The sequence below is a fragment of the Macaca fascicularis genome, chromosome 4 (genome assembly GCF_037993035.2).
Source record: "Macaca fascicularis isolate 582-1 chromosome 4, T2T-MFA8v1.1".
NCBI lineage: Eukaryota > Metazoa > Chordata > Mammalia > Primates > Cercopithecidae > Macaca > Macaca fascicularis.
This window is the reverse complement of record NC_088378.1, coordinates 79911435-79983523: the sequence shown is the minus strand read 5'-3', so window position 1 is coordinate 79983523 and position 72089 is coordinate 79911435. Positions and strand designations below refer to the sequence as shown.

At 36.0% G+C, this 72089-nt stretch overlaps 1 long non-coding RNA gene across 1 annotated transcript; it reads right to left on the bottom strand.

Annotated features, from left to right (window-relative positions):
- Positions 1 to 11959: 11959 nt before the first annotated feature.
- On the bottom strand, positions 11960 to 60389 carry LOC135970413 (uncharacterized). Its single transcript, XR_010586088.1, has 2 exons — positions 60327 to 60389; positions 11960 to 13432 (listed from the first exon to the last, which is right to left on the bottom strand). It is a non-coding gene; the product is annotated as an uncharacterized lncRNA (long non-coding RNA).
- Between the last annotated feature and the right edge of the window lie 11700 nt (positions 60390 to 72089).

Below are 72089 nucleotides of genomic sequence, written 5' to 3'. Positions count from 1 at the left end.
TTGGGTCAGTTGGTCTGGAGGGGAAACTACCATATGGAAAGGTGATCAGTACCACACTCTTAACTTCCCAGCTCCTAGCTTGCAGAGACTATGGAATGAATCCGTGTATCCATCATGCCTGTAAAGAGGATAGAAGAAATGAAGTCCCAAGACTAGACTGCATAGCAAACAAGGAGGCACATGTGTCATAGCAGGTGTTGAGATGTCACTACTTGGAGTTCAGTAGAGACAGGCAGCCCATCTCCTTAGGATTCCAGGATCTCCATGGAGGCAAGCCACTCATCAGCAGAGCACTTGGGTGCTCCATTTTATTCATGTCCAAATAAAATGAACTACAGCAGCAGTTAAAATCAAATAAAAAGTGATGTTAGCAATTTTCTCTCTCTAGCTTCCAAGACAAAACACCAGAGAAGCTAGTCCCAAGGAGACAATACAATCTGGGAAAGTGAGAGGAGGAGAGTGAAGGAAGTTTGCAGAAAGCTCTGTTCTAACAGTAGAATTAAAGTTTTTAAAGGGTATAAATAATGACGGAACATGTAAAAAGCTGGCATTGTTGAAGTTTTCTGTCTACAAAATAATAATAATACTAATAAGACTTTTTTTTTTAAGCAGTATTAGGTTCACAGTAAAATTAAGAGGAAGGTACAGAGGTACAGAGTTCCCGTATGCTCTCTGCCCTCCCACACTATCAACATCCTGCACCAAGTGGTAGATTTGTAACAATTGATGAACCCATATTGATACATTATTACCCAAAGTCTATGGTTTACATTAAAATTCACTCTTGTGCAAAGTGGGTTTGGACAAATGTATACTAATGATATGCATTATAGTATTACACAGAGTATTTTCACTGCCCTTAAAAATTCTCTGTCGTTTGCCCTATTTATCCCTTCCTCTCCAACTCTTGGCAATCACTGCTGTTTTTACTTTCTCCATAGTTTTGCATTTTCCAGAATGTCATATATTTGGAATCATATAGCATCTAACCTTTTCAGACTGACTTCTTTCACTTAGTAGTATGCATTTAAGTTTTCTCCATGTCTTTTTGTGGCTTCTTTCACTTAGTAATATGCATTGTTAATCATATAGCATGTAGACTTTTCAGATTAACTTCTTTCACTTAGCAATATGCATTTAAGTTTTCTCCATGTCTTTTCGTGGCTTGTTAGCTTATTATTTTTTGCACTGAGTAATATTTCATTGACTGGAGGCAACACTGTTTATTCACCTACTGAAGGACATCTTGATTAGTTCCAAGTTTTTGCAAGCATGAATAAAACTGCTAAAAACATCCATGTGCAGGTTTCTGTATGGATATAAGCTTTCTCCTCCTCTGAGTAAACATTAAGGAGAGGAATTGCAGTGTTGTGTGGGCAACGGTAAGCGTAGTTTTTAAGAAATTGACAAACTGTCTTCCACAGTGGGTGGTACCATTTTGCATTCCCATCAGCAATGAATAGGTGTCGCTCTTGCTTCACATTTTTGCCAGCATTTCTTGTTGACAGTGTTGTGGGTTTTGGCCATTTGATAGGTTTGTAGTGATGTGCCATTGTCATGCCATCTTAATCTTGCCTTTCCCCGATGATGTAGATGTGCAGTATCTTTTCATATGCTTATTTGCCATCTGTGTATCTTCTTTGGTGAGATGTCTATGGAGGTCTTTGGCCCACTTTTTATTGGGCTATTATTTTATTTTTGAGTTTTTATTTTATTATTTTATTTTATTACTTTTATTTTTAAGTGCTCTTTATATATTCTGGATAACAGGCACTTTTTAAAAATCATATATATTTTTCACAACTATCATCTCCCAACTTCTCATTCTCTTGGCAGTATCTTCCACAGAGCAGAAATTTTAAACTTTCTTCATGAACTGTTTTGTGTCATAGACTCCTGTGCAGATATGATAATTGTGTTAGAATGTTTGTTCAGATAAAGACTCCACACACAAGCACACTTGGCAGGGGTAATGGTAGTTCACAGACTTTTTGTAATCTGTTTTATTCAGTTCAAAATGCTATAACAAATTGCCATAGACTGAGTAGCTTAAACAACAAACATTTATTTCTCACAGTTCTGGAGTCTGGGAAGTCCAAGATCAAGGTGCCTAGCAATTTGGTATCTGGCGCGGCTTTTCTTCCTGGTTTGCAAATAATCATCTTTTTCCTGAGTCCTCAGGTAGCAGAAAGCAGAGAAAGCAAACAATCTTTCCCATTTCTTTTTTTTTTTTTTTTTTGAGACGGAGTCTCGCTCTGTCGCCCAGGCTGGAGTGCAGTGGCCGGATCTCAGCTCACTGCAAGCTCCGCCTCCCGGGTTCGGGCCATTCTCCTGTCTCAGCCTCCTGAGTAGCTGGGACTACAGGCGCCCGCCACCTCGCCCAGCTAGTTTTTTGTATTTTTTAGTAGAGACGGGGTTTCACCGTGTTAGCCAGGATGGTCTCGATCTCCTGACCTCGTGATCCGCCCGTCTCGGCCTCCCAAAGTGCTGGGATTACAGGCTTGAGCCACCGCGCCCGGCCCCATTTCTCTTCTTAAAATGGCACTAATCCTATCATAAGGGCTCCAACTGATGACGTAATTACCTCCCAAAGGCCCCGCCTCCTAATACCATCCCATTGGGTGTTAGGTTTTCAACATATGAGTTGCGCAAGGGGGTTATAAATATTCAGTCCATAACAAGGACCTTTATAGACTATTTGGGAGTTCTCAGACCTCAGTTTATGAAGATCGTATCTATTATTCTTCTTGAATAATGTAATTATTTTCTGTCACTGGAGGAGAAAATAGGAAGATGACTGATCTGATTATTATATCAGGATCTGCACAAAAGCAGTTCTTCCGTACAGAATACTTTTCCCAGCTCTACTAATTTATCAGGATTCTGCTCAGAATCCAGACTGTCAGAAGCCCTCCAAGACTTCCATCTGTAGGATGAATGAGCTGCCCTTCTGATTTTCTCTCAGAGTAATCTGGGTAGACATTTTTAGAGTACGTTTTATAATGTAATTGTAAATTCCCTTAACTGTAAGCATTATGATGTCAGAATCCTGTCTGGTCTACATTTGTGCTTTCTGGAGCCAGTATGGGACCTGGCACACAGTAGGTACACAATAAAAACTTATAAAATGGGTGAGTGAAGGGATGAATACATCTGTCATCTGGTATAATTTTACTTACATTCTGAAGTTTGTACCCAATCCTTCCCTCCATTAGCAAATTATAATATTCTGCTTATTAGCAAATGCTTCTGAGACTCTCTTCTCTTTCAAGATTGATTCCTCCATTTTCCTGAGGCCAAGGGAGCTCAATCCCAGTTTGGGGGGTGCTCACATCCTCCCAGCTTTCCTGCTATTGCCATTTTCTGCTTTAGCAGTTCTGTGCCCTTCCTGCCTCGTTTCTAGTGCTCTGTATTCTCACAATTCCCTGCTTGTTTAATTACTACCTGTGTCACCATAAGATTTCCTATATCCTGCACCTTTCTGATTCGGAAGCCCACCCATGGTTTATCTTCTTTCACAAATGGAGGAGATTTCATACCACCTGATCCAAGATCTCTAAAGTGACCTGGCTTCTGTGAAACAATGCAGACATATGGTACTGTCAACATTTACTAATTGCCTTCCCAACATCTTTTTCCTCTTTATATCACTAGGGATGATGGCATGATTATCTTTTGAGAGGTTTTGTCTCCCCTATTAACAGAACTGCATTTTGGTTGAAATTTTCTTTTTCTCTTGACTTTAAGAGTGAAGCCTTACTGTTTTAAATAAATTTTGTATATTTTATTCTTTTAGGCCCAGCTGGTCATCTGACCCAGTAAAGGACAAAGCATAGAAAAAAATTTCATGCCTTTTCCAGGAACTACTGGACAATAGTCTCAATTTTCCTCGGTATGGTATAATGTGTTATAGGAAAGCTAGAATTATTGTAGTCATTTTGCTATCTCATTGAAAGAATCTAGAGTTTTGGGGGGCCACGAGAGATGGGTGCCTAAAAATGTAGCTAGATTTGGTTCCCTCGGAAATAACTCCTATCGTTTTGCCCAGATTTGAAAAGTACTCTTTATTCTTTAATTCAATTTGAGGTTTTCATTCTTTCTGTATTACCTTTGTCTTCTATAATCAAAAGAATCTAAACACAAAGACTTGGATCACACTGAAGATTTTATATCTCACCTAAATAACAGGGCTTTAGAGTTCAGATACTGAAAAAAAAGTTATGCTAAGAAACAAGCAAAGTAATAGGTAATTAGAGGAGGGAAATTAGAAAAATCATGATGACAAAAGTAGGCTTCAATTAATCTGGATTGTTTTTGAATAAGATGCTAAGATCAATTAATCAATTGATAGTTAATAGTTAATCAAGTTGATCCCCAGTATGTAAAGATGAATATATGGGAGATCCAAGAAATAAATCAAGTCTTATAACTTTGTGAAACTGAATGGCTGCCACTTTATCAGTATTGCCTTGTTAACTTGTATATTTGTTAGGATCCCCGCTCAAGTAATGGAAGCTAAGAAGCTTTAACTCAAGAAGGGGATTTACTTAATGGACACTGGAATATCAAGAGAATCCAAGAACAGATAGGCAGCTCAACCTCAGGAACAAATTAGAACCAGGGACCTATTAGGATTCTGCTCTATTATCTTTACATCTCTCTGCATGTCTGCTGCCTTCTCTTTCTCTAAGCAAAATACTGTCCTCTGTCTCTCTCTCCTTTGCTCCTAATTCCAAATCCTTGGGAAGAAGATTGTAATTGACCTAGCTTAGGTCTGGAACCCAATCTGTAATATGTAACTGATGCCATGGAATGGAGTCATAGTATATGAACATATACAGAAAATTCAAGGAGTTGGAATTATGGTACTTCCCTGAAAAGAAGGAGAGTTAAGTCAACCCAATTGGTGCCCACAGTTGTTTAAGGGAACCATACACTATAGCACTACAATGTTATGGGACTCTTTTTCTGTCTCTTTCTATACTATAATATCAGATTATTGGCTTTTACATCCACTGTTACTATGCAGCTTTTCAATCTTGTTGCTCTAGCAAAAGAAATAAGAGATACATTTTGTCTGTGTTTTTGTCTGGTTTAATGCTGGGATGTAAGCTTGGAGTCACCACTCTCTGAGGTGACATGTAAGCCTCTCCAACACAGCAACTGTTTATTGACCACAACCACAAAGGAGCACAAAACTCATCATTCCTAGACTTGTCAGGTATTAACAGACTACATTTTTATATAACTCATTTCCCAAAAGCTTACCATTGTATTTCTCTCCATAGCATTGTCCTATTAAACAAAGATTATTGCATTAAATATGTATTATGTACTGCAACAAAGCTTAAAAAAATGATTTTCTTCATTTTCAATTGGCCTTTCCTCTTAATTTCAAGCTCAACTTCTTGATACATTCTCCCATTTATTTATTCAAAATATTTAGTGCACAATCCACATAAGGTGATTTCTCCCTCCGCTTCTTTTACAAGGTGAAGTTCTAAGTACAACTTCGTTGACTTGATTTTATTCTTCATGCAACTTTGTTATTCATTCCACTGCTCAAAAATGAAAATTATACAATTTGCTGCAAAACTAAATCTTCACAAATTGTTTGTTCAAGCCCCAGCAATTCTTAATGATCAAATCATGAACACCAGGAAATAGGAGTCTAAAATAGAAATGCTGACAAGCACTTAAATATAACACATTGAATGATGCTGCCATAATGCACTATATTAGATGTACTCCTCAGAGCTTATTGCCAGTGGTGAGTCTATAAATTCCTGAATTAAACCTCAACTGCTCACAGCTTATACTTTTAAATTAGATTTCCTACTTTATTCTCTCCTTAGAGAAATCTGAGCTGCAGAAGCAAGTATACATAGGCAAATACAAATAGAATAAACTAAACTACTTATATCAGATCTAAAATGCATTTCTAGCATGTTGCTATTATAGAAAATGGTGTGTTCAGCTCACAACATATGTGTTTAAGCATATCGTATTAAATAGCTGTGGCCATTTCCAATAAATAAAGGAAGAGCAGAGGGAGGACTGACAAATAGCATCCTCTGAAATGAAAACTAGATGATTTAGAAATTTTGGATAGCATTGGTTAGTTTTAAAATATTTTGTTCAGTATTTTTAATAAATTCAGATTTTTCCTACTATTTAAGATGTGAAATAATGACAGCCTTTCTCATTTTGTATTCATATTGGTAGCAAATTTCACCCATAGATATATCGGAATCAATTTGGTTTTAGATATTTTACAGTTTTTTTAAAAATTATTTATTTATTTATTTATTGTATTATACTTTAAATTGTAGGGTACATGTGCACAACGTGCAGGTTTGTTACATATGTATACATGTGCCATGTTGGTGTACTGCACCCATTAACTCATAATTTACATTAGGTATCTCTCCTAATGCTATCCCTCCCCCCACCCCACCCCATGACAGGCCCCGGTGTGTGATGTTCCCCACTCTGTGTCCAAGTGTTCTCATTGTTCAATTTCCACCTATGAGTGAGAACATACCGTGTTTGGTCTTCTGTCCTTGCGATACTTTGCTCAGAATGATGGTTTCCAGCTTCATCCATGTCCCTACAAAGGACATGAACTCATCCTTTTTTATGGCTGCATAGTATTCCATGGTGTATATGTGCCACATTTTCTTAATCCAGTCTATCACTGATGGACATTTGGGTTGGTTCCACGTCTTTGCTATTGTAAATAGTGCTGCAATAAACATACGTGTGCATGTGTCTTTATAGCAGCATGATTTATAATCCTTTGGGTATATACCCAGTAATGGGATGGCTGGGTCAAATGGTATTCCTAGTTCGAGATCCTTAAGGAATCGCCACACTGTCTTCCACAATGGTTGAACTAGTTTACAGTCCCACCAACAGTGTAAAAGTGTTCCTATTTCTCAAGATCCTCTCCAGCACCTGTTGCTTCCTGACTTTTTAATGATCACCATTCTAACTGGTGTGAGATGGTATCTCACTAGGGTTTGATTTGCATTTCGCTGATGGCCAGTGATGACGAGCATTTTTTCATGTGTCTGTTGGCTGCATAAATGTCTTCTTTTGAGAAAGGTCTGTTCATCTACTTTGCCCACTTTTTGATGGGGTTGTTTGATTTTTTTTCCTGTAAATTTGTTTAAGATTTTTGTAGACTCCAGATATTAGCCCTTCGTCAGATGGGTAGATTGTAAAAATTTTCTCCCATTCTGTAGGTTGCCTGTTCAGTCTGACGGTAGTTTCTTTTGCGATGCAGAAGCTCTTTGGTTGCCATTGCTTTTGGTGTTTTAGTCATGAAGTCCTTGCCCATGCCTATGTCCTGAATGGTATTGCCTAGGTTTTCTTCTAGGGTTTTTACAGTTTTAGGTCTAACATTTAAGTTTTTAATCCATCTTGAATTAATTTTTGTATAAGGTGTAAGGAAGGGATTCAGTTTCAGCTTTCTAGATATGGCTAGCCAGTTTTCCCAGCATCATTTATTAACTAGGGAATCGTTTCCCCATTGCTTGTTTTTGTCAGGTTTGTCAAAGACTAGATGGTTGTAGATGTGTGGTATTATTTCTGAGAGCTCTGTTTCTCTTCCATTGGTCTATATCTCTGTTTTGGTACCAGTACCATGCTGTTTTGGTTATTGTAGCCTTGTAGTATAGTTTGAAGTCGGCTGGCATGATGCCTCCATCTTTGTTCTTTTGGCTTATGATTATCGTGGCAATGCAGGCTCTTTTTGGGTTCCATATGAACTTTAAAGTAGTTTTTTCCAATTCTGTGAAGAAAGTCATTGGTAGCTTGATGGGGATGGCATTGAATCTATAAATTACCTTGGGCAGTATGACCATCTTCACGATATTGATTCTTCCTATCCATGAGCATGGAATGTTCTTCCATTTGTTTGTGTCCCCTTTTATTTCATTGAGCAGTGGTTTTTAGTTCTCCTTGAACAGGTCCTTCACATCCCTTGTAAGTTGGATTCCTAGGTATTTTATTCTCTTTGAAGCAATTGTGAATGGGAATTCATTCATGATTTGGCTCTCTGTTTGTCTGTTATTGGTGTATAAGAATGCTTGTGATTTTTGCACATTGATTTTGTATCCTGAGACTTTGCTGAAGTTGCTTATCAACTTAAGGAGATTTTGGGCTGAGACAATGGGGTTTTCTAAATATACAATCATGTCATCTGCAAACAGGGACAATTTGACTTCCTCTTTTCCTAACTGAACTCCCTTTATTTCTTTCTCCTGCCTGATTGCCCTGCCCAGAACTTCCAACACTGTGTTGAATAGGAGTGGTGAGAGAGGGCATCCCTGTCTTGTGCCAGTTTTCAAAGGGAATGCTTCCAGTTTTTGCTCATTCAGTATGATATTGGCTGTGGGTTTGTCATAAATAGCTCTTATTATTTTGAGATATGTTCCATTAATACCTAGTTTATTGAGAGTTTTTAGCATGAAAGGCTGTTGAATTTTGTTGAAGGTCTTTTCTGCATCTATTGAGATAATGATGTGGTTTTTGTCTTTGGTTCTGTTTATATGATGGATTACATTTATTGATTTGCATATGTTGAACCAGCCTTGCATCCCAGGGATAAAGCCCACTTGATGGTAGTGGATATGCTTTTTGATGTGCTGCTGGATTCGGTTTGCCAGTATTTTATTGAGGATTTTTGCATCAATGTTCATCAGGGATATTGGTTTAAAATTCTCTTTTTTGTTGTGTCTTTGCCAGGCTTTGGTATCAGGATGATGCTGGCCTCATAAAATGAGTTAGGGAAGAGTTCCTCTTTTTCTATTGATTGGAATGTTTCAGAAGGAATGGTACCAGCTCCTCCTTGTACCTCTGGTAGAATTCGGCTGTGAATCCGTCTGGTCCTGGACTTTTTTTGGTTGGTAGGTTATTAATTATTGCCTCAATTTCAGAGCCTGTTATTGGTCTATTCAGGGATTCAACTTCTTCCTGATTTAGTCTTGGGAAGGTGTATGTGTCCAGGAATTTGTCCATTTCTTCTAGATTTTCTAATTTATTTGTGTAGAGGTGTTGTTTATAATATTCTCTGATGGTAGTTTGTATTTCTGTGGGATCGGTGGTGACATCCCCTTTATAATTTTTTATTGCCATCTATTTGGTTCTTCTCTCTTTTCTTCTTTATTAGTCTTGCTAGCAGTCTGTCAATTTTGTTGATCGTTTCAAAAAACCAGCTCCTGGATTCATTGATTTTTTGAAGGGTTTTTTGTGTCTCTATCTCCTTCAATTCTGCTCTGGTCTTACTAATTTCTTGCCTTCTGCTAGCTTTTGAATGTGTTTGCTCTTGCTTCTCTAGTTCTTTTAATTGTGATGTTAGGGTGTCAATTTTATATCTTTCCTGCTTTCTCTTATGGGCATTTAGTGCTATAAATTTCCCTCTACACAGTGCTTTAAATGTGTCCCAGAGATTCTGGTATGTCATGTTTTTGTTCTCATTGGTTTCAAAGAACATGTTTATTTCTGCCTTCATTTCGTTATGTACCCAGTAGTCATTCAGGAGCAGGTTGTTCAGTTTCCACGTAGTTGAGCGGTTTTGAGTGAGGTTCTTAATACCGAGTTCTAATTTGATTGCACTGTGGTCTGAGAGACAGTTTGTTATATTACAGATATTTTCTAAGACAGAGTCATTTGGAAAATGTGACTTTCATTTAGTTAGTCTTGACACATGTATAGATAATATTTATTTAGTTAAATGGAGATGATTAGTTCACATTATTTTTCAGGGATTCTGAATGTGAGGATTGGAGTATATGAAGATCATGAAAAATGTTCTTCCTAGAATCTGTATGATTTATTAAGTTTTTGATGTTCAAATATTTTATAAATTCAGCTGGAATTTCATCTTGAAACTCTACTACAAACTTCAGAAGGTCAAGAATGAACTGCATGGAAAACCATCATTACATTATTCCTGTAAGTCTCTCAGAGAAACATACTTTTTTAATCATTTTTATTTGTGATGGTAAGCAAGTTGTCAATAATCAAAACAAACATTCATGTTGAACACATCAAGATGCATACATAAAAGCCAGGCACAGTGGTTTGTGGCTGTAACCCCAGCACTTTGGGAGTCTGAGGCAGCAGGTGGATCACCTGAGGTCAGGAGTTCGAGACCAGCCTCACCAACATGGTGAAACCCCATTTCTACTAAAAATACAAAAAATTAGCTGGGTGTGGTGGCACGTGCCTGCAATCCCAGCTATTCAAGAGCCTGAGCAAGGAGAATCGCTTGAACCCAGGAGGTGGAGGTTGAAGTGAGCCAAGATAACATCATTGCACGCCAGCCTGGGCAACAAGAGCAAAACTCCATTTCAAAAAAAAAAAAAAAAAAAAAACTTGACTATTTAGAGAAAATGATTTATTTTATGGTCTAAATATTTTAGAAAAATACAAACAGAATTTATTTGTTTAAGTCATGTCAGCTTTTTCCATAGTAATAAAATCAAAAATATATTTTAACTTGTTTCATTTGCTTTCAAGTAATAGGCTTTTAAAAGTCTTTTAAATAAAAAGACTTTCAATTAAAAACTCAACATGAAATGAGAATGAACCAAATTGAATAAGAAATCACCAAATCAGATAACAATCTTGTTTCCTTAAATTGACTTTTTTATCAGGCACTTAGATGCTAAAATATAGTTATTAAATATGTTTTGGTATTTTGTTAATTGTAGTAATACTTATGTAGGAGCCAATGCCCAAATAGAAATGTAATCTTCAGAGATAACATTCCCAGTTAGAATGCATCTCTGAGATCTAAAGTTTTTGTGCAAACTTAAAACCTATGCAGCCTTAAATCCAAACCACCATCATCAAGACTGTCCTCTGGAGAACACATCATGGTGTTAAGGAAGGTGCCTCTTTCTTGAATTATTCACTCATTTAATTTAATGGAAAGTTTTCGAGACAGTATTAGATGTGGAGTCATTGAGAACCCACCCATGTGTGGAATAGTTAGTTCAACTGCTGACAGTCTTTCCAAATTTCCTTTTGCAATTTAAGACTTGTCTTCCTTGTTGGAGATAATGTGATTAGGCTAGATCCTTAAATAGAGAGGTAAATTAAAACATTATCACCCAAATTCATCTGTTTGTCATTTCAACTTCTTAATGAAGCTTAAAATATACAGCATAGTGTTAAACTATATCACCTATTCCTTCTTTTGTATATTTTTGTTAGGACGATGGATTAGAATCTATGCTCGTAAGTTTTTGACTAATAGACACTTACTGATTTAACTATAAAACCAGTTGCAGGAAATCTCTGGAATTTTACCTATGTGAAATGCCTCCCATAGCCAGAAATTGCACAGTCTCCTAAAGCTAAATGCTGAAAACCAATGGGGTATCCTGCTCTTACTTTTATTTCCCTCATAGAAAGAAAGAAGGTCTGAACTAAAGGGTGCACTTTCATCTCTACTATCCTTTTAGAAAGCTGCTTTAATGAACCTTTTATCCTTTCTGTGTAAATGTAAAACTGCCAGTAATATCTTCAAAATGAAAGGGAAAAAAGTCCTAGTATACAGACATTCCTTATACGCAGGCTCAGGCCTCTTCAGCTTTCTTTTCATATTTTCTTCCTAATCCAACCCATCTATCCCTCTAATTCAGAAGTTAGCAATTTTTGTGTGTGTGTGTGTGTGTGTAAATGGTCAGGTAACAAACATTATAGGTTTCATGAACCACGTGGTATCTGTTACAACTATGAAATCTACCACTGTAGCATGACAACAACCATGGACAATACTTAAATAAATGAGAGGAGCTATGTTTCCATAGAACATCATTTACAAAAAAATGGACGGCAGGCTGTTACAATTGGCTACAAGGGAACTTAGCTAAATATCACTAACATTAATGTTTGCAAACTTTCTCTTCCTGCTTCCCATTGAGAGACCTCTGGCATCACACAATTTTTGCTTTTTTTGTTTTTAATAAATCTTAAAGTGGTTTCTCAGATTGTTAAAGGTGAGGTGATTTTATAATAAAAAATAAAGAGGATAATATGATGAGAAATACATCTCAAGATCGGAGGATACATTTTTCACAGTTTAGAGGAGTGGAAGCTGATAGAAAGCAGTAATACTATGGTGCAGGTGTGTGACTGCAAAATAGTGAACATGTTACGTAATAGACTTTTAGTACCTACTCAGAGATAAAACAGCCTACACATCACCCTGACCATGTGATATCACTTGCATTAGTATGCTTTCAGGTGTTAAAATTCAAGAAGAAGTTTATGAGAATGTTTTCCTGGCAATGCTTATGCTGTGTGACCTACTCATAGACACATCTTTTTTGGATATGGGACCCTGGTTTTCTTCTTTAATGGCCATTATATCTTCTCTATCAAATCAACCATATTCTGTGAAGATCTTTGGAGTTGTGCTTTTGTCCTGTAACATAAATTATTTTGAAATTACTTTTGTTTGAATGGACAATTTCTATAGACCAACTAAGACACGACTCTAGGTTAAACACAAGGGTATCATGAGCTCTGGACAAAATTGTGAAGTGAAAGGAGTAAATGAAAGGAATTTGAACTTCATTCTGCATATGAGAGGCCATTTAGTGTGGTGATAAAAGCATGTGATTTGGGACTAGATACATCTATGTTCAAATAAATCTCTGCATTTTCTATCTCCAGGATTGGTCAGGCTGCTTAGGGTCTCCGTAAAAGAGAATAATGATAATCATGTCAGTTAGGTCTAAAGAGGTTAGGCAATTTTCATAAAGGAACTAAATGATAGAGATTGGATTTGAACACTGCCACCCACTCCAGGCCACATCCTCATTAAGAAATCCCTGTCTCTTTATATGTAACTCATCATTTCTGTATGTTTATTCCTAAGGAGGGGTCTTCCTCCTCCTATTCCAACATTATTTCATCTTTGGTAAGTTTGTTCATCAGTCAGAATTACTACTTGAAAATGTAAGAAGCCAGACTCTGGTTAACATCATATGAAAAAGAAATTATTGAAAAGATGGCAGTATGTCACAGAATCAATGAGAAGACTAAAGAAACAGACTAGGAAAACTAGCAAGAGTTGAAATAGACTATGGAACAAGAACTGCAGCCAAAACCATTCCAAAGGAATAGTAGGTAGGCTGTATGCTGCCCCTGTTGACACCACCACTGTGACTGGTATGGAACTTGGATGAACCACCATCACAAACGGCACAGCATCAGAGGCTGCCTCCGCTGTTCCTTCCAGAATGAATTACAACATCTTTAGTTTTTTTCTGGCATTACTTACCTCATATCCAAAGCCCTGAACAGGAGTATCCAAGCATTTTAGCTAATGCTCACGCATCCTAGGAGCTGGGAGCATTGGTTGGGGTCGTACTTCTCAGCTGTGCTGGAACTCCTCCATCAGGCAGGGTGTCTAGGCAGTAAACATGATAAACAGCCACTTTAGTGGCATGTTCTCCACTAAAGTGCAGTCTCCCTGACAGTAGGTACCGGAGATATCCTGTGGAGCCCTGATTTTCCTATGACTAACTCAGAAGCACTTCCCTTTCCTATTTACATCTATTTTTTTTCTTCTCCATCTTGGGGTGTCTCTCTCCTCCATAGATTATCTTGGAAGAGCATAGATGTGTCCTTCCCAGTCACCAAATCATTACTAATTCCTTTATTGTTTTAGTATTTCAAGATCTTAAATCTGAAAAAAATTAAAAAATAACAAAATTTTTTTAAAAAGGGATTTTGCAAAGTATCAAGGAGTCTTATAAAGTTCTTTGGGGTACAATTTCTAATCTAAATCCTAATTTTCTTACTAGATTGTATGCAGAAGTCTTTTACATGAGGCAGAAAAGCAATCAGATGAATTGTACTTTAACGCAGAATATATTTACACTTTTACATCTACAATTGCCCTTGTTAGTAGCAATTGACCAATCCTTTTTGAGGTCTTTCTACTATCTCCTGGAGTGCAAGCCCTTCTCCATTTGCTCTTGTTGTTAAAATTTTAGATTGTGGCTGAGAGATCCATATAAATTTTCACCAATAGGAGAGATATGGTAAATTCAGGATAACCCCCCCTCTAGTCTAGCAGTTTCCTGTTCCAAATTATAAGCATTCAGTAAATATTTCATTTGAATTGAAGCAAAATGATCATAATCCCCCTCCCACTGCCATGATGGAACTTCCAGATTATTTACATGTGAGCCTTAGAAAACAGCTTTATTCAGAGTAATGACTGACTCTGGTGAGTGAGAAAAACTTCTCTACTTGTTAGATTTACAGTGGTACCACACATTTTGGTTAGAGAAATGATTACATACATGTCTGCTTTATTTAAATCTAAAATTTAATTAAATAAATATTACTCTCTTTAGTTAAGAATTGTGTTCCATTTGTACAACTTGAATGAATGTCTTAAGAAAATTTTTCTCAGCAGACTGGATTATAATTATATGACAAATAGGAGTTCCCCTCTCTCCCCCAAACTCAAATCACTAGAATAAAACATATTTACAAGTGCTTTTTTTCCTCATAGTTTTCATTGTGTTATTCTTTATCAAACTTTCAGTTTAAGCAGATACAGTGCCATCTGGAAGTTTAAAAAATAAGATAAAGATACATTTAACCGAAATCAATAGAGAAAAAAATGATAGTCACCCATGTTGTTTTATAATTATACTATGGATTTTCCTTCCAATAAATTACTCTAGCAACACATCTAGCAAAAATTTAAATTATCCATGGAGGATTTTACGGATGATCAGCGATGACACTAATATATAGCTTGGCTGAAATGCATTATGCTAAAACAGGAACCCAGTTCTCAAAGGTTAAAAATATAATCAATAACTTGCTGAAAGAAAATGTATTAGAGAGGATCTGCAACAATTTTATGGAGAATAAAAGAGGCAAATATTAAACAAGGCAGATAAAAATAATGTTTGATTTCTGATCTGTGAAAGCATTAAATTGGTATTAGTGAAACTCTATACCATTATCTAAATAGTTGCCTTTGTTTTCCAAATTAAGTCAACCTAGAACACAGTGGTTAAGTAGTAATCTGATATATATCAGTCGCTTATACAATAATTAGGAAAATTCAATTCACAAAGTCAAAATTAGGCAGTTTTGGCTTTTGTCTACTCAAAGCAACCCATTGTGACTCTCTCAAGGGGAAAATTAATCTTACAAATAAATATAACAGAATTCCCATGCTAAATATTCCTTATCTTCTGATTCTCAGGGCACAGTTCTCATTCAGGTTCACATACCTAGAATTTTAAAATGTCAACCTTTGACAGAATGTAAGGCATAAATCCATGTATAGAAAACCAAGCAAATATGATTATTATCTATCTCTCATATATTTGTCAATTAAAGAAGAGCAGACAAACTGGGAGCATTCGTACATATTTTTTTCCCATCCAAATTCATATATTCCGAAAGGTTACAAAGTAACTTCTTCAGGGCACATTTTATTGAAACACACATAATACATATCAAATTTTATTTTTCTAGTACTACATTAATTTAAAATGTTAAAATGTCTATTTAGTAAACCTTTTGAAATTTTTCTTACAATAACTAGTTAATAGTAACACAAAGACCAAAAACATTTTATCAAACAAAGGGAAGTCAAATTATTATTGTTACTCATTTATAGTTGTGTTTTTCATTGCATTCCTATTCTTCAATAATTTATAATTTTATACTGTTATAATATACCTACTCTTTCTCTTGACCAGAATATTGGATTTGTATAAACTTCATTCCCTTAACTTCACAGACAGCAATGTGTTTGCTTTTACAATATTCTGCCTAATATAGCCATGCAAAGTGTTCAATCTCCAGGCTCAGTTTTGTGTCTCACAGGTTTATGCTACACTTGCCTCATTGCTGAGAAAAATAAAACAAATAAAATGCAGGCTAGCAGCTGGAGCTTGGGGTACTCATTTTCAGTTGAGAGCTGATAATTAGGCTGCATCCGTTCAAGCACATAACTAAAGGTAAGATGGTTCTGCTACAGACAAAACTACTCTGAAGGAATTTCATTTCTAATTATGGGTCCTGATAGAATATATTTGTACCTAATCCATAATGGAATGTAACCTCCTGGGAAATAAAGAAACCAAGATATGAAAATCACATTTTAAATTTAGAAGTTAGGGATAACTCCTGTTTGGAAATGTTTTATAAATATGAAAAAGAGTAATTTGTGAAAAGACAAAAGTCTACAAAAGGAAAGAAACATTTTTCACAAGATCCTGGCTGGGATAGTGGGGTTGTTTATACTGATATACCATGTAGCTGTGTATACGGATATAGAGATATATATCAAAGAAAGAGACATGGACAAAGGCAGAAATTGAGGCCAAGATGGAGAAGTTGAAACTTGTATTCAAAGATATCTGAGCACATGCATATGCTCTGTCCTAAATTCTCCTAGTTAGCTTTCAAATGAAGGTAATTACTTTGAAATCATCATTAAATTTGTCAGGTCACCAAAGCAATGAATTTAAATGCCATGAATTGATAAATTCATTGTTTAAAAACTGTTGACGTTATTCCACGGAAAAAAAAAACGTATACACTTAGGTAAAATAGGCTCAGTCTTTTTATTACTGCATCACTTTGTGGTGTAACAAACTCATGCTGACTGAATTTACACATAGTTAATGTTTTGGATGCCGAATAGGACTACCAATGTTCTAGTAACCTAGAAATTTCCCTAGATTCATAAAACATGCCTCTCTTTCCATGTGCATGTAATATAATTCCAAATAAACCAAATAAGTAGAATTACAAATGCATAAAATTGTCTCTAGTCTGAAACACAAAATGGCTACCTTTTAAACCCAGTTACAGAATCAGAGTGGTTGAAATTAGGTTAGGGAGGGTCTGACTACAGGGTCCTCCATTCAGATACTAGATACAATGTTGGTCCTTTTTTTTTTTTTTTTTTTTTTTTTTTTTTTTTTTTGAGGCGGAGTCTCGCTCTGTCACCCAGGCTGGAGTGCAGTGGCCGGATCTCAGCTCACTGCAAGCTCCGCCTCCCGGGTTCACGCCATTCTCCTGCCTCAGCCTCCCGAGTAGCTGGGACTACAGGCGCCCGCCACCTTGCCCGGCTAGTTTTTTTGTATTTTGTAGTAGAGACAGGGTTTCACCGTGTTAGCCAGGATGGTCTCAATCTCCTGACCTCGTGATCCGCCCGTCTCGGCCTCCCAAAGTGCTGGGATTACAGGCTTGAGCCACCGCGCCCGGCCAATTCTATTTCTTAAAAAATGAATTTGCAATTTTGCTTCTTATTCAATGGTCTAATCCATGGGATGCATTCAAAACTTCCTCATATTCCCTTAATTCAGGTTCCTGTGTTCTCTAATGTGGCATGTAATTGTAGTTATTAGAGAAATACCACCATTACAGAATTTGCCCAACTGAAAAGTTTGCACATCAGTACCACTTAAAATTTGAAATATCTACTGAATTCATTTGTCAGGGTTTCTAGACTGTATCAATATGCTTGACTCAAAATGTAATTCAGTGGTGTTCAAACGATTACAAGGGCTGCTTAATGGGGTTGTATCTCTAAAGAAATTTTTTGTTGCCTGATTTGAAAAACTCATTGCATGTGACATTCCCCACCCTGTGTCCAAGTGTTCTCATTGTTCAATTCCCACCTAAGAGTGAGAACATGCGGTGTTTTGGTTTTCTGTCCCTGTGATAGTTTGCGGGGCCTGTCGTGGGGAGGGATAGCATTAGGAGATATACCTAATGTAAATGACAACTTAATGGGTGCAGTACACCAACATGGCACATGTATGCATATGTAACAAACCTGCACGTTGTGCACATGTACCCTAGAACTTAAAGTATAATAATAATAATAAAGAAAAACTCATTGCAATATTTCTCAAATTCTTGAGATTCAAAGAAATACATATTCTTGTGAGAGGCTCAACAACAAAAAAAATTCAATGTGGAAATATATTTTTCAAACCCTCTGAACTTATTTTTCTTCTTAGAGAATCAAAATACACATTTGAGTAATAAAGAGTCTGAGGAATCCTGATCAAAAGAAAGCTATTTATATTTGTTAACTTTTGTTTTTCGCAGCATTTCTTAAAAACATATTTGACTGGAGAGCCAACGCAAGACTTTTAGTATCAAATATTTTCACATGCAACAACCTATTTATCTGAAGAACACTTTGAAAATGCTTGCTTATTGAAACGTACAGTTTTACTGCACACAAGGTAATAACAATTACTTAATTGCAACTCCTTAATGCTTAAATTTAATTTCACATCTTGTAATCTCTGATACAAGTTTGTAACCTGGGTTCATGGGCTGTATGGAGTTAATAAGCTCTTGAAAACTGTATGTAAAAACGTGGGTATATTCATATTTCTCTAGGAGAGACTAAATAACCTTCATCTGATTATAAAAAGTCCATGACTAAAACATTAGGTGTCCTTAATCTGTTAAAGGCTAAACATCTATTTCAAAAGTAAGAATTTTTAAAATGCATTAATAAATATTTTAAGTGCTTATGAGTGGAAACAAAGGTGTATATAGTCAACTCCATCCTGAATAGGTGATATTATGAACAGAAAGTAAGTTTCACATCAATCATACATATGCATTGTGGAAAACAGCAGCAATTGCACCTGCTTCTTAGCTTCTGATATCACCTCAGTTTATGCTTCAGAATAACTCTGACATCTTTACTGAATCACTCTTGTTTTCCTACTGTGACTAATTCTCTTCCACCATGTTACACCGAAAAAATGTATTTTCTATGTTTATCATGGTAGTGTTCAAGGAATTGCCTTTTTCCAGAATTGAGTTGAGGAGGATGACTCTTGCCAGTTTATAAATTAATTGTTCATGAAGAGGTCAATGAAAAAAAGGTAAGTTTTTATTGTGGTTAAAAAAAAAAAAAAAAAAAAAAAAAAAAAACACTGAGTATCTCCAGTGTTTTATTCTCATAAAAATTGATACAAAGTTTAAGTGATGGAAAAGAATAAGATTATAATCTGAAAATGAAAACTAGGATCCCTACAGGGTTCTTCATCTTACATACTTTAAAGAAATCCTATTCAAAGAGCAGACAGAAAGTTTTATAAAATTTCTTGATTTCTTTTTTATAACTTGTTAGAAAGCAGCCAAGTGCCTTTGGGGGTATAATAATTAAGTTGTTCTGATTGGATTGCAACAAACTGCTATTTTTTTGGAAATAAGATGACATTCTTTTAAAATTTAACAGAGATATTGGATGCCTACAGGAAACTGGAGTATCTGTTATATAGGTAAAAGGCATAGAAGTTAGTTGATGAGGAAAAATGAAACAGAGTGAGAAAATTATGGATAAGAAGAAGTTAAAATTGAAATATTTTGTATTTATTTGACCAGACGAGTGGGAGTTAAAATTGAGTATTGTCACTGTTCAGGAAAAACTGAAACTGTTCACATGATTACTCCCAGCTACTTACAGAAATGATTTTCCTCCTGTAATATGCTAATAGCACTATTATAATAATATATTTTAATTTAATACATGATAATTTTTTATCATGTCTTCATTTTCTTTGGCTAGACTGTAAAAGGAGAAATGTCAGTTAATAGCATTCACTTTTTATTTTATAAAATAAATACGCATTTATTGTTTTAAGTATGCAATTATTGTTTTATAGAGTTTGGGAGAAAGTTATTTGTTAAAATCCAGATGAGATGTTTAAGAGGCAAATTTACTTATTTGGTACTTACTTGATTTGAAATTCAAGTTCTTCCCCCCCCGCCCCCCCCCCCCGGTCAGAAAGCAGTCAAGTGCCTTTGGGGGTATAACGATTAATTTGTTCTGATTGGATTGCAACAAACTACTATTTTTTTGGAAATAAGATGACATTCTTTTAAAACTAACAAACATACAAATGGGGAGAGGGATTAAAAATGTTTCGATTAACCGAGCATAGTAGCAAGCACCTGTAGTCCCAGCTACTTGGGAGGTTGAGGTAGGAGACTCACCTAAGCTTGGGAAGTTGAGGCTGCAGTGAGCAGTGATCACTCCACTGCAGTCCAGCCTGGGCGACAAAATGAGACCCTGTCTCAAAACAACACCACCACCAAAAAGGTTATATGACTACTAAGGAGATTATAAGTGTTTGTTCTAGAAAGAATGAAAAAAGCCTATCCTATCTAGACCCCAAATAATTAAGGCTAGAGTAATAATAAATAAGCACATAGTAAAATATGTGTTTTCTTAAATAAAGTATTTCACATGCCCAGAACATTAAGATCTTATTACAGCATAGCTTATACACACATGAACACACATACACACACAAATAACAGTTTTGGTTTTTATTTAATCCAAATGTAGTATTCTACCCACTGAAATTCAGATACAGTGACATTCTAAATGTTAAATAACTACGAATTCATGACCCAATAAATATTGCAAACAATACTCAAATTTTTTCTACTGAGAATTTGGTGTGCCGTTAATGAGACTCTAATTCTTATTTATTTTGGCAATTCCCTCTTGAAGTTACTGAGACATTTTTAAACACTCAAAGCACATAATACATAACACAACATGTCCATTTATCCTACAATGTCATTAGAACAGAATCTGAGATTGATAAACTTAAGAAAAATTAAGGTTAATTGGGCATTAAGGGATAAATATAGATAGTCTAGTCAAATAAGTCTAGAAATTCTGAGGTTGAGATTAATTTTAACATACAGTAGTAAACCTACAAGAGTTTATCTGTACTAATAATGCTTTTCACACTACAAACTCTGGATGTCAATGCTCAGATTTCAAATGTGAAAGGAATTAGGAAATTGTCAAAAAATAAGAACAAGTATAAATTGATTTATTAGCATTTGCTAATGTTATTTTATAAAATGCAAATATATTTCTCCAATCACAACAAATAAAATACCCTCTACACTAAGTATTTAAAACACATAAAGTAGGCTATTTTAAAACTCTAATTAATTTTTTTTATTTTAATGCTTTTATCCTTCCTGTTGGGATGAGATTCATGAGTAGACAAAGACATTAGATGCCTACAGGAAACTGGAGTATCTGTTATATAGGTAAAAGGCATAGATGTTAGCTAATGAGGAAAAATGAAACAGAGAATAAGAAAATTATGGATTAAAAGAAGTTAAAACTGAAATATTTTGTATTTATTTGACCAGACGAGTGGGAGTTAAATTGAGTATTGTTAATGCTCAGGAAAAACTGAAACTGTTCACATGATTACTCCCAGCTACTTACAGAAATGGTTTTCCTCCTGTAATATGCTAATAGCACTATTATAATAACATATTTTAAAAGATGGAAATAAAAGAAGCATTAGTTGAAAGCTAAGCCTTCTTGTGTTCTCACAGCTTCTCTTTGGAGTAAATCTGGGGAGACATTCTGGAGGAGGTTGTTCCATTCTAAAAGAATGGTAAGGTAAGGGTCCAGTTTCATTATTCTTCATATGGCTAGCCAGTTATCCCAGCACAATTTATTGAATGGGATGTGTCCCTCCCCTATTGCTTGTTTCTGTTGTCCTTGTCAAAGATTAGATGGTTGTAGGTGTGCAGCTTTATATCTGAGTTTTCCATGCCATTCCATAGGTCTCTTTCACCATATACAAAAATTTACTCCAGATGTATTAAACATTCAAATATAAGACATAAAACTATCAATATAAAAATCCTAGAAGAAAACCTAGGAAATACCCTTTTCAACATCAGACTTGGCCAAGAAATTTTGACTAAGTCTCCAAAAGCAATTGCAACAAAAACAAAAATTGGACAAGTGGGACCTAATTAAACTAAAGGGCTTCTGCACAGCAAAAGAAACTGCCAACAGAGTAAACAGACAATCCACAAAATGGGAGAAAATACTTGCAAACTATGCATCTGACAAATGTCTAATATCCAGAATCTATAAGGAACTTAAACAATTGAAAAAGTGGAAAACAAGTAACTCCATCAAAAATGGGGCAAAGGACATAAACAGACATTTCTTTAAAGAAGACATACGTGCAGCCAACAAACGTATGAAAAATGCTCCAGATCACTAAACACCAGAGAAACGCAAACCAAAACCACAATGAGATACCACCTAACTCTAATAAGAATGGTTATTATTAAAAAGTCAGAAAACATCAGATGCTGGCAAGGTGCAGAGAAAAGGAAATGCTTGTACACTGTTGGTTGGGAATGTAAATTAGTTTAGCCCACTGCTGAAAGCAGTTTGGAGATTTTTCAAAGAACTTAAAATAGAGCTACTATTCAACTCAGTGATCCCAATACTGGGCATATACCCAAATGAAAATAGATCATTATACCAAAAAGGCACATGCACTCATGTTTATCACAGCACTATTCACAATAACAAAGACATGAAATCAACCTAGGTGCCTATCAGTGGTGGACTGAATTTTAAAAAAATCTTGGTACATATGTACCATGGAATACTGCACAGTTATAAAAAATAAAAACAAAAACATGTCCTTTGCAGCATTGTGGTTGCAGCTGGAAGCCATAATCCTAAGCAAATTAATGCAAGAGCAAAAAACCAAATACTGCATGTTCTCATTTATAAGTAAGAGCTAAACACTGAGCACACGTGGACATACTCATGGGAACAACAGATGCTGCAGCTACTAGAGAGGGGAGGGAAGGGAAGGGATGGCATGATTGAAAAACTATTTATTGGGTACTATGCTCGCCACTTGGGTGATGGGATCTTTACCCCAAACCTCAGCATCATACAATATACTCATATAACAAACTTGCACAGGTACTCCCTCTATCTAGAATAAAAGTTGTAATTTTAATAAATAAATAAAAGTATTAAAAATGGCTAAAGATAGATGGCAAGAAATTTAAATGGAAGTTGAAAGAATCAACTCAAGCTTTCAAATTCAAAAGAACTTTTGTGTATCACACACATGTTATTGCTCCTGCTGAATGGTCATGTCAAGGTAGCTAATAAAAAAGATGTTGTCTTGCTTATTCTATCCACTTTTTGGAAGAAAATTCCAAGACAGACGGCTGAGGCTCATTCTCTTGACTCTTGTATAAACTGTATTAGGGCGGGAGAAATTGTACTAGCCTTCTTTTGTTTTCTGGCTATGACAGAGTTGGGTCCACCCAGAGTGGCGAGCGGCAGTTCAACTGGGAGTCTGCAAGGGAACCCCAGTCATCTCTAAGAGAGTGTTTAAATAGGTATGAACAGTCATTATTGGTCCAATCAATATCAACTCAGGAGTATGGTATTATCAGTAAACAAGGGAGATGGCGGACAAAATTAAATAGCTTCCTAGATCCTTCTAAAAAATAATTTCACATTGTGATTTTATTATTATATTCAAAGTATAGCAACTTCCCAGAATATTAGACACAGCCGCAACAAAGTGTTCCTACAGAAACACATTGTAAAGTATAAACAGGCAAAGATCCTTGGTACTCATGTCACTAGGCATTTTTTCCTTTCATTTTATAATTATAATATCCTTTATGTATAAAGAATTCATTACAAATGCTAGATATAAAAGGTCATGAATCATACTAAGAACTTAAATTGTATTTAGCTGCGATATCCCTTTGATCTGGAGATAGTGTAATAGAGGAAAATTAATGTGGAGAGTCAGATAGAGTGTGTTCAATTTGAGATCTGCTATTTCAATGGCATTAAATGGCTGAAAGCATTTTGTGTAGATTTAATAGCTAAGCATTTACAATGGGATATTGATTAGTAATAGCAGAAATCATACATTTATTTTCCTGTTGTGACAATTTGAAATAACCACCAGGACTCCACGGCTTGAACTGCCTAAAATAACTGACAACTTTCAAGAGTTTCAAGTACTAAAACACTCTTGTTGTGAATTTTTTCAAGTATCTAAATTATATTTTAAAAAATTAGCATCCTGTTTTGTTGCCCCTTGAATTATTCAGAAAATTATGATCATTTACAATTGTCCTTGAGGCCTTATTTATTCTGATTTTACAATTACATACATATAAAGTTACTCAGTGGGATACAAGAACTAATCTTTTGCCCTTTGTCTAATAAAGAGGGTTGGAAAGAGCAGTCATGTCGAATATGTCCAGTAGTCAAACTCAGATGCCTCTCAAGATCGTCACCAATATTCAGAAATAATCATTTTCTGTTTCACATTCTCCCTGAAACTCATTACGCCTAGGTCAGCAAGGCCATGGGTTTCATTCCCAACACTACCAACCATGGCAATATATGCCTACCTACATGTGGTTATAGTCACAGATTGTTTACTATAACTTAAATAAATAACAAGAAATTATATGAAACTGGGATTTCAAAGTGAAAACATTTTTATGTTTATATTTATATTTATAAAATGTATTTATAAAATAAGTTTTATAAATAAACAGAAATAAAATGCTCACTAAATATCTATGACTGATTTGTTGTTATTGGGGATGGTATTGAATCTATTAAAATATGGAACTTTGATTCCAAGCCTATCACAAACCTAAATATTATCTATTCTAGATGCATCATTTATTTTATCTTATGAACAGTTCCTTGGTCATCACAGTTGAAGATTTATATCAGAGTTTACATTTAACATCTCAAAACCAGCAATCTCATTTTAAATATTCTGATTATGCAAAAATTGTTTCATATCACCCTGCTAGTATTTATAAAATTGAATATCCTAAGTAAAAATTTACATGATATATTAGAGGAACATTCAACATATTTAAAATAAATAAGTAATTTCAGCTCATTCTGAGAAACTTTATCCATGTTACAAGGAGCAAATGAATTGTACAATTCTATTTGGCTACAGTAACCAAAGAGACCTGAGAAACACACTCACTATGGAATTATTAAATATTTGGTGAGACCTCAGGGAATTCTGTTTTCACAAGAACTTAATAGAGCTTCTAAAAAAATAGTGAATTGAAAAGTTATTGAGAGTTTGATTCTGGGACTGAGACTTGAAGAAGAAAGGAAATCCAATTTAGCAGGGCATCCCTAAATGGCCAAGAAAAACCCTTCTTCCCCACATCCAGGTTAGACAGAATCAGTGTCGTGTCATGTTACAGCACTAAATAGTTATTAGTAGATGGATACAGCCACAGCTTAGGAAATATTAGTCCCCGCTTACACTGTACTTAACGGCAATCTCTGATTATAGATTTCCAAGGTACATGTGTATTTTCTTTGGGCCAGCTACTCTACTCAGAAGCCCTCCACTAAGTCTCTCAATTTTGGGCATACATTACTTTCCTTGCTCTAGAATCCTTCACTCTAAACTTCTCAGATAATGGTATGACGCCTTCCATTAATATCACACTCAGTGAAACCAGAACTTCTACTTTAGGCTGTAATCTTGTAGCTAAAAGATTGACCTCTCCATCATGTGGAAGTTGAAGAGCTTAAGAGATGTCCCTCAGGCATACAGAGTAAGTGGGCATGATGGTTAATTTTATGAGTCAATTCGACTGGACTATGAGGTGCCCAGATATTTTGCATGACTTTGGGAGTGTTTCTGGTTTACACTAACATTTCTACTGGTAGACTGAGTAAAGCACATTGTCATCATTGTGGGTGCACCTTATCAAGTACATTGGAAACCTGAATAAAACAAAAAGGTGGAACAAGGGAGAATTCTCTCTCTGTCTCTCTGTCTTCAAGCCAGGACAGCAGTCTTCTCCTGCCTTCCACTTGGACTTGGACTGGAGCTTACACCATCATCTTCCCTGGTTCTCAGTCCTTCAGACTCAGACTAAAACTATACCTTTGGCTCTCCTGAATTTCCAGCTTCCTAACTTCAGATCATGGGACAAGAGCTCTTGATTTTGTCTATCTGAAGAAATCAGACTAACACACTAGGGGAGAAGCAGAAGGAGAGAGACACTCTGGCATACAGTGTTTTGCCACAAATGGTTGTCCTTTAGAAAAATAAAAATGTGAACATTCTCTGAGAAAATCCTGCAAATTGGTTAACCACAAAGGTATTTATAACCTTTCTCCCTTACATCCTTCTACAGAGCATGGAATATTAAAACACCCATCTGCTTATAACTGAGATTGGCCTGGGTTCTACCCCTACAGAAGAAGATATAATTAGAGTTTTCAGTAGACAGCTCTGGCTACTATTGATAGTCTATGCATCTTTGCTCCTTTCCCCTTTTCAGCTTTCTTTATACTTGAAAATACAGTACTATGTGCTTCCTTACCCTGAGCATGAGAACGATCCCCTTAGGACAGGGGAGCAGAAAGGTGGAAAGTACATAGGGGCTTGATGACATTATAGAGCCACAACAAAGCATTGCACTTACAGGTCTTGCTGGAAAAAATACATAAATTACTGAGTTATGCCAGCTACTAATTAATTAGATTTTTCTGTCACAACCAAAAACATTTCTAACTGATACAACTTCTTATAAATGCAGTCATTTCTATAATTTAACACCTAGGACATCTAATTGATAACTATTGCTAAAATTATTAATGTCACCAAAAATAAAATATGATTTAGCATACTGAACCTTTGGCAAGGGCATCTAAACCATGTGATAATTTCACAGAAAAATCAATTTCTGCAATAATCAAATCTATTCAGCAGCCTTAATATGGTTAAGAAACTCAAAGAATAGATCTTGATAGACCAACTGTTGCTTATTGATGTGAAAGTACAAAACAGCTGAATAACACAATAAAAGTATGTAATTTAATGGTATCAAGCACTGTTTGTTGATTTATTCAGAGAACACAAGAAGAGTCAGGTACCAATGCAAAAAGACTACCAAATAATAGAATTGTAAATATAGACCCATTTCACAGAATATAAAAATTATTTGTCAATAAGAGGATCCTACAATCAAAGATATTATGGTAGCTAGACAAAATATTCATGAAGATCAAACCCCAAGCTGTGTCAAAGTAGTCTTTTTAAAAAGTTGGAATTAAAGTAGAATTTTGAGGAAGTATCTAGGGATATGGATATTATTACTTTATTTCTATTTAAGAGGCAATTTGGAAAAAACCTACTCATGAGTTTAGTGTCCTTTGTATTTGGTATCATTTATTTATATGTAATAATAGTCAGTTCTAAAATGCTGAAAGGTATTTCCTCCACACTTTGGTTTAGGAAATGCATGCTAAATTTTTCCAAACCATTTTTGCTCAAGCAGTCTTTTTGTACAAGGATAATACAAAGGGAAAAATATCATCCTCTCTTCAAGGGTTCTTCCATTTCCAATTGATGAGAACCAATTAAATGAGATTTTCTTCCACATACACAAGAATGTTAGCGTTTTTACTTAGCCAGATGGAGGACTGTTCCTTATTTACCTCCATTGCTAATCTTAAAAGATCTGGTTTTTCTAAGTTCACTCTAATAAGTCCTTGACACAGAAAAGTTAGTTAAAACAAAAATATTTACTTCCATAATAAGTATCCATATTCTGGGATTTATTAGTACAATTCTCTCCATTTTGTGTGTGGGAGGAGGGGAGGAAGACAGCTACAAAAACAAACAGCAAATTCCTGAACCAGTATCCTCATGAATTCATTTTTTTAAGATTTACTGGTTTGTGTGGGCAGGATCAATTTTCTGTCTAAAGAAGACACCTTAGAAATGACTTAGCTTAGGAGATATAATATACCTAATGTAAATGACGAGTTAATGGGTGCAGCACACCAACATGGCACATGTATACATATGTAACAAACCTGCATGTTGTGCACATGTACCCTAGAACTTAAAGTAAAATAATTTAAAAAAAAAGAAAATAACAAAGAGATGAGTATCCTGTAAACTATTTGTTACAGAACTTAACCTAGGCATCTGTGCCCTGCGATTAGAAAGCAACCTTTTCTATTTTATGAGGAGATTTGTAGGAAATATTATAGTACCAGAAACTAAGACCGATTGTTCCAGATCATTCACTCTCTTTTGCTATGTGATTTAAAGGAGATATTTCTTACTACAAACTGCTAAAAAGCAATCTAATTCCATCCTGTCCCTGTTCAGTCAAATAAAGTTGAGGATGACAAATTCAAAGCTTATAGGCTAAGGGCCTCTATAGTCTTTTTTGCCCAGTACTCTACAACTTTATAAAAAGCAATAAAATGTACTTGACTTTCAAAAAAAAAAAAGAAAGAAAGAAAGAAATGACTTAGCTTTAGCCCATTATTTACATATGAAGGAACTGAAGCTGGGAGAAGTAATGTGATTTGCTCAAAGTTTCCTCCCTGCAGAAGCTAGAACTTGAACATGAGCCTCCTGATGTTTGGACTGGTGCTTTTGTGATAACATGGCTAACTTGGCTCGACTTTGTGGTAGCCCAGAAACAAATTGCACTTACATCTTTTTAACACTAGAGTAGCTATACTGAGAATAGTTGCTTGCTCCTTTTCCTTGATCTTAATTTCCCTTTGTGTTTTTGTTTGGTTAGATATGTTAAATCTGTCTTTTTATTTAAGTTTCTCCAAATTGTCTATAAAAAGGAGCATAATACATATATTTTAAAAATAAAATACTTGTAAACTCCCACATATGTGTTTGCAATTTAAAATTTTATAGCAAGGATACATTATCTTTACATAAGGTCACCTAGGATTAATTTAGTGTAGTAAATCCTAGTTTGATCTTCTTAATCAGTAAGTAGTCATTATTTATCAGACTTCTATAAACTAAGATACGCTTATTTTTTAAAATTTGTGCTTTACACCTACACAGTATTTCCATCTTAATGCATTTATTACTTTTCTAAATTAAAGAAAATATTGCAGACTTAAAAATTTACAAGTCTACATCTAGTAAGCCAGGTTAGCTAAAAGTATCTATCCATTTTCAGATACTAAAAAGATGTTGCTATCACCGGTAATTGCCAGAGAGAGAGATAGAGACAGAGAAAAAGAGAGAGACAGAAACAGAACCACTTATTTTTAAATTAGCCATATTTGCCAGTGTGGTCTAAGCGTACCTAACACAAAAATCAAAATCTAAAGTGCTCTTAAATATCAGTATCAACATATTGCCACAAGTGGAAAATTCCATACCTGACCTCACATAGTGAGTTGCAGTCAAAATACATCAAAATTTTGTTTCATGCACAAAATTATTAAAATATTGTAGAAAATTACCTTGAGGCTATGTGTATGAGGTGTATATGAAAAAGAAATACCTTTTGTGTTTAGACTTGGGTCCTATTCCCAAGATATCACATTAGATATATACACATATTCCAAAATGAAAAAAAAAAAATCCAAAATCCTGAATGCCAAGCATTTTGATAAGGAATAGTCAACCTATACTATAAATAATGTCATAAGTGTTTAGGACGTAAGTGGAAATTTGGGGAAAAAGGACATAAGGACACAATGACAAAGGATCAGCTGCCTGAAATGATGAACTTTTTGTATCATACATCAGCCAAGTAATAACAAAACAGACTAATATTTGAACCTGGGTGTTGAAACAGCACTTGGGAATAGCCTTAACACTGAGCACTCATGCTGTCATAGGAAACAGAGCAATCACAACTAGAGGCAATCTCTTGACATCCATTTAACCTCATGCTATTGGCAAAGGAGGACTTGACAAATTTAGAAAGAAGCAATAAAATCCACTGAAGCAGCTAAATTATCTGCTAAGAGACACTGGAAACTACATAAAATGAGGTTATAAAAAGGAAATGCATTCCAAATCACCTTGCAGCAGTTTGAAATAAACAATTTTTGCAAAGTTCCCCTGTATTATCTATCCTTACATTTTCAGCATGCCATTCTTCAGATCCTAAGGCTAGTGTTTGGCTTTCGTAGTCTACACGCTCTTTTAAACTTTTTTTTTTTTTTTTTTGCCTCTACATATAAATTTATTTCTTTCTCAAAAAGATCGTTTTCGTGCTAATTTAGAACCTTGACTTTCAGAATATAAGATATTAAAACAAATTTTTATAGTGAATCACATTGAGTCAAATTTTGATTGCTCTCTTTATAGTGAAGAATTTAAAATGGTGCTTTGATATTATGATGATTCATATCTAGTTGTCTAATAAATGGAGACAAATAGACTGATATATTAGCTGTCTGCTATAAAAATAAACTCCAAAATAAACTCAGGGATGTAATACAATAGTATTTAGTTCTCGCTGCCCTAGATCATTCCACATGTTCATTCAGAAACTCAGGTTCCCATCTTGTTCCTCTGTCTTTTTGAAGGGTCTTGAAATATTCTGTTAAATTAATAGATGGAGAAAGAGACTACTGGAAACACATACATCTATACTCACTTCTTAGCCATTTCTGAAGGATCTAAAAGTAACATACATCACTTCCCCTCACATTCCATTGGCAGGAACTAATCATATGTCTCCACTTAGACTTAAGGTGGCTGGGTGGGAGCTGAAAATATACAGTTTTGGGCTGGCTAGCCACTTCCTAGGGCAAAAGTACTTAATGGAAAGGGGTCACAAATATTAAATAGCTAATAATTACTCCATACATAATAATTTTATAAGGAAATATTTATTTTAACTTTATTAAATATCTGTTTCATGGCCTTCCCTAAATTCATATCTGGTTCAACTGTGGTTTCCCCAGTAATCCAAAGAATTTAAACCTACACCAGTATTAATGACAACAGCTTTCCTAAGGCCAAGATAGCCTCCTCACAGATCACAATACTTTTCCTTTTAGATGCTCTCTGTGCTCTGTATTATCTCTATTTGGGCAGCTTAAACTTGTCTTTTGTGAATTCCACTTTTCCTTAAATCTGACCTTCTGTTTGCAGTATTCTTGAACCTCTCTAGCTTACATCAATCCATCATTTCTCTCTTTAATGTTATTTTACACCTAACTTTTATCTTCTTTCACTACAGATTTGTTTCCATGATCATATTACTAATTTATGGTCAGTGAAAATTATTACTTATATCTCCTATTAGCCTTTCAATTTTCTGGCAGTGTGGATGATACATTAGGATACTAAGTCAATGCATTCATAGGTGAATTGAATGAATGAATTTAATAAAAAAATATGAAGAAATAAAGACAGTTCTAACAGCTTAACAGTTAAAAAAAATCTATAAAATTATTTCTGAACAGCATGTTGAATTTAATAAGGAGAAATATACACATATTCATATACATTTATAATAATTTCCTGCCAAGCCAAGTGACTTAAACAGTACAGACCTTATTTTTAATTGTAATCACCTTGAGTGCTGGCTGGATTTATGAATATGTGTGTGTGATGTAGTTTGAGTATCTGTCCACTCCAAATCTCATGTTGACATATGATCCCCAGTGTTGGAAGTCGGGCCTGATGGGAGGTGTTTGGGTCATGGGGGCAGACCACTCATGAATGACTTAGTGCCCTCCTTCCAGTAATTAGTCCAAGAGAGATCTGGTTATTAAAGAGACTCAGATTCCCTCTCTCTCTCTCTGTCTCCCTCCCTCTCTTAACCAGTGACACACCTGCTACCCCTTTGCCTTCCACCATGAGTGAAAGCTTCCTGAGGCCTCACTGGAAGCTAAGCAGATGCTGGTGCCATGCTTGTACATCCTGCAGAACAATGCACCAAATAAAACTCCTTTCTTTATAAATTACCCAATCTCAGTTATTCCTTTACAGCAACACAAAACAGACTAATACAACACATATACGTGTAGGCACATTTAAACTAAAAGTATATGTACAAGTGGGGAAATACATGTTGCTGTTTAAGAGAACACTTTGGGACTTAATAGAATGACATTTTCACGATCAGCTCTAAGCCATGAATGATATAACAAATTTACATTGCTAGAAATAATGTCATCAGTTGCTTTATAGAAATACTGAATTCTAATTTAATGTTATATAATAAAATCAATATTGGTTATATTTTATTATAAAATGTATTCACTCAATTTTCTCTTTCCTGAAGAATTTTTCTACTACTGTATTGAATACCTACTGTATAATAGGGACTTTATATATTTTATGCATCCCTGATACACCATAATACTATTAATTGTATTAATTGTAAAAATACAAAAAATTAGCCAGGCGTGGTGGCGGGTGCCTGTAGTCCCAGCTACTGGAGAGGCTGAGGCAGGAGAATGGTGTGAACCTGGGAGGGGGAGGTTGCAGTGAGCCGAGATCGCGCCACTGTACTCCAGCCTGGGCGACTGAGCCAGACTTTGTCTTAAATTTATAATATGTTTATTTTCTGTAGAAGAAAGTTGAAAGCCAGAAACATTTGAAAACTTTATTAAATTTTACAACTGCTAAGTGTAGGGAAAAATTCTCCACAATTCCTTTAGATTTCTATAATCAATGAAAAACTGCTGTGCGCCTGGCGCGGTAGCTCACGCCTGTAATCCCAGCACTTTGGGAGGCCGAGGCGGGTGGATCACAAGGTCAAGAGATCAAGACCATCCTGGAGAACACGGTGAAACCCCGTTTCTACTAAAAATACAAAAAATTAGCCGGGCATGGTAGCGGGAGCCTGTAGTCCCAGCTACTCAAGAGGCTGAGGCGGGAGAATGGTGTGAACCCGGGAGGCGGAGGTTGCAGTGAGCCGAGATCGCGCCACTGCACTGCAGCCTGGGCGACAGAGTCAGACTTTGTCTTTAAAAAAAACAAATAAACAAACAAAAAAAGAACACTGCTTTGTGCTCAGCCCCTAGCCAAGAAAAGGGAGATCCAGCACCTTACTGGACCACTGGGTTTTGGAGACACAATATACCTAACTGGGGAACTCCTTAGGCCTTTACATCAGTCATCTCGAAAACCAGCATTTTTAGGAAGTCTGAGTTGAAAGCTGTCTAGCAAGCTGTGGCATTCTTTCTATCTTGCAGGCTCCACAGCCCTAATGAGCCCTTTAAGTTCCATGTATCTGTGATTAAGCTGATTATAGTCTCTGAGAAAGGAAGATGCCTCTTTGGGTATTTGTCACCACTCAGAAGCAGCTATCAAGTAAAACACTTTAGAGAGACAGCTATTAGCTTGTTATTGGGTCCTGACCCATATGACCCTTGGGGTTCTTTATTTCAATGTTCCCATTTTAAAGTGGGGCAACTGAAACTCAGCCACTAACAATGTGGGAAAGGTCCAAAAATCCATGTTTGTTACAAGGAAATAGCATATGCAAGAAAACATGTGATTAGGTCCTAGCAACCCTCAACTTTATATGAAATGCAGTAGCAGAGTCTTAGGGGAAGTTTTTTTTTTTTTTTTCATTTAAAACTTTTAATTTTTAATTTTTGTGGGTACATAGTAGGTATATATATTTATGGGAAATACAGAATATTTTGTTATAGGCATAAATGTGTATATGTGACTATTACTCATTGTACATCTGTGGAAAATTTTATTCCCCTCTCTATAATCTGAAGTACAGCCACTGTACTCTGAATGGCTAGTCCTGGTTCACTGAAATTTTGGCTATGCTGAGATCCAGTGGTTGGCATCTGAGGCTGGGGCCACTCCGTAAAAATAGATCTGGTCACTTTGTTCAGTGGATAAAACTCAAGATCATCCTTATAGCTTTGGCCCATACACCCATTCATAACCCTGTTGGATTTATTTTCTGGCTCTTGGGCTGTTGCCAATGGCCAGTCTATTTTTTTCTCCTGTTTGAAAAATTACTGGACAATTAAATGCAACCCCTTTGGGGCTGCAAACTGTGGAAATAAATTGCTGCTTTTATCAAACCATCTGGTTCACTCATGCAGATGCTTACTAGAGGGGCCTATTCTCTGAAGAAACCAACTGGAATCAAGCTGCTGAATGAGTCTACGCCAGCCAGATTCCCACCATTGCTACCTGGACCCATCATTGCACTAGAAATGGCATCACATCCGCCATCATAGTCTGTGCACAATGTAAATGACTTTATGTTTCTGATCAGAGTCTATCACTGTATGCCAGACTTTCAAAAATCAATTCCTTTGGTGGTGAGAAAGACTACATTGAATGGCGTGTTGCCTTCATCCACTCCAGGATGATTCTTTACCAGAATATTTTGACTTTTGATTCAATTTTTTAAAGTGGCATTTTATGATGACTTGAGGGTTTGCATATTCTGAGCTATATTTCCAAATCTCTTATTTACTTTATGTATGACTTCAATAAAATCATTATATTTTGCTGGCTTGATTTCTACATGTATATATAACATTTCTGTAGTGTCCTAAAAAGAAGTGCTGAATACATCAATATTAGTGATGTTGTAAGAGAAAGAAGGAAGCCATTTATATTTTACTAGAATGATGATAATGCATCCTCTAATAACCTCTAAACAGGGTAAATATAAAGAATAAAGTTAAACTAAAGCTGAATATATATTTACCCTATGTTCCAATAATTACATTCTCTGCTATATCTAACATAAGTGACTATAGCTATACATGAGGAGACACATATAAGACTATTCTTTGCAACTTTATTTATATTATAAACTGAAAAAAAATTAAAGATAATTAATAGTATTATGGTATATTAGTCTGTTCTCACACTGCTATAAAGACATACCTGAGACTGGGTAATTTATAAAGAAAAGATGATTAATTGGCTCATAGTTCTGTGGGCTGTACAGGCTTCTGCTTCGGGACAGGCCTCAGGAAACTACAATCATGGCAGAAGGTGAAGGGGAAGCAAGCGTGTCTTCATGTGGCCATCAGGAGAGAGAGCAAAAGAGGAAGTGTTACACACTTTCAAACAACCAGATCTCATGAGACCTCACTCACTATCATGAGCAGAGCAAGGGGGAAATCTGCCCCTGTGATCCAATCACCACCCACCATGTCCCTCCCTCAACACATGGTGATTACAATTTGATATGAGATTTGAGTGGGACACAGAGCCAGACCATATCATTCTTCCCCTGACCCCTCCCAAATATCATGTCCTCACATTTCAAAACGTAATCATGCCTTCCCAACAGTCCCCAAAGTCACAACTCAATCCAGCATTAACTCAAAAGTCCAAGTCCAAAATATCATCTGAGACAAGGCAAGTTCCTTCTACATATGAGCCTGTAAAATAAAAAACAAGTTAGTTACTTCCAAGATACAATGGGGGTGCAGGCATTGTGTAAATGCTCCTACTCCAAAGGGGCAATATTGGCCAAAACAAATGGGCTACAGGTGCCACAAAAGTCAGAAATCTAGCAGGGCAGTCAATCTTAAAGCACCAAAATAATCTCCTTTGATTTCATGTCTCACATCCAGGCCACACTAATGCAAGGGTTGGGGTCCTAATGCTGTGGACATCTCTGTTCTTGTGGCTTTGCAGGGTGTAACCCCCAGAGCTGCTTTTATGGGCTGGTGTTGAGTCCCTATAACTTTTCTAAGTACATGGTGTAAGCTGTTGGTGAAGCTACCATTCTGGAGTCCAGAGGACTGTAGCACTCTTCTCACAGCTCCACTGCGCAATGCCAAAGTGGAGACTGTGTGGGGGGACTCCAGCCCGTTTCCCCTCAGCATTGCCCTAGTAGAGGTTCTCCATGAGGGATCTGCCCCTGCAGCAGACTTTTGCCTGGACATCCAGGTGTTTCTATATATCCTCTGAAAGCTAAGCAGAGGCTTGCAAACCTCAACTCTTGCCCTCAGCACACCCACAGTCTTAACACCACTTGGAAGTGGCCAAGGCTTTCAGCTTGTACCTTCTGGAGCAGTGGCCTGAGACATTTCTGGGTCGCTTTTATCCAAAGCTGGAACTGGAACAGCTGGGATGCAGGGTACCATGTCCCAAGGCTGCACAGAGCAGTGGAGCCTTGGGTCCAGCCCACAGAACCATTCTTGCCTCCTAGGCCTGCAGGCCTGTGAAGGAAGGGACTACTGTGAAGGTCTCTTAAATGCCTTGGAGCATCTTCCCCATTGTATTGACTATTAACATTCAGCTCCTCCCTACTTACAGAAATTTCTGCAGTCAGCTTGAATTTCTGCCCTGAAAATGGGTTGTTCTTTTCTACTACATGGCCAACCTGCAAATTTTTCAAATGTTTATAGTCTGCTTCCCTTTCAAATATAAGTTTAAATTTCAGACCATCTCTTTGTTCACACACGTGAGAATATCCTCTTAGAAGCAGCCAGGCCACCTCTTGAACACTGCTGCTTAGAAATTTCTTATGCTAGATACCCTAAATCATGTCTTTCAAGTTCAAAGTTTCGTATATCTCTAAAACAGGAGCATAATGCCACCAGTCTCTTTGCTAAAGCATAGCAAGAGTGACCTTTACACTGGTTCCCAATAAGTTCCTCATGTTCATCCTTGAGATCTCCTTAGCCTTGGACTTCATTGTTCATATCACCATCAGCATTTTGGTCACAACCATTCAATACGTCTCCAAGAAGTTCCAAACTTTCCCTCATCTTCCTTTCTTCTTCTGAGCCCTCCAAACTGTTCCAACCTCTGCCCACTAACCAGTTTCAAAGCTGCTTCTACATTTTCAGGTATCCTTATAGCAATGCCCCCCTCTCTGGTACCAATTTTTCTGTATTAGTCCATTCTCACACTGCTATAAAGACATACCTGAGACTGGGTAATTTATAAAGAAAAGAGGTTTAATTGGATCATGATTCTGTAGGCTGTATAGACTTCTGCTTCTGCGCAGGCCTCAGGAAACTTACAATCATGACTGAAGGCAAAGAGGAAGCAAGCATATCTTCACATGGCCAGCAGGAGAGAGAGTGAAGGAGGAAGTACTACACACTTTCAAACAACCAGATCTCATGAGAACTCAGTCACTATCACAAGAAGAGCAAGGGGGAAATCAACCCCCATTATCCAATCACCTCCTACCATGACCCCCACCCCAACATTGGGAATTACAATTTGAGACGAGATTTGGGTGGGGACACAGAGCCAAGCCATATCATATAGTTACATAGACATGGTTGTATCCATACAGTACCACAACATACAAAAAAAAAAAAAGAAAAAAGAAAAAAAGGAATTAAATTAACTATTCCTATATGCAACAACATGGGTGAAACTTATATGCTTATTTTGAATGAAGAAGTCAAACAAAATACATTTGATGTGATTTCACATATATATGGAGCTCAAAAAAATCTATTGTGACAGAAATGAAAGTAATGTTTACATTTGTGGGTCAAGGTTAAAAATTAAGAGAAGAAATGAGGAGGTATCTGGGCTACATTTCAAGATGTAGACATTACATCTTGACCCAGGTGGTGGTTACATAGCTGTATTCACTTTGCAAAAAGTTCATTGGGCTGTATACTTAGGTCTTTGTAAGTATAGGTACTATAGTTAATTTATGCCATATTAAAATATGTATCTTACTATTGTTATCTTATGCTTACATGTATCTTATACAATAATAAAAGTTATCCTAAAAATAACCAAGTTAAGATTTATAAACAAGTGATACAATTGGGCCATTATATAAATACATGTGTGTAACAAAGCCCCTTTCTACTTATGAAAGAAAATGTAAGATTGTTGGCAGTTTGAATTATGAAGCACAAACTCCAAATACAGACTTGATGAATGATCCCAGTGCAAGACATTTAAAAAAAAAAAAAAAGCAAATGAAAGGATTACTTAAAAGAGGATGAATGTGATTACTATAAAAAAATAAGTTTTTTATATATAGCCTTTTTAGTATTACAGCTTTGGTTCTAAAAGAACCAGTCTTTTATTCAACAAAATAAGAGGATTTAAAAAGTACATTTAGTCAGCTAATTTATAATCCATGCTGTGAGTTCTTAAAATATTTTACAATGATTATTTTTAACACTTAATGAACCACTTTAGGGGCAAGTTAAATTCCAGGCATCCTATTATAGTTCAATCATGTTATTCCACTGCTTGAAATGTTTCACCCTACTTTATTACATAATTTATAAGAATCAACTTTATTTAATATGACAATATTTAAATTCTCCATGAAATCACTTGAATGTATCTTTTCCTGTTTATCACTCACTACTTCCTAATTTGTAGCTGATGTTTTAGCTAATTTCAACATCTCACTGTTCCCTATGCCACCCCCAACTTTTCTCTTCCCTCTATATTTTATTTGTAGTTTTTCCCTTAAATAACAACAAAAAAAAATCCTCTACATATTCTGTTCAAATCATACCTATTTTCCAAAACCCAAGTGAAACATTCCTTTTCCATGAAGTCTTCTTTGACTTTTGGGAGATACCTGTCTTTCCCATGAATTCCTATGGCATTTCAAAAATTATGTTCGCGCCTTGTAACTTGCTATTACTTAGAGCTTCTGGGTCATCACTCATGCTTTATTATGTGAAGCCTCATTAAGCAGAGGCAAGTCAGGGCCTCCCTTGGGAGCAATGGCTTATTTTAGGGAGAGTTCTCCCTAAAAAGAGATGATCTGCTTAGCTCAACAACTCATGTCCCTATTCATTGAGACCTGATTTCTAAAAGGCAAGGCTACCACAGCATCCCCAACTTTCTAAATACAAACAGATTTCTCAATATCTTGTTTATTTTTCCCCAATCATTTCCAATTAATTTCACTGACATCAGAAATTTGAAGGGTAACTGGTCCTTTCTGAAGTCCATTAGGCTTTGCAACAAGTACAGTGTTTACTTTCTTAATCCTTATAGACTTGATGTACAAATCTGTTTCACAAGATATTTTTGGTATAGCTTCTTGCAAACAATTGTCAATTTTTAACACATGCATAGAAATATATTATCCTTTTCCTTAATATATGTTTGAAGTTTTGATATACATATATTTAAATAACAATGATATCTGTGATTTCCTAAAGATATTTTATCACGGTTTCCTCTATCCTCACACCTAATTCAAGTAAGTTATGTTTTAGTCCCACACTGGCCATTATGCTAAATGTGGCCACCTTGATATTTTCCAAAATAAATTACTAATTCTTGTTTTAAAGATGTATCTTTCATACCTGCAGTGAAGCACTATGGAAAAGGCACATCTTACACCACTCAGGGTCCTTCATCATTTTCATCTATCTGCCATGCTCTGTGTCTCTTTTGAAAACCTCCAGTCCTGCCATATAAACCTTCTGTATCCCAGCCACTGCCCCCAAGAAATGCACCACGGCCTCCTAGAGTGGTATTTCAATTCTAGTGAGTAGCCCTGCTAAGCTACCTCCCTTTATCATCTCTCCAAAGACTCCAGTGATTAGCATTTTCTGCATCTTCTTATATTTATCTTAATGTCTCTTTAAGAACAGAGACATAGGAGTTAGATTGTCAAGGCTTAAATCTCATAAGCTGAGAAACCTGAACAAAGTATTTAACTTCTCTGCTTCTCAGTTTCTCCATCTGTGAAATATAGATAATAATAATACCTACTTCAGAGGGTGATTGTAGGGATTAAGATATTTAATGTAGGTAAAGTACTCAGAACTATGACTAGTTAATAGTAGAGGTTATGTAAGGATCAGTTGTTATTATCGGTACTATTATTATTGTATCACTTGAATACTAGCAGTGTATTCTGCTAAAGTTCAATTATACACACCTCCACTACCTTGAAAACATCTCCCACAGAGACTCACTCACATTACATAGTTAACAAAAATATACGTAACTAATACAGCAAGTGGATTGGAAGCCTCAGCTTGGAACCCAGATCATTCAAACAACACATGAGAAATCATTGAAATGGATGACTCCAATAAGCTAAAAAGATTGAGAACACTTTAGTCATCAGAATTCATTTTTGGAAAGAAAAATTGATTTTGCTAGGAAAATAAATTAGTAAGTGAGTGCTTGTGGTTGAAAATAAGACCTCAAGGATTGGAGGAGGTAAGGGTTGTTGGACCTAGAATGTACTTTATTTAAGCAGAATAAGATTTCTTCTAACTGAAACAGGGGGAAAAGAGAGGACAGTGTTGTGGGTGTTGACACAGGGTCAGTGTGCTTACACTCAGCAGTCTGAGTCTTCCTTTCCACCTGCACTACAAACTCTTATAAAAGTTCAATTCCCTTTCTCCCCACCCTGCCACACACACAGCTTTGTGCCAGTGTATTTCCATTCTCCTTTACCCAACAAAATGTGAAAAGCCTGGGCTTCTTGTGAAGACCCAACAAGAGTGGATGGCTAAAAAAGCACCAAGACAGAGCTAGAGGGAACCAGGAGTACATAAGCTGCCAGAACTTAGAAAATTATGAAGAAGCTCTGGACTTTCATCAATCAACAAAACTAGCAGACTTAAGTGAAGCAACCTAAATTTCAAAGGGAAGGATACGTAGGTGATACTGACCTTTAAGGATGTTTATTGAAAAAGAGTATATGTTCCTTTTCTCAATGAATAATATCTAATCCTATACAGTGAATCTCTATGAATTCCCTCCCTATTAACTCTCTTTTTTATTTAATTGGAGATGGGGTCTTGTTCTGCCACCCAGGCAGTCCATATTTTCTTCTGGGCACTGCTCATGGTGAGTTTTGTGGACATAATGACATCAGTATACTGTGGATATGTTCTCTGACTTCTGAGACACTCAACCTAACCCGGATCTTAAGGGCCTTTCTCCAAAGTTTCTAGAACCAAATTTATAAGGATCTCTGTTCTTGACTAAAATTATTATTGTTTTTGAGATGGAGTCTCACTCTGCTGCCCAGGCTGGAGTGCAGTGGTGTGGTCTCAACTCACTGCAACCTCTGCCTTCTGGGGTTCAAGCGATTCTCCTGCTTCAACCTGCCTACTCCTGAGTAGCTGAGATTACAGATGCCCGCCACCACACCCAGCTAATTTTTTGTATTTTTAGTAGACACGGGGTTTCATCATGTTTGCTAAGGTGGTCTCGAACTCCTGACCTCATGATCCACCCGCCTCGGCCTCCCAAAGTGCTAGGATTACAGGTGTGAGCCACCGCACCAGGCCATTCTTAACTAAAATTATAAACTGCTAAAATCAAGAGCTCTCAGTGAGATGTGTTCTGGTCTATAGAATAAGATGTTTCACATTGACATTGAGTAAAGCCAATGTCTTGAAAGAAACAGAGAAAAGGGGACAGGAAAGTCATGATGGCCTGAAAGTCCTGGCCTACCTCCAGTTATTCCTAAGTTTAGCATTCTCTCTGCTTTTCTCTAATCTTAGTGCTTAACTCTCTTGATTCAATTTATACAAGTATTTCAACAGTGGGTCAAACTACATCAAATTGTATATTAAAAACTCATATATTCAGGTAATCTCTGCCAAGTAATTGTTAAACTATTATATAGATACATTTAAAGTATTTCACTCTAAAATTGTAGGTGCTGCTTATTTTCCTAATCTCTACAAATGAGTCTTTTGATAAGTGAATATTTCAAAATAAACATTGCATGAATTTACAAAAGAAAAGGATTCTGTTATAAAAGGTGCCAATCTCTACTATAATAAAAATGTAAATATTTATTCATTTAATGGTTTCAACAAAAACCAGGGTATTTTATATACTGGCCTCTCCCAATGCATGTTTAATAAAATGTACTATTAAAAGATGCTATATAATAGCATGTATAATAGCATTTGTATAAATATATAGATACGTGTGTGTGTGTGTGTGTGTATATATATATATATATATATATATTTTTTTTTTTTTTTTACTGGAGGTTTTTTCAGTGCCTTTGATACACTAGTGGAAACCTGAACCTTCAAAATGAACCTGTTGATCACAATGTTTTCCCAAACTTACTATAACATTTCTTTTTCTTTCATCAGATTAGATTATTTTGGGACTAGAGTTGAGACATGCTAATATATACAGTTAAAATATATATTTGTGGGGGAAAAGAATAATATAACAAAGTGGAGGAATATACATCAAAGGTGCATACATTGAGAGGCATTTAGAAGCTTGTAAAACTCAAACTTTCTTACGCATCTAAGAGCCTAACCTGAAATGATAGTAATAATCATAACCATAACCAATCCCACATTTCTTGAGTTACTGCTAAGTGTCAGGCACTGAAAAGTTTTAAAAATTACTTTATTTGATAATTTAGTCATGAAAACAAAACTGTTAGGTGGCATGACTGTTCCTATTTTACTGGGGAGAGAACCTATCCTTATAGTCAAAGAGTTGGGATTCTAGTATGGTTTAGCCACATGAAGAGTTCAAAATGCAAATCACAGTGAAATATCAAGATGTCTTCATTAGAGTTAATTTAGAATTTTTTTTTTTTTTTGGTTTTGAAAAAGAAAGTATATTTGAAACAATTTTCTTTAGGAATTACTCTAACATCATACAGTTATCATCCATATGGCTAATGGTATGGTGCGGCTGTGTTCCCACCCAAATCTCATCTTGATATATAGTTCCCACAATCCCCACGTGTCATGGAAGGGACACAGTGGGAGCTGATTGAATGACAGGGGTGATTATGTCCATGCTGTTCTCGTAATAGTGAGTGAGTTCTCACAAGATCTGATGGTTTTATAAGGCGTTTTCCCCCACTTTGATCTGCACTCCTCCTTGCTGCCACCTTGTGAAGAGGGATGTGTTTGCTTCCATTTATGCCATGATTTTAAGTTTCCTGAGGCCTCTACAACCCTGTAGAACTGTGAGTCAATTAAACCTCGTTCCTTTATAAATCACCCAGTCTTAGGTATGTCTTTATTAGCAGTGTGAGAACGGACTAATATAGCAAATTGGGACTGGTAGAGTGGGATGCTGCTATAAAGATACCCAAAAATGTGGAAGTGACTTTGGAACTGAGTAACAGGCAGATGCTGGAACAGTTTGGAGGGCTCAGAAGAAGACAAAAAGATGTGGGAAAGTTTGGAACTTCCTAGAAACTTGTTGAATAGCTTTGACCAAAATTCTGATAGAGATATGGACAATAAAGTACAGGCTGAGGTGATCTCAGATGGAGATGAGGAAATTGTTGGCAACTGGAGCAAAGGTGACTTTTGCAATGCTTTAGCAAAGAGAATGGCAGCATTTTGTCATTTCCCTTGACATCTGTGAAACTTTAAACCTGAGAGAGATGATTTAGGGTATCCAGCAGAATAAACTTCTAAGCAGCAAAGCGTTCAAGAGGAAGCAGAGCATACAAGTTTGGAAAATTTGCAGCCTGACAATAGAATAGAAAAGAAAAACCTATTTTTCTGGGGAGAAATTCAAACCTGCTATGAAATTTGCATAACAAGAAGTGAAATGTTAATTACCAACAATGTAATTGTTTTTTACATGTAATTACCAACAATGGTTGGTAATTACCAACAATGTACCAGCAATGGGAAAAATGTCTCCAGGGTATGTCACAGACCTTCATGGAAGCCCCTCCCATCATACGTCCAAGGCCTAGGAGGAAAAAAAATGGTTTTGTGGGCTGGGCCAACCCTCCTGTGTGCAGCCTAGGAACTTGGTGCCCTGCATCCCAGCTGCTCCAGTCACTGCTAAAAGTGGCCAGGGTACAGCTCAGGCCTTGACTTCAGAGGGTGTAAGCCTCAAGCCTTGGCAGCTTTCCATGGTGTTCAACCTGCAGGCACACAGAAATCAATAATTGAAGTTTGGGGACCTCCACCTAGATAGCAGAGGCTGTATGGAACTCCTGGATGTCCAGGCAGAAGTTTGCTGTAGGAGTGGGCCACTGTGCACCTGGAAAAGCCACAGACACTCAACACCAGTCCATGAAAGCAGACAGGAGGGGGCCTGTACCCTGGAAAGCCACAAGGGCAAAGCTGCCCAAGGCTGTGGGAGCTTAACTCTTGCATCAGCATGTCCTGGATATAAGAAATAGAGTTAAAGGAGATCATTATGGAACTTTAAGGTTTAAAGACTATCCTATTGGATTTCGAATTTGCATGGGTCTTATTGACCTCTCTGTTTTGTCCAATTTCTCCCATTTAGTACAGATGTATTCACTCAATGGCTGTACCTTCATTGTATCTAGCAAGTGACTAACTTGCTTTTGATTTTATAGGCTCATACGTGGAAGGGACTTGCCTTGTCTCAGATGAGACTTTGGACTTGGACTTTTGAGTTAATGCTGGAATGACTTAAGACTTTAGGGCATTGTTGGAGGGCATGATTATGTTTTGAAATGTGAGGACAAGAGATTTGGGAGGGGTCAGTAGAGGAATGATACGGTTTGGCTGTGTCACCATTCAAATCTCATCAAATCTCACCCTGAAATGTAGTTTCCATAATCCCCACATGTAATGGGAGGGACCCAGTGGGAGGTAACCGAATCATGGCAGCCCATTACCTCCGTGTACCTCCACATGTGATAGTGAGTGAGTTCTCACAAGATCTTATGGTTGTATAACAGCCTTTTCCCCCTTTTCCTCTGTACTTCTCCTTGCTGCTGCCATATGAAGAAGGATGTGTTTGCATCCCCTTCCACCGTGATTACAAGCTTCCTGAGGCCTTCTCATCCCTGTGGAACTGTGAGTCAATTAAACCTCTTTCCTTTATAAATTACACAGTCTCAGGTATATCTTCATTAGTAGTGTGAGAACAGACTAATACAGCTACCTTTACTAAATTCACCTGTAAACAAACTCTCATGTAAATGCTATGGACTTCCACTCATGAGGGAGAATGACTGACAGACACCTGCTTTTCTACTGTAAACAATTTTAAAACTGAACCAAATATATGAACATAAAAAATCTTTTTGTTCAGTTATTGGACCAAAAAAAAAAAAAAAAAAAAACCCAGACTCTGATCCTTGAACTTATGTAAACAAATGAGGTGAGGAGCATTCTCACCCTGGCCACCTTCTTAGGAACATTTTCCACCCTGACTTAGGAGGTAGAACTCAAGCAGCAAGATGCAGTCTTGTTGAGTCGAGGAGGAAGAAAACAGAATGTATTAAGTTTATTTTAGAATTTTTTATTTGTTTGCTGCATATTTTCCACAGAATACTTTTATGAGAGAAGTGTGTATTAGTTTCTATAAGAGAGTACCTTGAAGGCAGCATCTTTGCAAAAGCAGGATTACTGAAATGTAAGGAACAAATGAACTCATTAAAAGAAACTAGAACAGAAGCAACGCAAGACTTAGAGTTGAAGTATATGAGTTTAGCGTGTGCCATTCTCTGTCCTCGTGGCTCCTTTGTGAACCATGAAAAAACGTACAGCGCAGGCAATGAGCGAGTCATTGCAGTTACCAGAGATGGAACATTTATTAGGACAAAATTGACAAATGGGATCTAATTAAACTAAAGAAGAAAAGCAAAGAGACTACCATCAAAGAAACTACCATCGAAGAAACTACACAGCAAAGAAACTACCATCAGAGTGAACAGGCAACCTACAGAATGGGAGAAAATTTTTGCAATCTACTCATCTGACAAAGGGCTAATATCCAGAACCTATAAAGAACCCAATCAAATTTACAAGAAACAAACAAACAACCCCATCAAAAAGTGGGCAAAGGATATGAACAGACACTTCTCAAAAGAAGACATTTATGCAGCCAACAGACCCATGAAAAAATGCTCCTCATCACTCACCATCAGAGAAATGCAAATTAAAACCACAATGAGATACCGTCTCACACCAGTTAGAACGTCAATCATTAAAAAATCAGGAAACAACAGGTGCTGGAGAGGATGTGGAGAAATAGGAACACTTTTACACTGTTGGTGGCACTGTAAACTAGTTCAACCGTTGTGGAAGACAGTGTGGCGATTTATCAAGGATCTAGAACTAGAAATAACATTTGACCCAGCCATCCCATTACTGGGGATATACCCAAAGGATTATAAATCATGCTGCTATAAAGACACATGCACACATATGTTTATTGTGGCACTATTCACAATAGCAAAGACTTGGAACCAACCCAAATGTCCATCAGTGACAGACTGGATTAAGAAAATGTGGCACATATACACCATGGAATACCATGTGGCCATAAAAAAGGATGAGTTAGTGTCCTTTGTAGGGACATGGATGCAGCTGGAAATCATCATTCTCAGGAAACTATTGCAAGAACAGAAAACCAAACACCGCATGTTCTCACTCATAGGTGGGAATTGAACAATGAGATCACTTGGACACAGGAAGGGGAACATCACACACCGGGACCTATTGTGGGGAGGGGGAAGGGGGGAAGGATAGCATTAGGAGATATACCTAATATAAATGATAAGTTAATGGGTGCAGCACACCAACATGGCACATGTATACATATGTAACAAACCTGCACGTTGTGCACATGTACCCTAGAACTTAAAGTGTAATAATAAAAAATAAAAATAAATAAATAAATAAATAATAATAATAAAAAGATATGTATCAGAACAGCACAGAGCTTTGCTTAGAAAAAATACAGGTGCTGGGAGGCCTGGGTTCAAAATGAGGACACACTCATTTATTTGAGAACCTAGTTAGAAGGAGGAAGACATGCCAAAGACGACTTTTTCTGACTTTATGATTTCTTGAGATTAACTTCACTAATTATGGTAAAAATCAATGGGAGAAAAGTGAGGACTCTGAAGTCACAAATCAATCATTACAAATCTTTTTTTATTCCCCCACCTCACAGAGGAGTTCCCTGGCTGTACAGTGCTCACAGCGGGACTGTGTCTACAGAAAGTTGTAATAAATTCTCTTTGATTTGAATACAACTAAATCAAATGGATGTGAGTTGAATTGATTTGAATCAAATTAGATGAACCCAAACTGCAAGAGAAACAATTTCTAATTTAGATAATTTGAAAAAGAGTCTAGAAAATTACCTAGTCTAATATCCTCTGATGAGAGATGAAGATTACAACACATTTTAAATGAAATTCAAGAGCATGCTCACCTAATTGGTGGCACACATAGGACCAAGTTCTAGTTTTCTAACTTTCTACCCAATCTTACCTTCACTATGCCACACTATATAAGACCTTTGCAAATATAGATAATAATAATAATTTAAAAAGTGAGTGAAGAGGAAAATAATTTTTACATCTATAACTAAGGGTTGCAGAGATATGTTGGATGAATAATAGATTGTGAAGACTAAAAGCCACAATTCTGTAATATGGCTTTAACTTTCAAAGAAGAGTTGATTTAGACAGTCTAGTTGGACATGCTTTTACAATCTGAGGAAAATTATGCTGATGTTATGAATAAACATATAGATGTATTAAAATAAAATGAATTAGATAATGACATCATTGTAATTTATTGAATTATCATAATTTCTATTACTAGTGACAAATTTTTACACAATGAACTATGATGAAATCAGCCATAATAATTTAACTAAATTCATCATCTTCACTATTTAGATTCAACACTGGCTGCCTTAAAATCAATCAAGATAATGTAAAAACAATATTGAATGTGAAAATATTAGTTTGTGATAACAATAGGCAATATCTAAAATTTGCAGTGGCACAGATTAAATGTTATTAATAGTTTGAGAAGAGATTATGACTTTAAAAGTTAATCTGTCTTTCTACTACTCCAGTTTGATGCCTTAGAAACATTTTATGAAGCAAAGTTTTTAGATTTTGTAACTCAGAAAAGGCCTATTTATATTTAAGTAGTTCTCTGAGAAGATATCAAATTTTACAACATTTCTTGTAACCATTGGGTGGATATTTCTTCATGCAGGTATTATATGTAAGGAATATTTGTACAGGAGATTTAATAAAGATAGTATTTGCAAACAGTAATTACTTGTCAGGCTTCAGTGATTCCTAATCTGTCCACAGTGGGGCAGCACTGTACAGGAAAACTAAAACCATATCCTAAATAAAATTCTACATGTACTGCAAGTGGTAACACAAATCATCAGTTTGTGTCAGGTGGGGAGAGGGAGAGTTAAACATCTAGATATAACTAACTTATACTAAAATAGTTAACGCAACATAGTGCCCTCATAATTGGACTTTAAAAAATCACAACAGGACCCAAGAAATATTTCTATATTTTTAAATGTGTTTTGTTTTTGTCTTCTTCCCAACCGAATGTCTTTTATCATAAATGTGAAACTTTAAACATTTTGCACCTGATTTAAACAACACCTGTCACTTCTTATTGGCAAACAAATTTGATAATCAATATAAAGAAATTATAGAAAATCCTAATCAATAATATTATCAAATAATGGGGAGAAAAAAAGTTGTTTAAAATTTTTCTTGGGTGTTTAAAACTTTTCAAAATGTATTTGCTTTTTAATGATGTATATTTGTGTAATTGTTCTTGATAACAAAATTTTGGAAATAAAAGTATCACCCATTATAAATATCATAGATAAATCTTAGCATGCCATTGAATCAAGTATCTTCAAACATATAAAAGCCCTTTGCTGTACTGTAAGATATAAATAAGGAGCCCAAATCAAATTCAGGAATAACTTCTTTCAGAGGAAAGTCTATTCCCTATAATAATAAATAATATTATTTACTATTTTATTTAAATATATATAATATTATACATATATGGTGAGGGAGAGAAATCGAGTTTACCAAGTACTTAGTGCTTCCTAAGCATGAGTGTTCTCTGTATTGGCTACACTACTTGACTTTCTCACCAGCAGTGTACAAGGTTTCCTTCGTTTCCCTTTTCTCCACATTCTTGCCAGCACTTGTTATCTTAGGTTCCACAAAAATTTAAAAACAGAATTACCATACGATCCAGCAATTGCACTTCTAGGTATATACCCAAAGGAATTGAAATCAGTATCCCAAAGAGATACCTGCCCTCCCAGTCATTGCACCACTATTTATAGTATTCAAAAAGTAGAAGTAGCCTAAATGTTCATGGATGGATGAATGGATACAGAAAACATGATATATACGTACAATTGGATATTATTTGTCATTAAAAAAGGAAGGAAATATTGCCATTTGCCACAACATAGATGAACATGGAGAATAAAACGCTAGGTGAAATAAACCCGACACCAAAGACAAATATTGTGTGATCCCATTTATATGAGGAATCTACAACAGTCAAACTCATAGAAGCAAATATTAGAACGGTGGTTTCCAAGGGCTGGGGGCAGGGGGAAATGGGAAGCTATTTGCCAAGGGTTAGAAGTTTTAATTTCACAAGGTAAGCCCTAGATATCTACTGTACAGCATAATGTCTATAATAAATACTGTATTATACACCTAAACATTTGCTGAGAGGATATACCTTGTGTTAAGTGTTCTTTATCATTATCATCATCATCATAATTAACCAAGATGACAGAAGAACACTTCTGGAGGAGATGGATAGGTTTATGGCATAGATTACAGTGATGGTTTCGACTGTGTATATATATATCTCCAAACTCAACAAGCTGTATACATTAAATATGTACAAGTTTTATATGTCAATTATAACCTCAACAAATTGGGTTTAAACATTGTCAAGGGCTGTTCAAAACCCCTTATATATGGTATACGTTTTGAGACTCTTCTGAGTGACTTGTACTCTTCAAATCCACTTCTGGCTTAACATACTTTAAAAGCAGCTGTCTATGCCCTTCTGCCTCTCAATATTCCTCTCCATTTTATCTAGCTACACCTACAATTCTTTTCTATGGTAATCATCTAAGTTGCTAGTTTCAATCCATCTTACTCCCAGAACTGATTCATTTCATGTCCTCCTACTACCCTTTCCTTCTTCCACAGCCGACCTACCCCAGTTTCTGTACATCTACCCTTCTGGCCAATCCAACAATCCAACATGGGGTCCATTATGTTTTTTTTGTTTGTTTCTTTTTCTTTTTTTCTTTTTTCTTTTTTTTTTTTTTTTTTTTTTTTTGACAGAGACTTGCTCTGTTGCCAGGCTGGAGTGCAGTGGTGCGATCTTGGTCACTGCAACCTCCTCCTCCCGGGTTCAAGCAATTCTCCTGCCTCAGCCTCCCGAGTAGCTGGGACTACAGCCACCTGCCACCACGCCCAGTTAACCTTTTTTGTGTGTGTTTAGTAGAGACGTGGTTTCACCATGTTTGGCCAGGATGATCTCTATCTTCTGACCTCGTGATCTGCCCGCTTTGGCCTCCCGAAGTGTCGGGATTACAGGCGTGAGCCACCGCGCCCGGCCTTCTCGTGCTTTTTAATATGTACAACATTCCTTAATGAATGAGTTGCTTTTATGAAGCTGAAATCTATCTAATAACAAAGACAAAAAGGAGAATGGATAAAGAATGTACTGAAAGGGCCGGGCGCGGTGGCTCACGCCTGTAATCTCAGCATTTTGGGAGGCCGAGGCGGGTGGATGACCTGAGGTCTGGAGCTCGAGACCAGCCTGGCTAATATGGTGAAACCCCACCTTTACTAAAAATACAAAAAATTAGCCGGGCATGGTGGCGGATGCCTGTAATCCCGGCTACTCGGCAGCTGAGGCAGGAGAATTGCTTGAACCCGGGTCGGGGAGCGGCGAGGGTGGGCCGAGGTTGGGGTGAGCGAGATCGCGCCATTGCACTCCAGCCTGGGCAACAAGAAACTCCATCTCAAAAAAAAAAAAAAAAAAGTACTGAAAAGGGCTGGGTGCTGTGGCTCACGCCTGTAATCCCAGTACTTTGGGAGGCCGAGACGGGTGGATCACGAGGTCAGGAGTTTAAGACCAGCCTGACCAACATGGAGAAACCCCATCTCTACTAAAAATGCAAAATTAGCTGGGTGTGGTGGCGCATGCTTGTAATCCCAGCTACTCGGGAGGCTGAGGCAGGAGAATTGCTTGAACCCAGAAGGTAGAAGTTTCAGTGAGTCAAGATCACACCATTGCACTCCAGCCTGGGCAACAAGAGCAAAACTCCATCTCAAAAAAAAAAAAAAAAAAAAAAAAAAAGTATTGAGAAATCTGAATACAAACAAATGGTGAAAATATTATTCAAAAAACATTGGTAAGTGGAGTTTAGCAATATATTAAATACACTGAAGAAAACTAGCATTTTTATCCAGAAATGCAAGCCAGTTTAATATTTAGAAATCTATTAACATAACAAAATATGTTAAAATTCTATAGTAAATCAAAGGCAACACAATGCATCAGCCGAAACATTAAATATATTTCCATTTTAGTCAAGAACAAGACAGTCAAAGCTTTTGCATCATTTAGTGGTGTTTTTTATGTGCTAGTCAAGAAAAGACTGGGAACAAAACATCATTAATATTAACAGATGATTTGACATTTCCTAACAAACCCAGAAGAATCAACCAATAAACTATTAAAAATTTAATAAGCTTTTTTCCATAAATTAGATAAAAATTTAAAATTAGACCCTTTAATGATAGCAATAAATATGTCAACTTTTGATGAATTAACCTAACACGAAACTTTGACATTAAAAAGCACTGATAAATGAAAATTATCATGTCAACAAGTGAAATAAAAATACATGATATATTTATGTAGCAGACATGCCAATTAAAATCACCATTAAAATTTTTGAAAACTATTTCTAAATATTTTATTAAACCATAAATAGATGAGAAAGCATAGTACATTCTAAAATAAAAATGAGAATGAGGATCTTGTGTTACAAACATGTTAAAATTTATCATAGATAAGCTATAATATAACTAATGTTATTCTGGTACTAAAACGTACAAATAGATAATGAAACATCTATGAAAGCCTCAAATTGAGTTAATTACATAGAGGTGTTTTACAGTATTTTAAAATGCATTTGTATAAAAATAATATAAAAGACAAATTAATGTGATCAGATAGTATTTTCAAAGATGCTCATTACAACACTGTTTATCACAAAAAATATTAGCCTAAAGGTTCAACATAATATCAAGTATATTTTATTATCCATACACAAAATACTAAGTAATCACTGAATGAAATGGAAAGTATTACAATATATAATTAAGAAAATATAAATGTATAAAATATTTAGTATTGTCCCAATTTTATTTTCTGCCTATTAATATTTTATCAACACTTAGATTACATTAAAAAGTATATATGTTCAACTTTTTAGGGAACATTTTTACAATGTCTTAATTTTTTCTTTGTATCATCCCTTGAAGATGTCTTCATAGCAATCTATTGTTTAATATGCTACAATGTACTTTTAAAAAATGGTTTAGGTTGTTGTTGTTCCTTTTCCTTTTGCTGTTTTATCAGGTTCTGGAGATGGATAACTTTAACTTACATACTTATTGTTTGTGCATTCTTGACTAACTTACCTAAGATCTAAGCCTAAATAGTCTCCCCAGTTAATAGAAATTAAAAAGAAAGGGGCAATGAGGTTTTTGCAAGGCTGAAATGAGGTCATGTACATAAAAGTTTTAGCATAATACTTGGCACATAGTAAGCATTGAGTGAACAGTAGCCAATTTTATTCAAAATATTAGCATAAACATAGTTGTAGATAATTTTTGTGCAAATTTATAAGGTTTTTGCTCAGAAGAAATTTTAGATGTAAAATAGCTGAGTCAAAGGTATAGTCACAAAATTTTTGATAGCTATTACTAAGCTGTCAATAGGGAATATTAACAATGCAGTAAAGATCCTTTTGCCCGAGGCACATGAAATGGCTTTCACTCCCTTTCTTTACCAGCTTTGGATATGTTCGAGACTTATTTTTATTTTTTAAATTTGTATTTACTATGTATACATAATAGTTGTAAATATTTATGGTGTACATCTGTTATTTTGACACAGCAAAAAATGTATAATGATCAAATCAGGATAATTGGGATATTCATCACTTCAACACAATGTTCCTTTGTGTCAGGAACATTCCAATGCCATCCTTTTAGTTATTTTTAAGTGTACGATAAATTATTGTTATCGGTAGTTGTTCTATTGTACTACAGAACACTCAATCTTATTTCTTCTTTCCAACTGTATGTATGTACGCATTAATCATCCCCTCTTTGTTTTTCCCCCAAGCTACCCTTCCTAGCCTCTGGCATTTTACATCATTCTATTCTTTATCTCCAGGAGTTTTATATATATATATATATATTTAGCTTCCACATACTAGTCTCTCACTGCCTGGCTTATTTCACTTAACATAATATCTTCCAATTCCATCAGCGTTGTTGGAAACGTTGTTAGAAATAACAGGATTTTATTAAAATGAAATGATACCAACATTCTGGAAATGTGTACATTAAATATTGACAAGACCCATCTCTACATATTTTTCTGTGTTTTTTCATTTTTTTGCAGTAAGCTTATATAACTTACATAATCAAAAATATTATTTATAAACATTAAATATTGAAACAAGTTTTATTGCAGATGTTATTACTGTATTGTATACCTAGAAAAAGAGTTAACAGAAATACTATTATAACTAAGAAGATAATTAAGTGACCACATACAAGATCAACATATAGAAATCAACAGTTCTATATACGAGTAATCCATGATTAAAAACTTTTAAAGAAGTTTATGTACACGTGAAAATCATCATTTTAATGAAATATATATTTTCTAGATTCTTAACCTGGAGCCATTACATCATTCCTTCAAAGGCTGTGTTTTGGTAATATATTTTGTTACTATTACTTTTCACTGTAATTATATGTATTCTGTTTAATGTATTAAAATATTATTCTGAGACGGGAGTCATAGGATTTACCTATGCAAAGATATTAGATAATGGTACAAAGAAAAGGTTAAAAAACCTTGAATATTCTAGATAATTATGTCCTGTTTTATTTTATTTGAACTTTACATATAAGTGTAATTAAACATATAGTATGACATTTAATTTTGAATACATAAAAATGTTACATCACTTAATAATTTATAAATTTCTGAAACTAATTTCAGAAAAGGTATGTTAGAATAAATTGGAAGCTTCTTTAAAGACATTTGTCTTCTTCAAGAATAAAATGATCTGGCTTAAAATTCGTAACATGAAAAAAAGAATTCAAATGTTGATAATATTTGGTGGCGATTTGTTTTAAAAATGTATTAGTTTTGCAGCCATCAAAAAGGATGAGTTTGCATCCTTTGTAGGGACATGGATGCAGCTGGAAACCATCATTCTTAGCAAACTATCACAAGAACAGAAAACCAAACACCGCATGTTCTCACTCATAGGTGGGAACTGAACAATGAGATCACTTGGACACAGGAAGGGGAACATCACACACAGGGACCTATCATGGGGAGGGGGGAGCGGGGAGGGATTGCATTGGGAGTTATACCTGATGTAAATGATGAGTTGATGGGTGCAGCACACCAACATGGCACAAGTATACATATGTAACAAACCTGCACGTTATGCACATGTACCCTACAACTTAAAGTATAATAAATAAATAAATAAATAAATAAATAAATAAATAAATAAATTTTAAAAAAATGTATTAGTTTGTTTGCCTTTTTATAGAAATTTGACAGGGCAACAGGACAATTTCTTAAGGCAACAGTGATATTTTTATATTTGTGTGACTAAGAAATTATTTACACGTTTTGAATACTATTAACTTAAGTATCCGTGCGATCTCTACTTGAAACTCTAAAATTGATTCTACTTCTCAATTTTGAGTACTCTCCTAAATTTATTCATAAACAGTGTTCCTTTGTATTGTCCAACTAGTATATATTTTTTTTAGGAAAATCTTTTCCTTGGTTTGATGACTCTCCAATTCTTCAGCCAGTTGTTTCTGGTATATAAATCACTTTCAATCAATACCAAAAAGATCTCTCAAAACCATAAATTTATACGGAAATTAAATGATCTACTCCTGAACAGATTTTGGATAAAGACTGATATTAAGGCAGGAATCAAAATATTTTTTGAAATGAATGTAAACAAATATACAACATAACAGAATCTCTGGGATATAGCTAAAGCAGTGTCAAGAGGAAAGTTTATAACACTAAATGCCTATATGAAGAAGTTAGTACGATCTTAAATTAACAACCTAACATCACACCTAGAGGAACGAGAAAAACAAGAGCAAACTAACCACAAAGGAAGCAAAAGAAAATAAATAACCAAAATAAGAGCTGAACTGAACAACCGAGACATGAAAACCCATGCAAAATACCAACAAGACCAAACATTTGTTCTTCAAAAGTATAAATAAGATTGATAGACCACTAGCCAGATTAATAGATTAATAGAGAAAAAAAGAGAAGATTCAAATAAACACAATAAGAAACGACAGAGGGGACATTACCATGGACACCACAGAAATACAGTAAACCCTGTTATAAACTATAAACATGAAAGAAATGGATAAATTCCTGGAAACATACAGCCTCCCAAGATTGAATCAGAGAGAAAACAAAATCTTGAACACATGATAATGAGTTCTGAAACTGAATCAGTAATTTAAAAAACACCCTACCATCCAGAAAAAGCCCTGAACCAGATGGATTCACAGCTTAATTCTACCAGATGCACAAAGGTGAGCTGGTAGCAATCCTACTGAAATTATTCAAAAAAATGGAGATGGAGGTACTCCTCCCTAACCCAGCATCTATGAGGCCAGGTTCTGATACCAAAACCTGGGAGATACAGTGAAAAAGAAAGTTTCAGGCCAGTAGTCCTGATGGACATAGACATAAAAATCCTCAACAAAACACTAGCAAACCAAATCCGGCAGCACATCAAAAAAAAAAATAATCCACCATGATAAAGTAGGCTTTATTCCTGGGATGCAAGGTTGGTTTCACATATGCAAATTAGGAAATGTGATTCATCACATAAACAGAATTAAAAACAAAAACTGTGTGATTATCTCAATAAATGCAGAAAAGGCTTTGATAAAATTCAACACACCTTCATGTTAGAAACCTCAACAAACTAGTCATCAAAGAAGCATACCTCAAAAGCCAACATTGAAAGTAAAATTAAAATTAAAAACAAGGAAACAAATTAAAAAACCCAAATAATCTGTTTTACAGGAACTAAAACTAGATCCCAAGTGCTAGTAAGCAAGAATGCTACTTCCTCCCAAGGTTTCTCTCCCATTCTCTTTATTTAAAAAAAAAAAAAAAAATCCAAAAAAATTTACAAAAATAAAGCAAAAGCCAAAAAACTATTCTAAACTGTATCAGGTATATTAGATAACAAACAATTTTGAAATGTTCATAATATTGAAAACCAAATGTTTGCTTTTCACTCACTCTACTTGTCTGAATCGAGTGGCCTCATTATCACTCAGGCATCAAGGCCGATGTAGCATCAATGTTGATACATTCTTCCACAGTTACTGAGGAAGGTCAAAGTACAGCTGGCATTCGGGAGCAGTGCTCCAGCTTGGACGTGACACACACCACTTCTACCCAAAACTCATTGACCAGAATTAGAAGTCTGGTCCCATTAAACCACAAAAGGGCAGGAATTTGGTGCTTCATGGTGCCCAGAAGAATATGAGAATCAGATATCAATGAGCAGCTCTATGTTGACCAAGTAAATATTTTTCTTCTTTTCTCTCCACTACTTCCATCTCACACTTTCTGAGCAAGAACTTGCCTCTTCTTTTTTCACAAGGAAAAACTAAAACTACAAAGTATGAATTTTCTCAGATGCCTAACTCCAGAGTAACTAAATTACTGTAACTACACTCATCTTCAGCCACTTTATTCTGGTCTCAAGGTGATGTCCCGTCTCCTGGGAAAAGATATTCCTCTACATGCACTGAAGTTTACTTCCACTCCATTTCTTTAGAGACCTTGCTTCATCCATAATATAATTTGAGCCAATATTATAAATTTCATCATCACTTATGTACCTTCCTTCCAGTCTGTAAACAAGTTCAATTATCTCACCTTTATAAAACTTCTCACGACATTGTTGTACACTCTTGTTCTATAAACGTGGAAAAACGGTATTTTATAATATTTTCTCTTTTTTAATTGTGAAAGATTACACATATAAAAGTGTTTATTTTATCCATATCTGTCTGTATCTATCTATCTATGTATCTAGGTTTTTATAATAAGAGAATGCCTCTATACATGGAATGTAAGAAATATTATAATACCAGGCCCTTTGAAGTCCCCTTGTGTCACTTTTCTACTTAAACCCATAGGAAGTCATTTGTGAAATTTTGAGATACTTATCTCCTTGCTATTCTTTGATAGTTTTAGCAAACACATATATTCCTACTAAGAGCATTTGCTTTTATTTTTTACTATACCCATTTTATAACTGTAATCCTACCATATATATGATTCTCTATTATTTGCATATTCTCTCAAGACATAATTACAAGATTGAAACTTGTGGCTGCACTTATCCACAATTCATTGAGTTATACTGCTGTAGAAAAGTCCATTGTTGGATATCTTACAATTTTGTTTTTGTTCATTCTATTGTTCATATATCTTTTGATAGTTTCAAGGTTTCTTTTTTTATTATTACTGACACTATCATTACAAAGGCCAGGCACGGTGGTGGTGGCTCACACCTGTAATCCCAGCACTTTGGGAGGCTGAGGTGGGTGGATCACCTGAGGTCAGGAGTTCGAGACCAACGTGGCATGGTGAAACCCCATCTCTACTAAAAATACAAAAATTAGTCAGGCCTGTAATCCCAGCTACTCGGGAGGCTGAGGCAGGAGAATCATTTGAACTGAGGAGGCAGAGGTTGCAGTGAGCTGAGATGGCAGCATTGCACTCCAGCCTGGGGAACAAGAGCAAGACTTCATCTCAAAACAAACAAACAAAAATATATATATTATTATGAATATTCTGTCTCAGATATTCAAAACAAGATAAACTATTCTTTAAGATTTGCACATGAAAATGAAATTTCTGGGTCATCAACTATGTATATGTTAAACCTTACTTAGTAATGACAGGTTATCTTTCATAATGCCTCAATCAGTTAATACTCCCCAACCATAGGATATAATTTCTGTTGTTGCACAACCCTGCCAACATTTAGTATTGTCACACTTTTTATTGTGAATTTTTGTAAATCTACTAGGTGTGAATCATTTCATAAGAATTTTAATTTGCATTTTTCTAAGCATTAATAGTGTTGAATGTTGATTCATATTTTATTGAACATTTATGTTTCCTTTCCTCTCTAATACCTGTTCAAGACTTTTGCTCATTTTTCTATTAAATCATTAGGTTTAAAATAAATAGGTGTTTTCCATATATTCTATATGCTATGCTATTCTATTTAGAACTATTTACATTAAAATGCTATTTCCCAGATTATGGTTTATCTTTTCACATTTCCTAATGACTTTTGACAAATATAAATTTTTTTTTAATATCAATATTTTCAATATTTTTCTTTATGGTTTTCACTCTTGAAATATAATGAGTCCTTACCCTAGGATGTAAAGATATTCTCCTATGTTTTCTTTTAAAATATGTCTTCCAAAACTATTTGTCACAGAGTAGAAATCATATTGTATTTTTTCAAGTACCCAGACGTCCCAGTACAACTTATAGAATAGGGAATTTTCCCCACAGATCTTCAGTGTTGGCTGTCGTATCATATCTTTCTGTTGTATTAACCTAATCTCACATTCCTATGCCAATAAACTTTGCTATATTTTCTTAATTGTCTTTTAACAAGTCTTGATAAGTAGTTGGCTTTCACTCTTTCCTCAAGGAGATAATCTTTTTAAAGAGTGTTGATAATTGTTGGCATTTGAACATCTATATGCCTTTTTTTTGAGATGGAGTTTTGCTCTTGTCACCCAGGCTGGAGTGCAGTGGCACAATCTCAGTTCACTGTAACCTCCACTTTCTGGGTTCCAGTGATTCTCCTGCTTCAGTCTTCTGAGTATCTGGGATTACAGGCAGCCACCACCATGACTGGCTAATTTTCTGTATTTTTAGTAGAGACAGGGTTTCATCATGTTGGCCAGGCTGGTCTCGAACTCCTGGCCTGAGGTGATTCACCTGCCTCGGCCTCCCAAAGTGGTGGGATTATAGGCGTGAGCCACCACACCTGGCCTTTAATATATATTTTATCTATTTATTTATTTATTTATTTTATCACACTTTAAGTTCCAGGGTACATGTACACAATGTGCAGGTTTGTTACATATGTATACATGTGCCATGTTGGTGTGCTGCACCCCATTAATTCATCATTTACATTAGGTATATCTCCTAATGCTATCCCTGCCACCTCCCCCCTCCCCACAATAGGCCCCAGTGTGTGATGTTCCCCTTCCTGTGTCCAAGTGATCTCATTGTTCAGTTCCCACCTATGAGTGAGAACATGTGGTGTTTGATTTTCTGTTCTTGTGATAGTTTGCTGAGAATGATGGTTTCCAGCTACATCCATGTCCCTACAAAGGACACGATCTCATCCTTTTTTATGGCTGCATAGTATTCCATGGTATATATGTGCCACATTTTCTTAATCCAGTCTGTCACTGATGGACATTTGGGTTGATCCCAAGTCTTTGCTATTGTGAATAGCGCCACAATGAACATACGTGTGCATGTGTCTTTATAGCAGCATGATCTATAATCCTTTGGGTATATACCCAGTAATGGGATGGCTGGGTCATATAGTACTTCTAATTCTAGATCCTTGAGGAATCGTCATACTGTTTTCCATAATGGTTGGACTAGTTTACAATCCAAGTGTTCCTATTTCTCCACATCCTCTCCATAAATAACTCTTTACCATGTATCCACTTATGTACATTCCCTAGGTCTTAGGAATCTCCTGGATTCATTATATTTGGCTGACAGAAAGCAAAGAAAGAGGGAATGTAGGATATCCCATAGGAGGTCCTGGGTCCAAGTCTAGAAATGTCATTTGTGGCTTTCATCAGTCAACATACCACACAGCCATGTGACCTCTTTTGGATACAATGGGTTTACTCTTTAAGAAACCATTGTTCAATGGGGTTTAGCATCTGCCTAAAACATAAATGTAAAAAACTTTTTCAGAAATGTCATTATAAATAATTCTACAGAGGTGTGCATGTTCTTTAGCATCCTGTCATTAAAGTGGTGGGATGCACTGGAAGAATATTAATTTTGGAATCCAGAAAGCTGTGTTCTTATTCTATTTCTCAGGACTTCAGGAAATAACAGTTTGGAATTAGAGAATCTTTAAGTAAATAATACCTAATTCCTTCAATCACTTGTTAAATGAGTGCAAAGCAGGTTCACTGCACAGTGGTTACCACTTCAGCCCACTGCAACTCAGGCTGTAATTTCTATGATTTGTATGAGTATACTGGGATAGAATATTCACATAAGTTGAGTAAAGCAACTTTACTACTTACAGACAGGCAGAAAGTGACAGTAGAAGCCTGAGATTCACAGTAGGTCCATCTTCCAAGGCTCAGGAAAGCTGCCCAGGGCAAATAGACTCTCATCTACAGGTACCCCACCTCATATCATTGCTAAGGGACCACAAAAAGTACCTGCCCTGGGTTTTATAACCCCAAGCAACACAAATCAATGGGTTAAAGTTTTGTAGAACATCTTGTCCCGGGAAGGACAAAGACAGAGACTGGGTTATTCTCACCTGTTTTTCTGTATTTCAGGATGTTGCATTCCCAGAGCATTCTACAGTTATTCTTGAGAACTGCAAGCGAGAAAGGGAGAAAAACTGAGTTAGTCCAAAGCCACCATTTGAACTGTCCTGCAATTAACATTTATTTTTTTCCACAATGATGCGTCCTCTATCATGCATTTTTATTAAGGTATTGTGTAATATGAAGTGAAGATAAACTATCACTAAAATCAAATACTGATAAAAATTTATTTTACTCTTGTTGGGCAAAAGTATACACCTCTTTCATATGACCTCTCTGTTTCGACTTTAAAGCCTTCTAGCCATTATACATTATGAAATAATGCCACAGTGATTAACCATTATTCTTTTGAAAAAGTAGATCTCCCAGTATTCCTTTTGAAAGGTTTATCATTTTTCATTTAATACCAAAATTATGATAAATTCTAAATATAATCACGTTATTTTAGCATCTTAATTAATTTAAAAGCCTCAAAGTTTTACAGTCAATAAGCACTTAATTAATAAGCACTTCACATGTTCTCAGCACTAATGTGCTTGCTATATATTGAGCAAAAAAGCATAATCATATGACATCATGGCATAATGTTTTCAAAAATATAATTGAATGTTTTATTAGACCATTATTCAGTCATGAGTTTGGGTATGAAATAACTGGAACACACAAACTGGATAATTTGATAAGAACTAGAGACACCTTTTAAAAGTTTTGTACAGGGTTTAAATAATCCAAAAAGGGATAGTGCAGACCCCATAGGGCTAGTAACACTGGGGGATTTTCCCACCTCTACACCTGAAGGGACAAAAATTATTGGAATATGGAGGGTGTGATGATGTGCAGAGATCACCTAAAGGAACTCTGGTCTTTATACAGAGACACAGCCAATTCTCAGTAATATAATAGGGAGGGAAGCAGGGCAACCAATTTTGTCACTGATTTTTCAGAAAGTTATCTTCTAAAACTCAACTATCTGCAGTGGAATGTTAAATACCTCAAAAATTGTCAAGATTAGGGAGGTCAATGTAAGTTTCAATATAATTATTCTGTTGATGTTCACATTTAAAATAAAATGTCATGGTTTAATCCGAGTCCTGACCTCATTCTCTTCTCATTTTCTCTTCTGCTATTACGCCATATAGACCAAACCCTACCTGTGGCTGGAAGGCAAGTGAGCTCATTAATAGCAGCTTGGTCAGCTTCCAGGAAAGCAGGATTGAGAAGGAGGAAAAGTGTATCTGCAAAGAAGTCAAACAGGAGATACCCAACCCAGAAAAGCTGCTCTGAATAATGCTTAACCACACAGCTCTTGAGTAAATGTCTGGTTATGAACTTTAGCTCTTTTATTAACTGACTATATGACCTTAGGAAAAACATCTAACCTCCCTATGTCTCAGTTACTCTATTCATAAGAGCAGGTAATAGTATTGGTTATCTTGTGAGCTTCAGTAAGAAATAAATGTGGGAACATACATAAAATGCTTAGGACATGTCTATCACATGGTAGACATTTAAGAAATGTTGGCTTTTTTTTTATAATATGGCATCACTAATAAGGCTCTCTGGTTTTCTTATCTGAGAAAGAATTGTAACAAACTGATACAATTTTTCATTGTTTGCTCATTACCTATTAGGCTCACTTCTAATATTACTAAATCTCCCATCTAGTTAATACTTTTTTTACATAAATTAAAACCTGTTCTAAGGAATGGCTCAACAACGCCCATTCATAATAACTACAGAAAAAAAATTTCTTATGGTATTTGTTCAAACTATTCACTGGTTTAAACCAAGGGGCAGATAATCTAATTGTTTAACTTTTTAAATTAATAAATCAGAAGTAGAGATTAATTGGGAGAGAAAGTTTTGATAATGTATTAATTGTGTAGGCCAACACATAAAGCTAGTTCTATTTATGCCTGCCCCATGTATATACCAGTGCATTCATTTTTTAACTACATACATGTATATTGAGCACCTACTATGTGAGAGATATAAAACTCAGTGCTGATCATTAAAAGATAAAGTGACAAAATTGGTCTACTATTAGAGAAAATCATATTTACAGAGTAAGAACATAAAGATGAAGATAAAACCATCATAAAGTGTCATGAAAGTCCATTTGTGCAAATAACAAATCTTTTTGCACAAGTTGAGAAATTCTTTAGAAAAGAAATAACATTAGAGCTGGATCTTAAAGGATGACATTTTGAAGATTAAGTAATTCCTATGTTATGAATCAGCTAACCTGTCATGAAAAGGCCCTTCTTATTCATGTATTAGATTGAAGCATATTTATTTGTCATTTTTGTATATCGAAATTATGGAATATTAGCAATATCATAAAGCTTTAAGTCAATGCATAAGTAAAAGTGGTATTATCCCAAAAGTTTTATTTCACATTTAGCTATACCTGTTCTGTAATCTAAGAGTCAAATACACATGCATTGCAGAGATTTTCCTTTTTAAATTTAAGGGGCAAGGGGTACATTCAGAACCAAAGAATTCCAGAGACTAGGAAGTAACAGGTCTTACTATGTAATAACAATATCTACCTCAGATTAACACTATGTAAATCACGGGATACAAAATAGATTATTAAGCCTCACCCTGATCTATGGGGTAGGTATTATTTATCCATATTTCAAAAATAAAGAATGATAAAGAGATATGTATCTTTCTCAGGTTTCCATTGAAAGGGGCTGAACTGCATTTTGAACCCAAGCAGTCTGACTCCAGAAATTGTGCTCCTGACTGTTGTACGCTTTGATTCTTCAAAAAGCAAAAATGCAAATGGAAGCAAAAGGAAAGCATATTATGACATACACAGGTTGAATATCCTTTATCTGTAATGTTTGGGACCAGAAGTGTTTATAATTTCATGTTTTTTTCTGATTTTAGAATATTTGCATTTACATAATGAGATATCTTGGAAATGGGACCAAAGTCTAAACACAAAATTCATTTAAGTTTCATATGCACTTTATACACACAGCCTGAAGGTAATTTTACAAAATATTTTTAGTTATTTCATGCATGAAATGAAGTCCATGTACATTAAACTATCAGAAAGTAAAGGTGTCACTCTCTCAGCCACCCGTGTGGACAATCTCTGGTTGTTTGGCATTGCCATCATTCCTGACTCTGAATTATATCCTAACAATAAGTAATCATTTTCTTACACTTATTCACACAAAAGTCCTTAAAAGTAAACAATATGGCACACCATTAATATAGTGAAAAAATAACGTGTTTAGGCTAACTAAGCAGCACAGTGGCATCACCAGAATACCTCTATCAGCTGTGAAAGAGTAGCAGCAAACAACTGCAAGTGCTTAGTCCCTACTTGCAAGGCTGTGTGTTGGTTAAAAGTTACTATAAATTATACACTGTATTTTATTACTTTCGGTGAGAAGAAACATTAGAAGTAGTTGGGGGACTAGGAAGTGGGTCCTCTAGGGAGAAAGAGGCATTCTGCTGTTGGTTTTAAAAAATACTTCCTCATTAGTGCCCCCTCATTAATGTTTTTGTCTTCGAAGTTTCTCTTTGATTTTATAAACTGACATGAATCCTTGTTCTGTTATCACTGCCCACTGCTTTAGTTCTTCTATAAGCCCATTACACATTTTTGCCATGTTAGTCTACAGACACATTTCTCTGCACTGTTAATATCATCTTGATTGTCGTTATTATCACGATCACCTTGATTCAGAACCATTTTGGCTCTTTCACAATTGGGCAATGTATGCAGGGATTTTCTAGTTTTTGTTAACTTTTGCTTATCACTTTCAGCATAGAACTGCAACAGTTTTTCCTTCTGTTTCTTCAGGTGGTATATGGTCTTCATTCCAACACCATACCCCTCTGGAAGACATTTCACACTGAGATGCTGCTGTCCAGTTTCTCTAACAGCTTGACTTTCTGTGCTATAGATAAACAAAATGTTTTCTCATTTTCTCATCGCTGTTACCCACTGGGATATCTGCAGGCCTTTTTGACATTTTTAACAATATCTTTACACCAAAGAGCAGAGTAAGCAAAAAAAGTACAATGAGTAATGTCCGTTGCTTTTGACCCCTTTGTGGGCCATTGTGGGGAAACTGCCTTCGTGCATCCAGCCTACACATGTGCCATTTTATTACCCTTTGTGAGTGTGCTTGCATGAGGGTATCTGAGCATGTGCAGAAAAGGTATATCATAGCTGATGGGTGTTAAGAGGGTCTTTTGTCCCCTCGAGGCACTGAATAAGCTGTGTGTTGTGTACCTGCACTATCTAATCCTTCAATCATTCATTCTATTGATTGCAACCTGTCACATGAGGTCAGGTGTGGAATTTTCCAACTGTGGCATCATGTCGTTGTTCAAAACTTTCAGGTTTTTTACCATTTCAAGTTTCAGATTATTGGATAAGGGATGTTTAACCTGTATATATAAATGACAAATTTGAAACCTAGGTTAAAAAACTGTTAGGTGAAAGAAGGTCACTATAATGCCAAAGCTTCTATGAAGCTTAAAATGTAGATATTAAATTCAAAACTTAAAATATTCTAGAAGTAATTCCATCATGGAGGTCTAACCCTAGAGATTTATTTATGGACTTTCATAATTTTATTTATAGCATTATTGTTAACAGAAACAGATTGGAGCAACTCAAATGTCTTTCAGTGTGGTACTTAACTGAGAGCATTTTCTCTACCAGTTTTATTTTTATTCTTGAATACTTTGAGGCTGGGTTGACATTTCTTGCTAATATGTCCAATAACTTGAAAATATGTGTATGTGTGTTAGTCAGTTCTCATGCTGCTAATAAAGACTTCCCCAAGACTGGGTAATTTATAAAGGAAAAAGTTTTAATTGATTCACAGTTCACCATGGCTGGGGAGGCCTCAGGAAACTTACAAACGTGGTGGAAGGGGTACCAAACATGTCCTTCTTCACATGGTAGCAGCAAGAAGAACTATCGAGCAAAAGGTAGAAGAGCCCCTAATAAAGCCATCAGTCTCATAACTCACTCTCTATCATGAGAACATCATGAGGGTTACTGCCCCCATGATTAAATTACCTCGCACTGAGCCCCACCTACAACAAATGGAGATTATGGGAACTACAGTTCAAGATGAGATTCGGGTGGGGACACAGCAAAACCGTATGAGTATGTTCCTACTTTGATTTCTAACATTGAATGTTGCTGGGTAGAAGTCTAAGGCCAGGTTGGTTGCTCCCACTTTTAAGTGCAAGGGGCTCTTTTTTCTACCTACAAATAACGCAGAATTATTTTTTCTATCTTGATATTCATTAATTTAGCCAGAATATTTCTGAGTTCAGCTTTTTGAAACATGTATTTTTCTAAAATGCTGTGTTATTTTTCTCTCTGTAAATCAGTTCAATTTTTGTATTAGGAATGTTTTGACTAACAAAGTTCAATAATTCCAAAATGTTCTAAAATTCCCTGGATGGTCCGATCGCTCACTGCTTACCTTTTCAGCTACAATGACCTTCTCTCTCTTCTTCAAATAAGCATGGCCTTTGCAGTAAACCTCACTTCTTGAGTCCTATCACCTGGTTATCTCCTTCACTCTCAGGTTAAGTAAAATTTCTTTAAAGTTAAGCAACTTTTCTTCAATATCAGGATAAGTGACACTTTACTGACCTCTAAAACCTTAGGATAGATTACATTTCACTATTAATTCTTTTTCACAGCATCCTGTCTTTGGCATCTATAGCACATGTTTCAATTACAACTATTAAGTACATAAAATTATTTATTTAATTTATTGCACTACAACCTGTAAGATTATTCCACTACAGATTGTAAGACAGGGAGCATATCTGCTTTATTCATGTGGAATCTCTAGCATCTTACCATCTCACAAAGAGTTTTTGTTACATGGACAAATCAATGCATGGATGGATGAATCCAATAATTTGTTAAACATATTCTTAAAAATCTGTCTAATTTTTAAAGTCTGAAATCCCATTTTGATAGTTTTATTGCCTTTTTCACTTACTTTATTTTTTTTTCTGGTTTATTATTTTTTTTTTCTTTTTATAATTGATTTTCACTTACTTTAATTTGGTTACTTAGAGGCCATTAATTTCTTCACACCAGTATACCTCCTATATACCCTTTAAAAAACTCGGAGATTCCTACCACCGCACCTACGGACCAAATACACTACAAACCTAGTCCTTCTATTCACTTTTGTCTAGCTCCTTACTCTGTGCCGGTTTCCAGCTCGTGTGCATTCTGGTGGGCCCATTCCACACTTGAGCACCTGAGGATCTGAACACTGAGAGCAGCTTGCTTGTTCATCTCTCTAACTAGGACTAAGCCTCTCAACCTCCACAACATAAGAAATAATTCAGACACTTGAAGGCAAAATTGTTATCTTCTTGTTCCAGGCTTCACTCTCATTCAAACAGGCCTATGATCTCTATTTTTCTTTGACTTGGAATATAAATTATTTTCCCTTCCATTGTTACTGTCTTAATGAAAAAGAAGGGCTGATTATAGAAGAAGGAATTCTAACCCTTTAAATGCCTGGGTGATTTTACTTTTGGACTCATGTCCATCCTGTTTCTGTATCTGAAATGAAGGTCAACTCACAGCTGGCACACCAAGAAAACATCAAATTACTTATATCTCTTTAATATTAAAAAGCAGTTGTTTTTGAAAAGCTAGAACAATTTTGGTGAAAATATAAGATTTGGGAATGGTTTTGACGATACTAATAAGACAAAAGATCATATTTTTAATATAAATTTAGATACGAGAAAATGCATGCTCTTTAGGTGAATGCTTGTTATGATACAGTTTTCTTTACCAGGTTCTTCCATCTACAAACCACAAGGATGCTGATTTAGTAATTTTATTGGTATTGTATTGGATGTTACTCAAATCATATTTTATTGTCTTTATGTTTATATTAAAACAACAAATAATCATGCCTCCCCCTAGTTATCTCTTAACTTGGTTCTGATGCATGCACATATCAAGGTGATATGGTTTGGCTGTGTCCCCACCCAAAACTCATCTTGAATTGTAACTTCCATAATTCCCACATGTGGTGGGAGATAAACAAATCATGGGGGCAGTCTCCCACATACTGTTGTGCTGGTAGTGAATAAGTCTCACAAGATCTGGTGGTTTTATAAGAGGAAACCCCTTTTGCTTGGTTCTCACTTTTCTCTTGTCTGCTGCCATGTAAGATGTGCCTTCTGCCTTTCACCATGATTGTGAGGCCTCCCCACTCATGTGGAAGTGTGAGTACATTAAACCCTTTTTTCTTTATAAATTACCCAGTCTCAGGTATGTCTTAATCAGCAGTATGAAAATGGACTAATACACAAGGCTCTGTGACTTCTTTCTGATTAGCATGTTGGCTTTTGTCTCAATATCTTTAAAACTAAAAAATAGTCCTCATCATATGTATAAAATCATAATGTAGCCTTCAAAATGTCTTTCAGAATCTGTCACAGTTAGAATTATATAAACTATAACAATTATCATTATATGTAATAATTATAGCAAAATTGCCAGCACAGACTCTGGTTCAAGATGACTTGAGTCTGTATTAGGACTGCACCATTTATTACCTGCCTTCCACTAGGCAAGTAACTTCTATAGATTCCTAAAATATAGAGATAGTAATACTATTGAACTCACTGTTTTACTGTGAAGATTAATTGAGATTAAATAAGAGAGTTAGTTATAGAGGGTCCTCAATCAGAAATTCTCATGACTTCAATTGAATATTATGGTATTCTTGAATTATCCCAATTTACCTCAGGAAAAAATTAAATGTATACTCTTTATCAATTCCATCTCACTTCCTTTTTACTTATTCTTAGGACAACAGTGATTTTGCTGAAACAAAAAAGGAAAAAAAGAAAAAAATCCAACTTAATGGGAGCTTATTTTTAATATTACCCTTTTTAAAAATTTGTTAACAGAAAGGAAGATGTGGAATTTTCATGGTACATCTTCAGAATCACCCTAGCCTTGCTTGATTTAACTTTTATTTTAGATTGCAGACTTGGCATTATTTCAAAGGATTATATATTAGTAAAACTTTATACATAAATTTTATCTACGAACTTTGTACACTACATATCCAGTGATCACAGATCACTTAAAATGATCAAGACCCTGAAAAAACCTCTTTACATTCTGATGCTTTCTCTGTAATCCCAAAATATCTTCAATCATGTTGATGAAATACACCTTGAAGATCAATCTGAAGCCACAGATAGCAATCAAATTTTATTTTAAATGTAAACATTAACTTTTTAAAAAAAATTATTTCCATGAGTTTTTGGGGAACAGGTGGCATTTGGTTACATGAGAAAGTTCTTTAGTGGTGATTTGTGAGATTTTGGTGCACTCATCACCCGAGCAGTATACACTGAACCCAATTTGTAGTCTTTTATCCCTACTCCCTTCCACCCTTACCCCCAAATCCCTGAAGTTCATTGTATTATTCTTTTTTTCTTTTTTTTTTAATACTTTAAGTTCTGGGATACATGTGCAGAACGTGCAGGTTTGTTACATAGGTATACACGTGCAAGGGTATTTCTCCTAATGCTACCCTGCCCCTTGCCCCTCACTCCCCAACAGGCCCTGGTTTGTGATGTTCCCCTCCCTGTGTCCATGTGTTCTCATTGTTGAACTCCCAATTATGAGTGAGAACATGTGGTGTTTGGTTTTTCTGTTCCTGTATTAAATTGCTGAGAATGATGGTTTCCAGCTTCATCCCTGTCCCTGAAGACGACATGAACTCATTCTTCTTTATGGCTGCATATATTCCATGGTGTATATGTGTCACATTTTCTTTATTTAGTCTGTCACTGATGGGCATTTGGGTTGGTTCAAAGTCTTTGTCATTGTGAGTAGTACTGAAATAAACATATACGTTTGTTATTACCCACTTTCTAAAGCCTACTTCTGTCAATTCGTCAAACTCATTCTCCATCCAGTTTTGTTCCCTTGCTGGCAAGGAGTTGTGATCCTTTGGAGAAGAAGAGGCATTCTGGGTTTTGGAATTTTCAGCATTTTTGCACTGTTTTTTCCTCATCTTCATGGATTTATCTACCTTTGATCTTTGATGTTGGTGACCTTCGGATGGGGTTATTGCACGGGCATCCTTTTTGTTCATGTTGATGTTACTGCTTTCTGCTTGTTAGTTTTCCTTCTAACAGTCAGGCCCCTCTCCTACAGGTCTGCTGGAGTTTGCTGGGGGTCCACTCCAGACCCTGTTTGCCTGGATATCACCAGCAGAGGCTGCAGAACAGCAAAGATTGCTGCCTGCTCCATTCTCTGGAAGTTTTGTCCCAGAGGGGCACTGCCAGATGCCAGCTGGAGACCTCCTGTATGAGGTATCTGTTGACTCCTACTGGGAGGTGTCTCCCAGTCAGGAGGCACAGGGGTCAGGGACTCACTTGAGGAGGCAGTCTGTCCCTTAGCAGAGCTCAAGCGCTGTGCTGGAAGATCCACTGCTCTCAAGCTGTGCCCACAGCTGTCCCTTCCCCCAGGTGCTCTGTCCAAGGGAGATGGGAGTTTTATCTACAAGCCCCTGAGTGGGGCTGCTGCCTTTCTTTCATAGATGCCCTGCCCAGAGAGGAGGCAGTCTGGCTACAGTGGCTTTGCCGTGCTGTGATGGGTTCCACCCAGTTTGAACTTCCCGGCGGCTTTGCATACACTGTGCGGGGAAAACCGCCTACTCAAGCCTCAGTAACGGTGGAAACCCCTCCCTCTACCAAGCTTGAGCCTCCTAGGTCATCTTCAGACTGCTGTGCTGGCAGCAAGAATTTCAAGCCAGTGGATCTTAGCTTGCTGGGCTCTGTAGGCGTGGGATCCTCTGAGCAAGAACGCTTGACTCCTTGGCTTCAAACCCCTTTCCAAGAGAGTGAATGGTTCTGTCTTGCTGGCATTTCAGGTACCACTAGGGTATGAAAAAAAATCTCCTGCAGCTAGCTTGGTGTCTGCCTAAATGTCTGCCCAGTTTTGTGCTTGAAACCCAGGGCCCTAGTGATGTAGGCACCCAAGGGAATCTCCTGCTCTGCGGGTTGTGAACACTGTGGGAAAAGCGTAGTATCTGGGCCAGATAGCACCATCCCTCAGGGCACAGTCCCTCACAGCTTCCCTTGGCTACAGGAGGGAGTTACCTGACCCCTTGCACTACCCAGGTGAGGTGACACCCCACCCTGCTTCTGCTCACCTTCCATGAGCTGCACCTACTGTCTAACCAGTCCCAATGAGATGAACTGGGTACCTCAGTTGGAAATGCAGAAATCATCCACCTACTGTGTTGGTCTTACTGGGAGCTGCAGACCAGAGCTGTTCCTATTCAGTCATCTTGCCAGCCCTCTCCATTGTATTATTCTTATGACTTTGCAACCTCATAGCTTAGCTCCCACTTATGAGTGAGAACATAGGATGTTTGGTTTTCCAAACATGAATGCCATTACCATTAATTAACTCCTTTTAATAGCTGAGTTGTATTCCATCTAAATATATATATATATACACATATATATCTCTCTCACAATTCCATCATAAGTATATTTGCTGTTCTGCAGCCTCTGCTGGTGATATCCAGGCAAACAGGGTCTGAAGTGAACCTCCAGTCATTATACGAAAAAGATACTTGCACACACATGTTTATAGCAGCACAATTCAAAATTGCAAAAATGTGGAACCAGCACAAATGCCCATCAATCAATGAGTGGATAAAGAAATATATATATATACACACACATATATATTAGTGTACAAGTATCTTTTTCATATAATGACTTCTTTTCTTCTGGGTAGATACCCAGCAGTGGGATTGCTGGATCAAATGGTAGTTCTACCTTTAGTTCTTTAAGGAATTTCCATGTTGTTTTCCATAGTGGTTGTACTAGTTTACATTCCCAGTAGCAGTGTAGAAGTGTTCCCTTTTCACTGCATCCATGCTAACATCTACTTTTTTTTTTTTTTTTTTTTTTTGACTATGGCCATTCTTGCAGGAGTAAACCTAAAATTCATACGGAAGCCAAAAAGAGCCCATATAGCCAAAGACAGACTAAGCAAAAGAACAAATCTGGAGGCATCACATTACCTGACTTTAAACTGTATTATAAGGTCATAGTTACCAATACTGCATGGTGCTGGTATAAAAATAGGCACATAGACCAATGGAATCAAAAAAGAACCCAGAAATAAACTCAAATACAAGTATTTGTGTTAATACTTACAAGTATATATAAACCCAAATACAACAAAGCAAACAAAAACATAAAGTGAGGAAAGGACACCCTATTCAACAAATGGTACTGGGATAACTGGCTAGCCACATGTCAGAGAATGAAACTGGATTCTCGTCTCTCACCTTATACAAAAATCAACTCAAGATGGGTCAAAGACTTAAATCTAAGACCTGAAACTACACAAATTCTAGAAGACAACATCATAAACACTCTACTGGACATGGACTTAGGCAAAGACATCATGACCAAGAATCCAAAAACAAATGCAACGGAAACAGAGATAAATAGGTGGGACTTAGTTAAACTAAAGAGCTTCTGCACAGAAAAAGGAACAGTCATCAGAGTAAACAGACAACCCACAGAGGGGGAGAAAATCTTCACAATCTATACATCCAACAAATGACTAATATCCAGAATCTATAAGGAACTCAAATTAGCAAGAAAAAAACAAACAACTCCACCCAAAAGTGGGCTAATGACATGAATAGATGATTCTTAAAAAAAGA